The sequence below is a fragment of the Chroicocephalus ridibundus genome, chromosome 6 (assembly GCF_963924245.1).
Source record: "Chroicocephalus ridibundus chromosome 6, bChrRid1.1, whole genome shotgun sequence".
NCBI lineage: Eukaryota > Metazoa > Chordata > Aves > Charadriiformes > Laridae > Chroicocephalus > Chroicocephalus ridibundus.
The window spans coordinates 21,803,974-21,874,166 of NC_086289.1; the positions used below are offsets into that span (position 1 = coordinate 21,803,974).

General features: G+C 46.6%; 3 protein-coding genes across 10 annotated transcripts; 1 reads left to right on the forward strand and 2 right to left on the reverse strand.

The window, feature by feature from the left end:
- Nucleotides 1–357: 357 nt before the first annotated feature.
- On the reverse strand, nt 358–36,318 carry SEC31B (SEC31 homolog B, COPII coat complex component). 8 transcript variants are annotated; one of them, XM_063338080.1, is made up of 27 exons: nt 36,196–36,318; nt 31,511–31,599; nt 29,823–29,946; nt 28,839–29,034; nt 27,986–28,081; nt 26,763–26,903; nt 26,114–26,256; nt 25,788–25,887; nt 23,649–23,810; nt 21,548–21,700; nt 20,563–20,793; nt 18,984–19,058; nt 18,315–18,398; nt 17,257–17,365; nt 16,668–16,846; nt 15,881–16,007; nt 14,332–14,477; nt 12,883–13,056; nt 12,160–12,255; nt 11,186–11,399; nt 10,464–10,790; nt 9,336–9,374; nt 6,413–6,465; nt 5,026–5,172; nt 4,492–4,608; nt 3,006–3,077; nt 358–2,267 (listed from the first exon to the last, which is right to left on the reverse strand). In XM_063338080.1, exons 2-27 carry the CDS (start codon nt 31,587–31,589, stop codon nt 2,088–2,090), a joined length of 3,564 nt encoding a protein of 1,187 aa, XP_063194150.1. In that variant the 5' UTR covers nt 31,590–31,599; nt 36,196–36,318; the 3' UTR covers nt 358–2,087. The 8 variants fall into 8 exon arrangements, with proteins under 8 accessions (XP_063194150.1, XP_063194143.1, XP_063194144.1 ...); XM_063338073.1 differs by having other exon boundaries at nt 12,067–12,255; XM_063338074.1 differs by having other exon boundaries at nt 12,067–12,255; nt 35,811–36,316.
- A 2,272-nt stretch (nt 36,319–38,590) lies between these two features.
- Nucleotides 38,591–42,333, reverse strand: NDUFB8 (NADH:ubiquinone oxidoreductase subunit B8). Its single transcript, XM_063339754.1, has 5 exons — nt 42,174–42,333; nt 41,914–42,040; nt 41,203–41,302; nt 39,490–39,645; nt 38,591–38,822 (listed from the first exon to the last, which is right to left on the reverse strand). Exons 1-5 carry the CDS (start codon nt 42,271–42,273, stop codon nt 38,730–38,732), a joined length of 576 nt encoding a protein of 191 aa, XP_063195824.1. The 5' UTR covers nt 42,274–42,333; the 3' UTR covers nt 38,591–38,729.
- A 3,030-nt stretch (nt 42,334–45,363) lies between these two features.
- On the forward strand, nt 45,364–55,857 carry HIF1AN (hypoxia inducible factor 1 subunit alpha inhibitor). Its single transcript, XM_063339065.1, has 8 exons — nt 45,364–45,585; nt 46,742–46,992; nt 48,782–48,930; nt 50,685–50,830; nt 51,326–51,432; nt 51,800–51,863; nt 52,102–52,212; nt 53,411–55,857. The coding sequence occupies exons 1-8, from the start codon at nt 45,409–45,411 to the stop codon at nt 53,453–53,455; spliced, it is 1,050 nt and encodes a 349-aa protein (XP_063195135.1). The 5' UTR covers nt 45,364–45,408; the 3' UTR covers nt 53,456–55,857.
- Nucleotides 55,858–70,193: the final 14,336 nt, after the last annotated feature.

The window sequence follows — 70,193 nt, forward strand, 5'->3', positions numbered from 1 at the left end:
TTTACTTACTGGCATACTTCCAACTGAAGTCTGGTGTAAAATCACCAACACTGCTGTGATTCCCCAAGAGAACCTCAGCCATCCTGGTGACCTTCTTGTGTCTGATGCAGATGAACAGTCACAACTGAGGCAGGTGATCCGGAGAAAATCAGTTCTCTCACCCTGCAGCCTTATGGAGTGGGTCTCACCACACCAGGATGGTTGCTGCCCACATCAGCAGAGCTCAGAATCTGGTTTGCCCCACAGAGTTCTCAATTGCCCCCCTCACCAAAGCTGAGAACTCAGCTCTCAGTGGGTCGCCCTGCAGACTGAGGGAAGTCCCATGTAGCCTGAGGTGACAAGCCTATGAAAAAAACCCACGCTAGCAGTATCACAAAACACAGCTTTTATTTCACTGTTCTGTAATCTCTCAGTGCATCAAACCGCAGCAATAGAAACAACACAGCAGCAACAAGGAGGCACTTTGACCTGGAAAGGAGAGAATGAGATGTGTCCTCTCCCTTGCTTCTCTGATTTTTCTCCCTCCTAAGTCTCCTGGCAGAGCAGGCTGATTTGCGTAAGTCACTGAACCACAGCCCCACAATGGCATTACCACTCAAGCAGCAAGCAGAGGAAGCACGGACTGGCTGTAGCCAAATGTCAGGAAGAAGCCTTGCTCCCAGCTAGGGCCCAATGATTACGCTCCCTGGTTAGCATGAAAGAGGGTGAGAGAAAGGAAGGCAAGGAGGGAGGAAGAAAGGGAAAGATACACACACACATACACGGAGATGTGCCCTAAAATCTTATCTGCCTTCCCAGCCAGACTTCTTCTGCAGGACAGATATGTTTCATTCATCTATTTTACCCCAGAGGAAACGCCACAGTGATGAAAAGACTCAGCACAGCCACATCCTTAACAGCATCACCTCCTGCAGCGTATTTCTGCCACCATAGTGCCAAGGGGCCTTTGAGAACCACCTTTGTATCTATCTGCTACTGTAGGCAAAATGAATGCACCACACTTGGAGCAGTGAGCTGTCTCCCCGTGCTCAAGTCTGGGCTGGTCAGAGTAGCTCGAGGGGATTCTTTATGGGACCTGAACAATCCCTGATGCTCTTAAAGCCCCTAGACTGTTTGAAAAGCCTAATGTGGGAAGCCTTTAGATAACACCAGTGGGCAAAAGGCCAGCTGTGCTAACATAAAGGAAGTGAAAAAGGCCAGGAGCCAGAGAGGGCAGCTTTCAGCCCAAACCCAGGATGTGACTAGCTCTGGGGAGGAGTGCATAGAGCAGTCCAACCTGCTAGCATTCCTGAATGGGAGAGTCCCAGGAGAGAGAAGGGAGATCCAGCCCTGGGCCTGAAACATAAAGGGCTCAAGCCTGCAGCTTATGGGGGAAAAGATATAAGAGAGGGGAGACAGAAGGTAAACAGGAGACTCTACTATGAAAAGAGAGGGATGGGTGAAGAAGAGAGAGAACCACAGCTAGCCCAGAGCAAGCTGGCAGTTAGCCCTAATTGTAGCAGGACATGGGTGCAGAGGGGTGAGAGGGTGAGTCAAGGATAAGAATGAAGAAAAAGGAGGAACCAGAGGAGAGATCCTCACTGCAGCCCAACAGAGCAGGGACACCCCAGCTTAAGTCCCAAGGGAGCCCAGCTATCACTCAGGCAGTTTAAACTGCAGCAGGGAATAGAGCCTGAGGCTCTTCTGTCTGGTGGCACTGCAGGTGCCAGCCCTGTTTGTCTCCTAAAAAAAAGAACAAACAAGCAACGTCACCCTAGGCAGGAAGGAGTTTCCCCTTTGTGCCAGGGAAACGGGGAAGAGGGAGGATCTCTGTGTAACCTGGACAGCCTGAAATTGAGATCCCTGGGCTGGGAAGCAGCCTCAGACTAGTGAAAAAGAAGAGAGAGAAAGAACAGTCTCCAGGAGTCCCAGGCCCCAGTTGGTTTCTGGAGAGTGGATGGGGCCAGCCATGCTGTCCCAGCACAGTTCCAGGCACTGGCACAGACTTACTTCTCCAGAGTAAGAAGGAGAGTCCATAACCTGCAGCACAACAACAGGTGAGGGAGTCTACCAGTTCTCATTGTGCACTGTTCCAGCTGCTCCACACTTTACACATTCAGCTTGCCGGCAATGGTCATGAGGACTTTCAAGATGGGCATGAAACCAGACACCTCACTGAAACTGCTGCTGCTCACCACTTGGGTGTGAACCAGGAGACCCTGTTGGTAGTTTCTAGCCTCAATGCAGCGGGCAATTTCATGGAGACCCATGAGGATGGTTGGAGAGAGCTGTGGGGAGGGAGCAGAAATGAGTCAGCATGCTGAGCGCTGTAACACAGGCCTCCCTCCCTCCACACCCTTCCTTCCCGTTCTCTACTTCATCCTCACCCAACAGCACCTACACAGTCAAGCACTGGCCGGAAGGACAGCCTGCTTTGTCCTTAGGTTTCCCAGGCCACAACAAACATTAATCTAATACCCAGTCTGGGTTACAGTGAATGCAGATCCTAAGTAATGACGTTTCAGCATTAATTTAATATCTGATGTATTTAAGGAGGTCAAAGGTCCATCTAGCACAGAATCCTGTCTCTGTTCAGGCTAATATGGACACTCAGGACAAGGGTGTATATTAAAAGGATTCTTCCCTTGATAGCTATTCTTCCAGCAATTGGCATCAGCAGTTTCAGAATTTCCTAAGCCAGAGGTTACACTAGGTTCACACTTAACAACTACACTCTATTGTCCATTCCAGTCTGGAACCTGTCTATATGCCAGTATACTTCCTGGGCGCAAAATGACCCCCCAGATACCTCCCCAGCTTTTCCTTACACTATGTCTGGGCCAAACTCAAGGAAGACGAGATAAGGCTGGCTGGATTCAAGGTGGGTTATAAGGTCTGGCAATCCCCTAACTTTCTCAAGCGGATATGTGTTGGTAACACTGGGACAGACACCAAGGCCCACAACCCAGTGCAAAGGTGGGATCAGGAACCTGGACAGACCACAGGGAATGGTGGCATCTACTTACCGCCTGCTCACGGAGCTTCTCATACAAACACTCCAGCCGCTGCAATGCATCCTCCAGCTTCCTTCGGGTTTTCTGAAGTGAAACAGGTATCACTAGCTCTGCCAGAGCTTCAAAGCCACCTCTCCCAGAACCATGTTGTTCTCACTTAGTCCCTCCCCTCCACTGTTCTCCCCGCAGCACCTTACAATTCAGTTGCATCTCAGCCTCTGCCAGCCAGGGACTGTGCTACAAGCCAGCCATGCCCTCACTGTGCAATATACATGCGCGCCTTCTCTCCCAAGACAGGAAGCTGGATTTGCCCCTTTTCCCATCTCCCAGCCTAAGAGTTCCTCCCTTCTGCCAGTGCTTGCAGACCACAGGACAGAGTGCTGCTTCCAGAGCTTGAGAAACATCCACTAGTTGACCCATGGGGCATTCAGACAGCCCCACCCCACCTGACCTAAGCAACAGCATCTTCCTAGTCTCCTTGAGGAAAAGAGGGAATATCCTTCCCACCCTAGGTAACCACCAAGGAAAGGGCCTGAGTACCGAAGCTCTGGTGGGACTGACCCCATTAAGCCTACCTCAGTTAATCCACTCACGGGTAAATTATACTGTGGCTAGAAATGCCTGGCTCTGGGCAATGCTGGGACAGGCCTGGCAGCCTTAGGAGCTTGGGTGCATTGCATTGCTGTACCAAACCAGCTAGTCAACCTCCACGTAAGCCGAGCGATTAAGCTCAAACCAACAGGCCCTTCTGTCCCTAGAAGGAACCTTTAGGTTATCTCCCAGAAATTGCTGCGCTGTACTGCACTCTCAGAAAGCACAGAGCGAACACGCTGAAACTGCTGCTACACACAAATTGCCTGACTCTGAGACAGCAGTTTGGGCTCGGTGCTCATCCCAACACCCCTAAGCAGAGGTATTCCAGAAGGCTTCATGGTGCCCCCAAGCTCCAGGAAGACTTAGCAACGTAACGTGATGCTGAAAACACCGTTTTTCTGCTTCCAGACAGTCTGGCCTGATACATTCATGCAAAGCGGCATGTATGCCAACAGCCTTCCAGGAACCATGGTGGAGGAGTTACAGTGACTCGGACACAAAGATTGTCTGGCTTTCTCTTCCACACAGGGTATCTCAGCCTTTCCCTCTGAGCTCTGAGGATAGCTGGTAATACCAGCTCAGCACGAACTATCTACAGATCAAGCCGGTGAAAAAGGAAGCTGAATTAGTTGGGTCATTTTTTCTACTTTTCTCAGAGCAAAAAGCCAGGAGGACAGAACCATTGGTCCAGAGAGGGAATGAGAAGCAGTGGATAAATGCTAGAGAATGCATCTCAGTTCCCAAGAGATGGACAAACATACAGCCTAAGGGAAGAAGGAAAGATGAAGATTAACTGGGTTCTTGGGACAAGACTCTTCCTCTCTTTTCCCAACCAAAAGAAGGAAGCACCAGTCAAACATCTATGAGGGCAAAAAAGCCAAAGATCAGAGAAGGGAGGACTTACTGGATCAGTGGCAACAGCAGAGCAGCGTTGCACCAACCCTTCAAATGTGGTCTTCAGAGCCTGGTGCTCAGGTGGCACCTCCTTCCTCTCAACCCTCTCCACAGGTAGCTGGTGATACTGACAGAGAGAGAAAAAGCTGAATGAATGCAACAAGAGCATGAAAGGCTGGAGCAGATTGATTCCTCCCCTGCAACTATGAACAGAAAGAATTTCACCCCTTCACAAACCCAGAGAATACCTGGAAGCACAGAGTTAGATTATCATCTTCACACTGTGATATAGCTTCAGGCCTCTGTGGATTCCCAACTCTCAGCAGGCTGACAGCCTGCCTGGCCTCCCTCCCTCTCTCCCATCCATACCCAGGTGTCATTTTCCACCCCGGCAATTGCTCTAACACTCAGGCAGAGAGTGTTAAGGGCTAGGGAGCAACATAAGCCCTGCAGCTGCCAATTAATAAGAATCTCAGAAGTTTAGTTGTTTTTCTACTTGACAAAGAGCTGGTGGCTGTGGAATTGCCCCACTTTCTCTGGGTACCTGCAGGCTGCCTTCCTTGGGTGCTCCTGGGGGCGACTGGCCAGATTCTTGCAACCTGGACAGCTGAGGATGGATCCCCTGGGGCTCAGCAGGCAGGCTCATTACTGGAGCTGTGATGGGGGCTGGAGGAGTAAATTTGTCAGGCAGCTGTCAGCAAGAAGAAAGAAAAAAAAAATAATCAAGAAAACCAAATCCAAGGGAAGAGTTGGTTACATTCCGCACAGTCAAATTCAACTTCCTTTCTAACTTGCAAAGTGCCCAGTTCTCAAGATGATGTGTAACACACCCCTGTTCTTTCAGCCCCCTTACTCGGAGCACGGGGCCCTTCCTCTTGCATCCTAGATGAACAGTCAAAGAGACAGCAAGAAAACTCCTCTGGAATTGTTCAATCAAACAGATCCGTTGCCCCTGAAAGCACTGGTCCTCAGAAAGCCGCCTTGGCTCTGCGACGGCACGAGTCCTGAATGTAGAGATTAGCAGCAGTAAAGTGTCCAACAGAGCAAGTGCTGGGGAAAATCCCACGACATGGGGGGAGAATCCTCTTGCAAACACTTCATCGTGCCCCTGCTAAGCCAGAGAGTCAGGACAGATTCACTCCGACGGGGCTAGATCAAAAGGAGATGGCTTTAACAAGAGGCTAATCCTGTTGTAGTGAGCACAGCCTGAAGCAGGTTCCCAGCTATGCTGCCAGAAAAAGGGCGAGAAGTCTGTTCCAAGCTAAAGAAGAGGAGTTGGGGGTGGGAATGGTGCCAAACAAGCCTCTTGTCTCACCTGCCAGAAGGCAGCAGTGATAGAAATGGGGTACTGAGAGCATTTGTTGCATAAAAGCTCAGCTCACAGGTCCTCCTATGCAATCACTACAAGGGGGAGAGCAGCAGGGCCAACATGGCAGGCAGCTCACAGCTACACCTCTCCCAACTTCTCTCAGCAGAAGTGCCCTATCAGTTGGTATCAGCATCTGAGGCAAATCGCTGCGGGTCTCACTATGCTGAGGGGAAATGCTGCCCCCAGCTGTCAGGTGTGAAGTGAGCGTGATCCCCCCCAGCCACTGTCAGAAAAAGTGTGTGGGCAAGGGGATAAGATTAGATCCCTATTTCTAGCAACAAGTGACTGTAGTCGGCCTGGGAAGTACTGACAGAGGATGCAGTATCACAGACGATAACCATGTTACAAAACAGTCACCGTGGAGAATGGCATGTGAGTTTGGATGGCAAAGGGCCAAGAGGATTTAGACTCCGGTCCTAGCTACATAGGTAATGCAGAAGTAGACTGACCAACACAGAATGAGACCTGCTGAGTGTGACAGGGAGCGTTTATAAGAATGTATCTGTTGCACAGAGCTCCCTGGCTAAAAGACAACCAACGCATACTGCAACTGAAAGCTTACCTTTTTCTTTTGAGGGCCTCTTACAGCAGAGGGATCAGTCCAAGATTCCTGAGCTGCCAGGAAAGAGAACAAGACACAAATGTCAGACTTTCAGAAGGTGGCAACAGCAACAATTCATGGTTGCTTGCGTGGTTTGGAACTTCCCTCAGCAAAAGGGCCCATGTCTCCAATTCCCCCATCATTGCACCTTCAGACCATTTCAACCAAGGAATTTCAGGCCCAGGTCACAGGCCCAAGAACTGCTCTTGCTTCCCTTTTTCTTTCTTAATGACATTCTTAACATCCAAGTATGTGCACAGGCTTCATGAGGTGATGTCTGATCAGATGGAACCGGCACACACCCACTCCCACACAGAAAGCTTTTTCACAACTACCTGAAGCTTTCTGCATTCTGCAGAGGCTGCAGAAGTCAGCCTCAGCGTCAGGCGTGAACCTTGGTCGGGACCTGCATGCGTGTGCACAGCAGGGTTCAGGGAGCTCCTGGGGTTCCCCAAATGGAGAACCTAGTGCTGTGGTACCACAGCGAGGGCTCTGTTACCGGTGAGAGAGGGCTTCTTGCCAACACTCGCAGGAGTGCCTCATGGTAGCAGTCCACAGCAATGCAGGTTGCTGTGACAAAAGGGAAAGTTGGGCGTTCGTTGAAATTTTCCCCTTTCACAATAATCTTCAGAACCAAAGCTTAGTAAAATCTGCTGGCTTCCCACTAGAAGGAAATAGACTTAACCATTAAATGCCTTGGGAGCAGAGGGGTGTCTCAGTAGACACTTCTGTGGTACCTAGCTTCTAACCTCACTCCAGGTAATTAAAAATCCATCAGACAATATGACATCAAAAGACTTGTGACCACACTTCATTCTGTGAAGGTCAAATTCCAACTACCTTGTCTGCTGCTGTCCTGTAAGGGTACCTGCATCTTTAGACTGTGCTTCGTCACCCCAGTACTAATAACCTCAAGCCCGTGAGACAGGAATAATCTGTGAGAAAGTGACATAATTCTAAGGGGCAATATCAAAATTGCTGGAGCTCAGTGACACACTTAATGAGCCACTGATCCTGAACTGAGCTTTAAAAATCACAGGGGAAAGATGCAAAAGGTGCTTCATTACTTTAATTACCTTTATTATTAAAATTCTGGCAGCCTCTTTTTGCCCTCCCTTTTCCCATGATTTCAAGACTCACTCTCTGATGAGTTTGGATCAGTAGTTTAATTAAGTTGGCACTTATTTCTAGCTTGGGGATTCTGTGCCCTAGAACTCTGCTGGCCCCCACCGAGCCTGTGGCCTAGCAGTCCCTGGCACTATTCCAACCCAGTAGCACTTTGAATCCTCACAGGAAACAGCTATTTAAATTATAGTCTGCAAGCCAGGCACTTAATCATCAGACATGAGACAAGAGGACCCTGTTGCATTTTGCTGGGATGAAACTGACTGTCTTGCCTGTGCTATTTGTGAATTTCTCATCAACCCTGAAAGGAGTGCCCCATGGCAGCAGTCTCCAGCAATGCCCGTCCCAGAAAAAACGAGACCATCACAGGCTGGAGTCAGGGATTATCCCAGCCAGAAAGGAGATCAGCCAATAGGTTGCTGTCCTTCACCCTGTCCCTGACACTCCCCAGGAGCGTGGGATTTCTACAAGCAGAGATCTCTCTTCACTGCGCTAGCAAAAATGTGTTCATGGGCTGCTCAGATTATGTTCAGGAATTTCCAAAGCAAGCAAGTTTGGCCAGTCAGACTGAGTGATCTTACAGTCCCCTTCCAGGCTAAAGAAAAGTACCCATCAAAACTAGAACAATAATACCAGGCAAGAAAGCATTCCTAAGGAAGCCAGTTTGCACTGCTGATCTGGGAATGCCATATGCTGCTATTAAAACTGGGGGTAAATGCGGCCAGGAGACGGGAACTTCCCAGCAGTGAATTCCCATAGGGCATCTTCAGCCTGAGGAAGGGCTTGAAATCTTTGCTATGGAATCATCTTTCCTTTAACAGGGAAACATCAGGGTCTTTTGTTTCTCTGCTGAAGGGACGACTCCTTTTCACTCCACACAACAAAGTTTGCTTGGTGGTATAAGTGGATACCGAGTACCCAGATTTCCTAAACAAAGCTGAGACTCCCTAGATAATCTTTTGTGCCTGGCAGATGGTCTCTGGTGCAAGCAGCAGTCACTGTGCAGAGAGCCCACTAAGACATTGAGCCTTACCCCACTGACAACGTAGACTGGAAGATACCTACTCTCCATCATCAGTGAATTCCAGGGAGAGAAATCAGTACGAAGCATCAGTCAGAAAATCTCTACAGTCCAAATCCTCCCCAGCAGATAGACTGAGATTCAAAGCTAAACCTTGCCCTCTAACTGAAGCCAAAAGGGCTTTCCAGCCCCTAGAGTCTGCTTGGGAAGCTCTACTCCACCACTGCTCATGCTGGGACCCACCTCTTCCAAACCACCTGGGGAAAGCAAAAGCACAAGTAAAGCTGTGCAAAAAGCTGGGAGTGTACAAGGGAGAAAACGAGATGAATTACAACCACTGGCCTGTTCCTTGCCTAGAGAACGAAGAAAGGAAAAGGTGCTGCTTCCCTGTCCTGTTGGCCCAGCAACTGCCTGAAGGGACACAGAGACTGAGAATGCTTTAATTCCTCCAGGACTGGAGGAGAGTAGAGAAGGAAGAAGCTGGAACCTCTGCTTTCTGTACCCAAACTCATCAGTAAGAGTGCAATGTTTTCACTTCACTTCCAATATCCCCAGCTGTCAGGACAACTATGTCCACTACCCCAGCTGCATAGCTCCCCAGGCATGCAAGGAACAACAACAAATAGCAATGAGCATGCACGCATGCACACACAGTAAAGCGTGCACACACACCCCACATTTCACTGGAAGCAGCAACATTGCCTCCCCCACAGGCCTGGAGGCTTCTCTGGGTACTACCTGCATGATCCATGTGGGGATCTAGCCAAGGGAAGAAACCTGAAAAATCAAGGCAGGGTGGGAAAGTCATCGTCACCAACAGCTTTTACTCAGTGAGTAATGTCCCTGGACTACTATCCCTGTTAGCTTTTCAGAAGGAATTTGTCCAGCCTTAGCTTAGAGCCTTTGCGTGTAGTCCCCACAGGCTTCACACAGTGGGATTTGCTATCCTTGGTTAAACACTGCTCAGCAAATGATGCCAGGTGGAGGCAAACCTCAAAGCCTCAGTTCCTTCACTCTCAGAATACATGTGGCTTGGAGAAGCATCTGCTCAAAAAAATCTAAGGACTGTCAGCCTTGTTGTTAGGGATCTCCACAGCCTGGCTAAACCTGTCCCCTGAAACAGCAAACAAAAAATTAACAAGCACCAGATGTGATGATGTTGTGGGAAATAGAAAGAGGGAATGCCCATCCACTAGGAACTAGGTCCAACAACACTTTCTTCATTGTGCTAGCAAGGACTTCATAATACTTGCAGGCTGGGCTGGATTCAAACTACAGAGTTTCCCTCCCCCAGTGGGGAAAGGCTCCAGGTCTACAGCATTGCACAGGGGAATCCAGAAGTGATTCCCTGGCAAGCACTTTCTGGGAAGAAGAAAAAAGGGGGAGAACTAGAGCACAGCAGACAGAGGAATTTTATCCTGAAGCTAAGCAAGTATCCCATGGACAGAGAAGCAGGACCCTGCTCTCCCAGCATTTCAAGTCCACTTCTTGTGTAAGTTACAATAAGCAGGGGCAAGATCAGCAAGCCTTCCACCAGGCATTCTCCCTGGGAACCACTACCCTTTCAGGCAGAGCAGATGCCTCTGGAGTGGTTGACTTCTCAGGGTGCACTGGGGACCTGAAGAGACAGCATCTTGTAACCACACCTGGGGGACAGAGCAGCTGAACAGACTGAATGAAATTGTCGTCATTGCTGTGTTTCACCACCACAGCAAGACTCAGCACAATGTGCCTGTAAGGTTAGCCTCAGCGCTACATCCAGCCTTTATGGTGACAGACCAGACCTCAGAAGGTCCGTGTCCATCACGGACTGCAAACCCCACCCAGGGGTATCCTGGACATAAAAGTCACACAAGCATGACTTACCTGTGGGAGGCGGAGGAATGCTCGCTGCTGGCAGGGGCTTAGTAGATGGAGCTCCAGGACCTCCCTGAGGGTAACCCATGTTCATGGGAGAGTTGAAAGGTGCTGATGAGAAACCTAGAGGAGATTGGCTTGCCACAGGGAGAGGACAAGCTGCAGGAAGCTGAGATGATGGGACTGAGGCTGGAGTGAAGAGGGCAGGTCCGGGTGGTGGAACACCAGGAGATGTCATGGGCATGGACTGTCCTGGCAGAGAAGGCTGGCTGGGGAAGGGAGCAGGACCAACAGGTCTGACTCCTGCTGGTCCAAATGGCTGAGACTGTGACACAGCTACAAATGAGAAAGAGGGTGTATCAGCATCACTTGTTTCATGTGCAGACTACTCCCGATGCCCTCCTTCATGCTAGTAAGTCTGCCGTTCTCCAAGTCATACCCTACAATATCCGTGCCAGGTGTATCCTCCATAACCCAGGCTACATCAGTCAAACTCTGCTGCAAAGTTAGCTATGGCTTCTCTACCCCTATATATCCTTAGTATCAGTGGACGTGCAGCAACAGTTGCTAGAACTAGATGTGTCAGAAGCACTGAGAAGGCTCTCAGACAGCTGACTTGTTCTTTGCAAGTACAATAGGCCCATGAGGAAGAAAGTAGAGCAGCCATCCACACTGAAGGCTTTAGTGTAAGAAAACCTGGAGAACAGACACAACTACCAGACAATGCTTACCTGGCCCTGAAACTGTTGCTGGAACCAAGCCCAGGTTGTACTGTGGGTAGGGAGGCCCTCTGGAATAGACACTTGTTTGTGGACCCGTGCTGGCCTGGGGAGGGGTAACATGGTGAGGTGTCACAGACATCGCTGGCACTGGCTGAGGCATGAAGAGGGAAGGCACTGAAGGCTGAGAAGGTGCTGAAGGGGCAAATGATGACTGATAGTTGTGCTGCAATTAAAAACCAAAGAACTTGCAAATGGTGGACAAAGTCATGTGCACACACATATAATCAGATCCTCTTTCTATCCCTGTCACTTTTCAGGCAAGAGAAGATGCTGCTGCTGTCAGTGCCCTGGATGGATTGGATCTAAGGTCTTTCCCACCACATAACTTGTTCAACAAGCTGGGAACCACACTCTTCAGAGTATTCTCCAGCTCTCACAAGGATTAGTCCTCAGGAGCCAGTGACTTCCTGGAACCACAACCAGAGGAATTAATGAAGGAACAATAATGAAGTAGTAGAGGCTGGAAGCGAAACTTCCTGAACAGTTTTCTTGTGCAAGAACTGAGATTAAGCCATACTACACTAATTTTACTGAGACATGAGTGTGAGATGGGCCCAGCAGAGCGAACCACAGCCCCCTTTTCCCCTCAGTACGTGAGATCTCAGTGGATCACCATACTTTTAACAATCTCATCCAGGGCTCTGTGAAAAGATGCTTGCCAGCATATTTTTGGATTATCAAAGAGCTTGTGTTTGCTCCAGTGAAGGACATCACTGATGTTTGCTTAATGCCCGCAATCTGTGCCATCTTATATTACTTCATATGCCTTCCACAACCCAGTAGCCTTTCTCCCTCTCCCCAAGTCATGAACACCTGAGTTTAAGGCCTACCTTCTCTGGATGTCTGGGACCTGTTTTGTGGGCTGCTCCTTCAGGGGTAGAACCACCCTTGGCCGCTGGAGATGTGTGTTTAATGACACTTACATTGACGCGAGTGTAGGGAAAAGGGGGTGGCTGCTGATCACCCACATTCTCTCCTTGAGCATGGAAAAGCCGGTCTCGGAGCTGTTCGATCAGGAGCTAAAACAAACGATGTTTTAGGATAAGTGCCTTGAGAGCCTCAGATGGAAGGTGCTGAGGCGGCATTCAAAGCAGACCCTGACCCAAAGGACTGCACATCAACCTGCAAAACTAATCATTTCCCCAGAATCTCCAGGAAGAAACAAACCAACTGTAAGTGACAATCTGGGACATCGCCTGCCATATTCCCAGGCAGATGAAGTCTCACCAATCCTTCCCACAACCTTTAGGCTTTTCCCTCCCCAACCCCTAACCACGTTTGGGCACTAGACAGATTTGTTTCAAACTACAAGGTGACCTCCCCATTCCCTCGCTCTACCAGCTAGTTTCAGGGATAGATGCAGCTTCCCTGCAAAGCTGCTTCCCAGAATTTTTCTCCAGGAACGATTTTACAGTTCTATAGCTCCCTTCCTTTTCCCTGAATCAAAGGCAATACAAAGAAAAATCAAATTAAGACAAAAGCCGTGTCCTACAAAAAAAAAAACAACACACCTTTATTCTCAAGTTACCATAATTAAGGTAAAACCTTAAGTCCTGATGCATGTCAAAACCCAAACTCTCTCTCTACAAAGTATCATTTTTCCCCATATGCTACCTCTTTCCCACAACAACCTGTTTCTCACTCACCTCTTTAGAGCCACTGGGTAGGTAATTCATTGCAGCTGCCAAGCACCCTTGCGATGCCAGGAGACTGGCATATTGGGTGATTCGTTCTGCCAAGACAGGGCCTGGTGCTGGTCCTGCTGTGCCTCGGAGCATCTCAATGGACCTGCTCAGCACCATCACCTTCTCTATGAGATCCTGAATAACCACGAGGAGGGAAGAAACAGACCTCAGAATCTGAATCACTTTACCGGTCCATCTCATGCCAAGACAACAGCAGATGGCTTTCCCCACTTTCAACTGACATCACGTCCAATGTGAACAGAAGTTACTCCGCTCTGCACCAGATACTACCACTGATTACCATTTCCTCAGGTGTGCTTCATGGAGAAAAACAGGAACCAAGAAGCAAACCCTGATGCTGCTACTTTTATGGTAATTGAACAAAGAGAATCAGAAGCCACAAGGACATTCCAATTAACTGTGATCTTTTTACTAGCAAGTTACTAACTCTAGGAGTTACAGGCTATCAGCTCGGAAGAGGAAGGATTAAAACCATACCAGGAGAAATTCACTAGAGAAAAACTACTACTGCTGACAAACAGATCAGAATGTTTTTAGTTATTCAAAGCTCCTTCAACTCCTAGAAATCAAAGTAATGCTTATAGCTGTAGAATGATATATGCGTCATTGACTAATAGCTGATATCTGGGAGGAGGCCAGTTTCAAACATAGCCAGGAATGATGAAGATGCCTTTTTGTTGCTGTTATTCCTGTTGTTCACTAGCAAGGTTGGAAAAACATGGAAGTCTAGCAGAGGGCATTATCTGCAGATATCTGAGTGGAAGACTTGTCTAGTTCATTCTAGTGACTGGTGGACACAACAGGAGTTAGTGACTTAGTCGGGACTGGTTTAAGTGTAACAGGTAGGTAACAACACTGACTTAGAAGCCCTGATTCATCTGCAAGCTGTGACTTCCCATATGCGATCATTCTACTTGCAGTGGGAATAATACAGTCTAGATTTTATTTTATTTTGCCAGAGGATGTTCTGAAGGTACAGCCAGATAACTAGAGCACTACAGTTAGACATGATAAGCACAGCAGCAAATGTACTCCCAGGCAACTACCAGTAAGAAAACAGGTACAGTCTAAACTTCCCTGACTAAAAGGAAGCTCAGAGAGGATATCGGTATACAAAGACAGGCAGGAAGGCCATAACTCCTGTCCATGTCTGGACTTCTGTGCAATGTAATCAGTACTCTCTAAACACACAAACCCTTAGTGTTTAAGAGTGCAAGTCTCCTTTAGATGTAAGCCCGTAATTCAGGCTAGGAGATGACAGCTTGGTGACTACGAACAGGTCTCCACTGTCTGCTGGAAACCAGATATTCTGTTTGATGGGCTACTGCAAACAGATCGGGGCTACCAGACTGGCCTAAAGAGAAGTCAAACCAATATTAGCACCTGTACCTGCAGGGCAAGGGGTGACGAAGTCTCATGGTTTTTCACCCAGCATTCCACCAACCTCTCCACATTGCCTGATGAGATATAGCAGAGGCAGGCATCATTGGACAGGGCTGCATCTCCCTCTGACTCTAGGCGGGCACCCAGCACGTCTGGACAGGAAGAAATAAGCCAACATTTAACACACTCTCTTTTGAAGACCTCATTTACCCCAGTGCTCATCTATTAGCAATCCTACTCTGGCTTGGCATGAAAAGGTGTTGACAGCTTTGGATCTGCACCTAATTCTTGGATAACACAGAGAAACGGGCATCATTAAGGAATCCCAAAGCCAACTTGGTTGAAAAGAGAAGTAATTTTTTATATACCTGCCAATTTTTATGTGTCTGCCCAGACATATAAAAGAAAGAAAAAGCCTTAAAAGTTACAGATTAATTCAGTGAAAAAATCCAACCCTTTTTTTTTCTCCAAAAAGGTGTGGGAATCTCCAGGCAACAGTAGTGTCCAGAACCAGGGACAGCTAGTAACTGGTAGTTGTCAATGTTTAGCAAATACTAGGAGATAAAGGTGAGCTGGAGCTACGACACTATCACCACTGCCACTGCCACTTTCTACCCTTACAATTTGGCCTGTAAAAGATGTCATGTTTTCTTGCATTTCAAGTTGTGTCATCTTACATGTATGAAGTGCTGGCATTTCTCCAACAGCACTTAGCTGTTCCCATCAGCCAGGAACCAGTTCCCAGCTAAGCAACATGAGTAACTTCATCAGATTCAGTCACTAGATTGTCCTCTAACTCTGACTCTCAGAACAACCAGTTGCTGAGCATGTTGGACTATTAAAAGGACCAATGAAATTACTGAAGCCATCAAACATTTATTAGCCCCTGTTTCTAAGCTTAAAAGGGAGAGGAATGTGCTGGAATGGTAAAATTCTTTCAGATGGAGTAAAGCCACCAGACCTTTTACTGTCAAGGAAATCCCTTTCTCCCCCAAATAAAATAATAAATATCACCCTCTTAGCGTCTCAGTCTAGTGCCTATCCTGGTTTTTTCCACGCTATTGGTAGAGGTCACAGGAAATATCAGCATATATAACTTTACACTATGACTCTCAGCTACAGTGTCCTCCTACAGCTATCATTGTCCTAACTCAACAGACCACACTTATTAAATAAGTTCCAGGTAGCTGTAATGAGTAAGGAGTGCTTTCCTTTCTCAACAGTATCCACTTCTTTCTGTAAGCAGTCCAGAGTCGCCCTCCTCTAAGGGAAATTGTATCAATCATAGAATCATAGAATAGTTTGGGTTGAAAGGGACCTTTAAAAGTCATCTAGTCCACCCCCCCTGCAATGAGCAGGAACATCTTCAACTAGATCAGGTTGCTCACAGTCCTGTCCAACCTGACCTTGAGTGTTTCCAGGGATGGGGCATCTACCACTTCTCTGTGCAAGTTGTTCCAGTGTTTCAGCACTCTCATTATAAAAAATTTCTTCCTTGTATCTAGCCTAAATCTACCCTCAAATCATATGTATCAAAATGTAGTACACTGCATACCACAGAGCTGAGTATAGTCCTCATGCTTCGAGTATGTTAACAAGATGGCCAGTGCCTCCTTCCAGCTCTGTAGATCACAGGTGCAAACAATATCTTGCCAGTTCTGCTGCACAATGGAGGAAAGCAGCTGTAAGGAAAGCAGAAGGCCTGTCAGTCACTGAAGACAAAGATAAGCTCATTTCTTAAGCAAGTGCACCCAGAGGGATAGCTCACTTTTACGCGCATCTCCCCCTGTGCAGCAGCTACCTCACTGTACATTAAGGTCCCCCAATCCCAGCATCCCAATGTTAACAGTAATTGGAACCTGATGCCTCTAAAGAAAGTAAAAAAGCACAACAAAGCATTTAAAAGAATACAGAAACAGCCACGTTAGGCAAGACTAAAGATTGGTCTAACACCTATCCTGTTTCAAAGTAGCTAGTACCAATGATTGGGAATATAGCGTTAGGATATAGTGTAACTCTTGTTACACTTCCTCATTTGTCAATGAACAAGACAGGACCTTCCTAGCTGAGCTGTAAAGAGGCAGTATGCTTCAAAGGTTACAAGCATGGAGGGCTGAGGCAGAAGATTAAAAGAAAGATACAGAGAACACAAACATCCGAGATGGGCAACATGAAGTTGTCATAATTAGAAAATAGAGTAAACGTCTAACCAAGAGGAGATGCATAGATTCTGCTAACATTCTATTTCCTGCCAAAGTATTTCCACATATATTCAGACAAACATCTGCCAAGATATCGCACACCTTCCCCTGCTCAGTGGATACAAGAAAACTGCCACTTACCAGGGAGAGTTTTGTCTTACGCTTGGCAAAGTAGCGCTTCTGGGTCTCCTTTAGGAGGTTCTCCCCACCAGCTATAGCTAAGATGATGGCATCAGCAAAGCGCTCTGCCCGCATGCACAGCTCCACTGCACTCTCAAAATTCCCCAACAAAAGGGCTTGGCTGATGAGTCCATCTGTATCTACAGAGGTGAGAAGCAGAATCAACCCACAGGGACATCATCCAGATGCACTGATGATACTCATTTTAAAAATTAGGCAGTAAAAAACAATAATGCATGGAAGCCCAGTTAAAAGAAGATTTAGAAAGTCAAATCAGGTTTTGCACTTTAAAAAAAAATAATCGACTAACTTGACATTAAGTCTTGCATCATCTCGAAGATTTGCCTATATTTTTAATGGGTCTCTTATCTGTAAAGAGTATTCCTTTACACAATGCTAAGAGATGCTGCGTGACACTGGGATAGGTCATGTCTTTTATAAGTATCCACCTGCCGGAGTGGACCACATTCATCCTGGTCTCTCTAATTTTCTGGTTTTCCCTCCACTCTCCTTTTCCTAAGAGGGTAGAAACATGTTTCATGCAACATACCTTCTGTGACAGGAATCTCCATTGTGCTCATATTCTGTGGGATGAGGTTGTCGAAAAAGGCTGAAGAGGAGGAAACGGCAGCTACATCATCACTGGAATTTATCAAAAGCTGTGCAAAGAGTGCAAGAGGTTGGTTAATCAATTAATTAAACACACAGATCCTGCCCAAAACGGTTTAATGGACTACAGAGTGGGATGGGGCTACTCTCCATTTCGCTGAGCATGCTCATATAAATCTGATTTCAACTTGGAAATCCATCATGCCTCCTGTCACTGCTCTATCAACCTGCACAGTTTCACCAGGGCAGCAACAACTGCAGTGCTGCTATTGACAAAGCTTAGGAGACTAATGGTGTAAGACATGCAATGCCAACAGTATTGGTGGCCAGCGTTTATCAACTCAACTGCCAGCCCTCGAGGAAGATGAAAAATTATGGATGGAATAGAGACAAGCCCAACAAGTCATATGTGTAATTAACAGGATCACAGCCATGCTTGAAATGCAGAACATAACTGCTATCCCTAGAACATCTCAGCAAGTGTTTAAGGTTTGTGAAGAAGATCAGTAATTTGAGTGTAGCAGTTTTAGATACCTTAGAGGAGCAAAATTTACAGTGCATGGTGAACCAGGCCTTGGAAGGCATCCGAAGATGGACATCCCAGAATTATGTGAGAATACATTCCAAAGGATAGAGGTGAAAAGGAAAGAAATGCAAAAGAAATACCACAGCAGAAGTTTCACAGAGGAAATCCAGAACCGTAGCATGAAGTTAAGCTGGGGTGAGGCTAATTCTATCATTGAAGAAGTCAGCACTGGGGAAGCAAGCCTTCTTGCAGTGTTAACAGCCAGGAGTTCGTCTTCATCATTCGCTGATTTGTTTTAAAGCCAGAAGGAACCGCTATGATTGTTTAGTCTGACCCTATGAGGGTCTGACAGGCCTGTGAACTGCCCTCTGCGATGCCTGTGTTGAGCCCAGCAACTTGTGGTTTGAATGAAACCTTCCTGTTCATTCTGCCCTCCACTGCTCTCCCAGATTGGCAAGATGAACAGGACATACCTGATCTGTCTGTGCAGCATTTGTCTCATCTGCCTCGGGAAGGGGCTGTTTATCTGGGATCCCATTACTCAAACATGAGGCAATCTGGAAAAGTAACAGACATTCAGAGTGAGGCCCCTATCAAAGTTAAACACCTGGGCAGCAAAGCCACCAAGTGACTGGCAAGTCCCAGACACAATTCCCCCAGCTCTTTCACCTGTTTGAAAAGTTCCCGTCCCTATTGCTGGCTGGCTGCCTATCAGAGGTTATTTATCCTTTTCAGAGCATTATCCATGCTGCTGCAAGAGTTTCCTCTCCTGCAGCTCCATCAGTGCTATGCCAGACTGTCTTCATCTGTCACCTTCTTCCTGGCTGAGGAATCCCCTGAGATGCAGAGAGCTGGATGCTAGAATAAGCTCTCACAACTTCCCAGAGCACCAACAACTGGAAGCAAGATAACTGGGCTCAAGACCCATTTGGTTTGATCCAGTACAGCTACAGTTATACCCTTAAAAACGCACGCATTTGCTTTTTAATGGAGGATACTTGAAGTGCCTCTCAGCTGAAATTTCATAGTTTGGTCTTTTATGTGCTGTGAGATCACCCACTCATTTCCAGTAGGCACCCCACAACTCTCCTGCAGGAGCTTTCGTCCTGTAAAGGTTTCCCTCTATTGGAAAGACCCCTTACCTTTTTTTGCAAATCCTCTTTACTGTAGCCCAGCAGCTTGAGGAGTTTAGTCCTGGACTCCTGCTCCAGATTCACCTGAGTACCAAAGGATATTGAAAAAGACAAGAAAATATGTAAAATCCTAGACAACTACACATTGTCAATGCTTGGCTGCTTCTGGCAGCAACAAAGTTTACAGCTCAGCTTATAGATAAGGAACTCAACTAAGACAAGTCCACCTAGTGACTACTGTGGGAAAATCTATGGAATTTAAGTTATGATAAAAGTCATGATAAAAGGGTGAAATTCAAGTTTGTCACATAGTTACAACTGAGGTACAAGTGCATATCAGGGCTATGACTGCGTGTGTACTTAGTGTACTTGGTCATTAGTCTCCTGGATGGCCTACGAATTGCCAAGCTAATCTCTCCATAGAGACAATGAACTGATTTGCGTCCAGATGAAACTGAGACAAGGTGGTTGCCTGAACTCCTTGCTGGCTTCACAAGAATTAGTTAACTAATTGTTACAGAAGCTCCCTGGGTAGGGATTTCAGAGAGTCACAGAGGTTCCCACAGGCTGCACGCAGCCTAATTGACAGGCGCTATTTGTACACTTTAATGCATGATTAACATTCTGCAAGGAAGATCTGTCTGTCTCAGCAAGTCCCAGGCTGTTCTTACTACAGAACTGACCCAACTGTACATGGATAAGATACTTGTAACAGTCAATAGAAACTGTTCTGGCAGGTGTGGAAATAGTCATGCAAGACGGTGTTTTGTACAAAAGCCTGGTTTGTAGTTTAAGACAATCAATAGCAACAGATCTTGTACATGCTGGAGTGGTCTCACAGGACGATGGGCCAGCTGGATTATAAGAATTCACTAGAACGACAGTTTGACCTATCTCATCCAATGCAGCTGAAGACATTGTTGCAATGACCCTTGCAATGGAGACTACTGTCACCACCTACACAACACCTGGCCATCCTATTCAAGAGATACGGTTCCCCATGCAAACGCAATACTATGAACACGATCCCAGTATTTCACTCCCCAGACAGTCTGCCTATGAGTGTCTGTAAAACACTACCAAGGCTAAGCCCAGCCCCTCCTCATTACTAAACTCCTTCATATTACCAAATTGTGAATGAAACCATCTTCCTACATAGGGCTACAGTCAGTCCTCATGCCACCACTTTACTGAGGAATCTCATTGCGCATTTGGACTTTGCTTTGAGAAATAATAACAGTAGAGCTCCACAGGTAGCTTGGCAGTGGGTTGAGATGAGAAAATCCTATTCAGCACCTTGACAGGAAGCCCAAATGAGTCCACTGAAAAATAAGGCATTTTTCAGTGCCATTGAATGGCCACAGTGCCATTCCAGTGGCCAAAAATAAGGCCATTCCTACTGAAAAATAAGGCAACCTCCAAGACCTCAACTGCAAAAACTTTTCTTTAAACGAATAACTAACTAGCCTGTTCAGTTCCATTTTCTTAAAGAACGGGAATATAAAGGGCTATAGAGGAGCATAATAAACACATTCCAACCCAGGACCATAAAAGAACCAACCTCTGTGTTTCACCACAGCCATCCTACCTTCAAGAAGTTCCAAAGATTCTCATCAAATGGCAACTTGGCTGTCTGGATCTTGCCCTGGCAGTAATCAAGGAGGTTCCCTGACTGCAAGGCCATCTGCAGTTCTCTGGATCGGAGCAGGAATTCAGTTTCAGTAGTGACTTGACTGATGAATACCTGGTGCGGGTAAGTCTGCTGCATTTGCTGTCCAGGAGCTTTGGTAAGACCAAAGGAAATAAGTTTTCCTCCAAACTGAGAAAGACAGAGGGAAACATTAAGACAGTAAGCATTCCTGTAAACAAAAGTAAAAGCAACTCACTTAGCTCTTCATTCAGCAAGCTGGACACAAGATCCAGGTGTGATCACAAGGAACCCAAACAGTTTAATGTGTGCGGATGGTAGGGACAATGAAGGAGTTCACATCACAAGTCCTTCAGCTGAAGGCTGATAGCACATACACAGATATCATGGTTATCAGACCTAGCCAATTGCAAATGCCAGAGAGGCACAGAGGAATAAGTACCGTTTGGAACTCTGTTCTTTTCGGATACGGAGAGGCAGGCTGCAGTGATAAAAACTATCAAGTGAATGGCAGGCACCAGAGACACAGAGTACAAGTCAAGCCACAGGCTAAAAGAACAATTCAGCCTTTCGATTCAGGAGCAAAGATGTGAAGAAAATTAAATACCTGGATAGAAAGGAGGGATAGAGGAGAACGGGAAAGCACGTGACAGCCTACAAGGACAGCTTTTTTAAGTCTTCCTTAGCTTTGTTAACTCTAACTTATAACCTCCCATTCTCTGCTACAGGAGTCTTTCGTGTTGGAAATATATCTGAATGTTGAGCAAAAGAGCTTCCCTCCACGGGATACCATACTGCACCTTAAACAGGCATTAAAACAACTAGCAACAGGAAGATAAAAATGTTTCTCTAGTAAAAGAAAAGGACTGTGTCAAAAGATAACACATCTCTTGCATTTTAAGCTAAGGATGCTCCATTCACTTACTGCAAATGAAACCCCCACAGGTCTGCGAATCCATTTGGGTGGCTTTTTTAATGGTGGAATCAAGGTGGTCTGAGCTACTTGCTCTGGCACTTGTAGAGGAGGAAGGATCTGTCCTGTGCCAAAGGGATCCAGGTTGTTGAAGGAGGAAGAGATCTAGAATCAGATGGAGAAAGTAATAAGATATAACACAATTGCTCTCTGTACAGAGTAAGCACAAAAAAACTATTGCTTAGTAATTAGTTACTTTCCTTGCCGATGAAGAAAAAGGCTATCGCAGCACCCCTTCCTGGAATACCACCAAGCCTCTATGCGAGGGAAATTGTAAATCCAAACAGTTCCAGAAATTATTTCTCAAGAAAGCTTCACCTTGAGAGATTCTCAAGTAATTTTTCCTTACCAAGATGTAAATTCCCTAACAAACACTGCCTGGCCTAGCACCCAGCTCATAAACACAAGAGTTACAAAATAACTTGTTTTATGCAAGACAGTGACAACATATGGTCAGAAGTTGTACAACTTACTTCTTGGTTTGCTCACCCCCTTTCTGTTGCTGGGGTCTTTCAAATGGGTTGGTTTTAAGGACTGTTTCAAGTTTTTATAGCTTAGATGAGGCTGGTGAAATAATCTCTCCAGACTTTCTTGCCTAGACAAGAGTGTGTCAAAAGTGGCCTCTGATCTGGATTTCTGACATTTCGGAAGTCAGTGAGCATACATACAGTGCTGTTCACAAGCATTCTTTATTTTTAACATTGTTGGCATAGATTTGTTGTTTGCTAGCAATAACCCTGTTCAAGTTTGACTGGACCATAGGGCATAGCTCCAAAATACAGCTGACCAGCATACCTGAAAAGAAGCAGCACAAGGCTCATCAAGCTAAAGTTGCCAAACAAAGGATCACAGGCAAGACCTATGTGTTTTGTCTTTCCTGTCTTTCTTGAGGGGAATCCAATTCCAACGACAGACCATTTCCTGGACGAACAGTTTATACCTAATAGATCAATCACCCTAAACCTCCAAAAAATAAATACACGCTCCCAGGGCATGAGTAACAACAGCCACCAGGTCTTCAGCAGAGTTTCTGTCCTTATACCATGGAATACATAGGAAAGAGACCTCTTGGTCATGAACTCCCCACCTCCATAATTGGCATTATCTCCTCCTATTTTTGTTCTTACTTGCTATTCTATTTATCTAGGAGTTATTCTACCCTACTGTTCTCCAGTTTTGAAAAGTGAAAGCGTGGTGCATGCACATGAAGAATGCACATAAAGAAAATTCTCCATGGGTTAAATAAATCCTTAATCTCCTACAGCTGTTGCTTGATAAAGTATTTTCTTTCTCTTGCAAATCCTATGAAACTGAACTCAGTCAGCTGTAAATAACTATATAAATAACACTTAAGCCAGCTCATATGTATTCTCTTAAAACCTGTATTGTAAGGCATTTGTTGGCTGGGAGAGAGGGAGGGAATTAAAAGACTAGACATCAAATTAAAACTAAAATTTTAGACAGTTTAGACATTTAATCTGTTCAGAGTTTGCCCATTTATTCATTGGCTAAGTAATGGGTTTCAGTATCAAAATATTAATGTGCTCCAAGTTACAGTCAATTGACTTGAGGAAAATTGCTAATAGTGGCTTATAGGCTATTTTTAAAAATTCTCTTCTGAACTAATGATGAATAACGTATTGCATTAATCAGTATCAATGTATTTAATTTTAACTTAATGACAAGACAAGCTTGTTGCTCTAACAGGTGTGCTGCTTTATTTTTAGTCTAGCAGTAATAATCATAAAAGACATAACATCAAAACTACACTTGATCTTGGTTCTCTTTACACATTTTAATGAATTTTACAAGAAATACTGAGGAACCTTCGGCAAGAGGCAATGTAGTCCCTTCAGGACTTTGTGGATATTAAGTCCCCACACAGGTAACTTCTGGTTCTCACACTATACAGCTATACATCCTGGGGGGTGGGACAGACTGCATCACTTAAAAAAAAAAATCATACTGTTACACATGTGTGCTTCTAACGCTCTCAGAAGTCAGGTGAGAAACTGCCAATCTGTCAAGCTGTAATGTGTCCACAGGACTTTACCTTGTCAGCCTGTGTCTTCTGCTGAGCTTCCAAGTTCCCACCCATAACAGAATAAATGTTGATCCACCCATCAAAAGTGGCAGCAGAGAAGACTGAAGGATTCCTAGGACACCACTGGACATCAAAGCACCACTGACTCCGAATGGGCAACTCGTAAACCACCTATCATGGAAAGAGAGAAGGCAGAAGCACAACATGAACGGTCCCCTGCTTTCCCTAAATTACTTGCCCACAGCAAGCGTGTCACTCTTTATTTACAATACAAGTCTCTTATTTTTGCTTCTTGAAGGATGCATTGCAACCGAGTTATAACACATTGAGCCCAAACAGCAGAAAACCACAGAGAGCTGCTATACCATAGGATTGTGATTGTAGAACAAAATGCAAAAGCAACAAGTCAGTACTGTCGCACGTGCTGTTAACCAGGGGAGACACAGCAGAACACAACACAAGAAAACCAGAAGCCAAAAGGCAAGGTGTTATGAGCAAGAACATGTAAACAGACAGAATAGTTTGGAATAACAAATTTGACAAGGAAAATAAAAGCCTAGGGGAAAAAGCAGAACAACAAAAAAGGACTGTAATAGCTGCAGATGAACTATAAAGGATATTGCAGCCAACAAGTTTCTGATCCAGCACTCAAAAATCCAAAGTTCAATTCATGGCCCAGTCACAGGCTTCCTGCCTGATGTTGGGCAACTCACTAACACAACCTTGACTTTGAACCTCAAGTTTGTAAAACGAAGAGATTTCCTTTATGCCTTGCAGGCACAAAGCACAGAGAATCAGAGCTTCCTCCTCTGTGGGAATATGATCTGGGTTTTCTGTTCCCAGGTATAAAACCTTGCCTTTGCTTATATTAAAATCTGGACTGCTAAATTAAAAACACAAACAAAAAAAAAAATCACACCCAAACAAAACCCCCCAATGCCAATGACAAAAAAAACCCCAAATATCCCCAAAAAACAAAGAAACCAACCGTTGCCCCAAACTCACCAGATCAGCCGTTCTGTATAACTGTACTGTCCTTACTATTGAAAACCTTCCCAATTTTTGTATCACGTGAAAATTTTCTGTTCATTGGTACCAAGTCAAGAGCAGCCCCCTAACAACAGTTTGTGCACAAATGCCTAAGTTGACTTTGGACTCTGCAAATCTACAGCAGCACGCATAAAGATGAGCCAGCTGCACTAAAATTGTCTTTTTAAAATTTTTCTGCTAAAACACTGTGAAAAGACTTTAGTAAAAATTAGACTTCAGGAATGTTTCAGAGTCTAATTCTCTTCTAACTGCTAGACATCTGTACAGATTGAGCATCAAATTCCATGAAACCACAACAGCAGCATTTAATACATTTTATGAAAATGGATTAATTTTTTTTCCATGCTTCCAAGGCAAAGGTGGTCAGCTAAGTGAAATTGTCCCATTAAATGAATCCAACCTGGGCTTCCCAGCTGGACTTTGTTCAGTATTGTTAGAGTACTTTCCCCATGCTATCATCAAGATCAACTGCATTAATGTTGTTGAAAGTTCAAAATTCAGTTTTATCCAGAAATTCAGCATTGAACAAGTAGGTGTGTAGAAAAATTTTTTTACACAGTCCTATTTCAATTCAGGTGATACCAAAATATATCAAAGATGGTAATTTTGAGATACATGACTAGATAAGCGCATACACGTGAAAGCACTGTCCTATGAATAAAGTTTACACACTTATTTAATTCATTGTTCCCCTCTCAATGACCCTAACAAACACTCCTCATTCTTCCGCAAGTTTCCCCCAAAAAAACTTACTACCCTAGGAGAAGGAAGAAGAAGAAACAAATGGGCACAGAGAACACTACATATGTGAACATTGCAAGAGTAATCATAATTAGATGAAACTAAGCTTTAGTAAAAGCTTTCTTCCCTCTACAATTTCTGGACACAGATACATCAGAGAAAATCTCTGCCTGTCTGTTGTTTTCAGCCTGGTTATGGACAACACTCTCATTCACTCCAGACAGGAAGAGAGCAGGAGACATACTGGAGGAAATTACACTGGCACTCCACAAGGATACAGAGAAGGGACACGTACATAGCATAGCACACAACTCTGAATAAAGCAGACCATGTGTACTTATAGCTGTGGTTATGTACCTCCCCCATACTTGGGTTCCAACACAAGATCCGGTTGTCTTTGGCGCTACTCAACAGCAGTTCAGGGTCAGCCTGGCACCAAGAGACAGAAAGAACTCCCCTAAAATAGATAAGGGAAAAAAAAATAAAAAAAAATAAAAAAATCACATTTCACACCCTGTCACCAAGAAAGCAGCAGAAATGCTAGTTCTCATCTCTACCCTCAACCAGATTCATCTGTGAAAGGTCTAGCAAAAAGTTATAGCTCTCCTAAGTCCAGTCTCCCAGATGTCTGCCTTTTAAAGATGGAGATCCTTGAAAAGGCAACACAGCAAGCAGGTCCTCACCTTGTGTGCCTTTCCAGCTGGCTCAAAGGAGAGGTAGCAAAACGCAAGTCCCATATTTGGATCACTGGCAAGCGGTCATCCTCAGAGGAAAGGACTAGCTGGGTTGCAACTTCTGGATGCCAGGCCATTCCTGAGCAATGCATCTAGGGACAAAAATAGCATAGCGAAAAATTCAGCAAAGCAAGCTGGCAATAGCACAAATGGCCCAGAGCCACATCATTCTGCACTTAACTTGCCTAGAATTTTTGACTTAAAGCAAGCCTAGCAATGTCTTGCTGTGGAAAGCAAGTATTTCTACCTTCCCCTACCCAGCAAAAAACCCACTAACCACACAGAAGTTGTAGGGCTAGTTCAAAGTTGATCCAGGAAGACAGCTGGGGTAAAAATGCAGGAGGATTCTCATAAACGAGCTGTGAACGTACAAACTGAAAGCAAAGGTGCCTTATTTTTATGAACAGCTAGGGGTCTTGTTTCTCCATTTCATTAGTGGGAAAATGAGAGAGGTGTTTTGATGCTACAACTCCGAGAGAACCAGCCCCAACAGCTCCCACAATAAAAAAAACTGGATTCCAAGAGCCCGTGCCACTGCTTTGCAGTCACATGTGGCACGTTGTAAGCTAGTCAGAATCAGAGTCTTTCCTCCACTCACTCTGTTGCTGTGGTCACTGACTTTGATGATAGGCTCATTCTTCCTGAGGTCCCAAACCACAGCCTTGCCGCTGGGGTGAGCGGAGGACAGGATATGCTGCACCTGACGATTCCAGGACACCACACTGATGTCTTCATGAGGCTGCCAAGATAGGAAAGGCCACACATCCATTATTCCCACGTTGAGGGAACACTAATCACAGGATTCTGACACGAGCTTAACTAAGGGATTCGAGGATATATAGATTCCTCTCTTCAATCACTGATCAACTACCTGGAAGTAACAGCACTGACCAGAAAGACTAGGGAGAATGGAAAGTCCCTTACTCAGGATGTACAGTGGACAGTCAAATTCTATGGAGGAATGCCACCTGGAAAAGCACCTTTGCATTCTGGGAGCAGGTACTGGATTCTGCATTGGCCAAATGTGTCATAAATCAGCCCAGAGAGAACTGCAGCTGAGAGAACAGAGATGCTTCTACCCTGGCTCCTGGGATGAACTTAAATGGAAAGATGACCTTGCACAACATTTCAGGAGTGCAACGAGATGGAAAATGGTGAAGCATTCAGGGATAATTGCTGTTACCGTATCTACCACAATGCAGGAGATATGCAAAGAGACAAATGGGAGGCTTATTGGAGGACAAACTTGGCCCGCTTTTAGGCAAGTTTACTATAATTTTTTTCACTTTCAGGAGCTGATTGCCCTGAATAACATAATCAGCACAGAAGATCAGAAGCTTCTTCCTCTTCAAACTCAGGAAACATTATCTGGGAGTAATAGCCAAGATGCATTAAATGGCTCACTGGCTCTGCTAGGGAAATTACTTTCATGAGATATGAAAAGCTTCAGCTGAAGCCTGAAGTAAATTCATTCCTCAGAGAGGGTCCAATAAGCCTTCTTAATCCATGACACATGCCCCAGCTGGATCACAAGATAAACTGGTCAGTTACTTGATTCAAATCCACAAAGAGCTTACCCATCCATGCAAAGTGCATCCTTCCAGAGCTTGCCAGCCTACCTCTCCTCCCCTTATAACACTCTTTCCACCTCCCCAGAAGCAGCTAATCAGTAAGTTCTGATTCATCTTTCTCCTGACAGACACCAAGGTCATTCCCCCTTCACAGACTGACTAGACCAGGACAACTCCACGCACTCACATGGTTTTGCCTTGCCTACCAAGATATAAAACTGCAGTATTGCCCAGAGGAAAACTTGTTTACCTGTGATTTAGCCCCTGGAGTCATAGGCACACTGAAGTTATTCAAGTCCCAGATGAAAATTTCAGAATCATTGGCTCCAGAAGCCAAGAGGTTACTCTGTAGAAAGAAAAAAGGCTCAGCTGAGTTTCACAGATTTCTTCAAAATAAATGTAAGTAAAAAACCCACAAGCTTCTCAAGTCAGATGAGAGCTGCCACTGGTAAGCAGAAAGATACTAACTGCATTATAAACCAAGCACATTTCTGGCCTCCATGCCTTCAGCTGTGCCATGCTACAGACCTGTTTAAAATTTGTCTAGCAAGCTACGTGTGCAGGTGTCTGGTGTTACTCATCATGAAACTCTGCCACAGGCCTTGAAGCCGTTGTGTCTGGCCGGCTAAGCCTTTGCCCTGCATCCCGGCACCAAGGACATTTCTTCTGAGAAGATGCAGGCTTCCCACAAGGGTCTGCCGACAACTTTCAATTTGCCTTTGTGCTACCATGAGAACTTGCATTCTGTTCCCTACTCCTTTATGTTGCAATCCCTTCAAATGTGATCAGAGTCCCACTGAACAAATAAAAAAAAGTTCTGATTTCAAATGGGTAATGGTCTAACATGTAACACTACTACAAGACATGTTTTTACAGAGAGGTAAGAGACTTGATCAAGGTTGCAAGGGAATTCAGTGGCAAAGCTGTGAACAGAACCCAAATCTGAGTCCCAAACCAGTCTTGTGTCACAACTACCACGCCTCTTGCAGGTTAAAACCTGACCCTTCAGTTTATACATCTCTATACAGAAAGGAAAAACATATTTTTTTTGTAATATGGAAGTTAACTTTCATTTGGTTATTAAGTGTCTTAATGTCGCATACCTGGAAAGGGTTGAAGTCAAGAGCTCGAACAGGACCAGAATGCTTCTCTGTCTGCCCAATTACAGGTTCACTCTTTGAAGCCAAGATGCGGTGCACGCTGTACATTGTCAGTACACCATTATCCCCTCCACCAATGATCACTCCAGAGGACTCCGGGGACCCGTTTCCAAAGTTACCCCAGATCAGCTTATGAAACCTAAAAAAGAAGACAATAAAGCTGGCGTAGGCCACAATATTTGGTGGAGGTCAAGACACCCTCTGTATAACCAAAAACCACATTCATGTTCTGACCTATCAAACATAACCACCAGTCTGCACCTTAAATAACCATTTCCCTTCGAAGATGACTGTGGCTTTTATATGGAAAAAAGGTAAATTAGTTTCCTTCCAAAGACTTTTACAGGGAACTTACAAAGGAAGAGCTAGTCTGTCTCTCTGTTTCTCCCCCACTTAAAACCTTTAGGACATCATATGGGATTTGGTGGGTGAACTCCTCTAACCTACACTATATAGAAAATTAGATTATAGGACTATATGCATTCTTTTCTAGAGCTATTATTTGAAAAATATGTTTACCCACTGTAAAAGTTGGTAGTTATAAATCAAGGCTATGTTTTACACTGGGTCCGAATGTCATCCACACTCATGAGCCTAAGAAATCACCTCGTCTTAAAAAGCTGTAAGACAAGTTTCACTCTGCCTCTAGTCTCTTTATTCAAAATCATTAGCCCCAGCAAATTTACATGATACAGAATGACTGTGCTGACTGACTACCATGTAAGTTCTTCAGACTTCTCCAATGGTCCAACTTTAATACCCAACAACATTTGTGTCAACAAAAATGTTCAATTCTTGAAGACAGATGTCAACTGATCCAAAAGATCATTTTATATCCCAAAAACCTGATCTTCTCCTCTCCTTTCTTGTACCAGAAAAGCCCTTTTTAGTTCCAGTGATTGATATGTCAGTATGAGTCTCTAGTACCTGTTTGAGGCAGGAAGTGTTCCTTTCTGCTTCATGTCCAGGGAGGGATCCCTGAAGTCAACCTCGAATATTTCCAAGGTGGCATTTGTACTGAAGGATGCATCCAGTTGTTGGGCAGATGTTCCTAGCAGAAGTACAAGGGCAAAACAAGTAGGTACTTTTTTGCAAAAGCACAAGATACAAAACCAATAAGGCACTGGAAACCTATTCTTCATAGTCAACACAACCTTGGTTGTGACTGTTCAAGGAGAGGACATGTTTGAATACCTCATAAAAAGGAACCAACAATTATGACAAAAACTTTGAAAGAAGTTAGAACTTCTTCAAGAAATTCTGGGCACTAGGGTCACTGTTGCACAAATACTTTTCTTTCTTAGAATAAATATAATTCATATACTCTCTTCCAAGCAGCCACAGCTTGTGATATTAAGTCTTTATCTAAATTACAAATGCAGTAGCATCATGAAACCCTGCTACAAGTATGATCCCAAATACTTCTGTATACTGCTCCTCAACCATGACCATATGTCTTCATCAAAACCCCTAAACCTGGTCTACAGCAGAAGTTCTTCAACCTTAGCTAACTAAACACTCCCCAACGACCCATGGACAGCTAGCAGTCACACAGTGGTGGCCTCCTTCCTTCTCCCTAGCTTAGAGAATAAAAGCTAAAAATAGATTTAACATTGCCTAACGGCACACTGCCAGGCAAATAGTGAACCAGTTACCACAGAGGTGCTTTGTAACTGCTTATGGCATGGAAAGTGCCCAAGAGACTATTAAAAAGCAGTAAAAAATATGAAACTATGTGGTTTCTGATCTAAAACAGACTGAAGCCAAGACCTTTGGTCCAACCAAAAATCTGTCCTCATTAGAGAAACACAAAATAGACTATCTACCCCAAAAATGGTAATGTTGCTTTTAAGACAACAGCTGAACTTTTGTCACTTTCTTTTGGCAGTCAGTCCTGGGGGGAAAAAAAAAGAAAAAAGGCAAAACAATATGGCAGCGCTGCACTATCCAGGCAGGAGACAGAGCTGACGAGTTCTCCTGTGGGCAGACAACCCAAGCTGTTGGTTCTACACAGACACTAAACTCACCCACTGCCAACTCGGTGAACAGTCTGACTTTGTGCTTCAGGAAATGAAACTATTATAACAATAGGGAATAATGAATAATATCAACGCAATGCCAATTTAAGATTTTGCAGAAATATTGAAAATTGAATGATAACCAAAACATGCAACTTCAGGGAGATTTCTATTATTTGATTGTCAAACCACATAATGTCTGAAAACCAACAAAGTTGAAGTGAGCTTAAATTAACATGATTAGAACAAACTTTTTTTCCCAGACATACCAAATAAGTAACCTCATTTTAATTTTTATAGCAAGCAGGTGTTGGATTTCATACAGACTTAATTAGAAGTTAGAATAAAAAAGCCATGTATTCATCCTTTGAAAAAAAAAAAATCACTGGTCTTTAAGGTGTCAAAGCTGGCTATACAAATAATCCTCTACAGGTCACTTGAAAAAACAATTAAGGCTGTAATGTTTTCAGTATATTGCTTGTAAGTTTTCCAGAGATTATTAAGGTGGGAATTGTTGACAGTTAAAGTCAATACAACTCTACATAAAATCTCTCTGTGACTCATACTTTAATTTTCACAAACTGTGAAGAACTTTACCTGTTGCTAGATAAATGGGGTGGTTGTTTGCTGGACTCCATGCCTGGACAGCTGTTCGCTCAATTTCCTTTAGCTTCATTTTCTAGGCTCTAGAAGAAATTTCACACAGTGATTAGAATAGCAGGACAAAGTCAAAATGAAAATAATCACACCAGTAACGAAATATCCCCCTTACAAACGTACCACAAGGACAAATTGCTCTAAACAGGCAGAAGTTACTTGTTACTTCCTAAGCTAGTGAATACAGTTTTCACATGAATGAATTAGTGTATTTTAGAATTAATGAAAAAAACCCTAAAAAATCACAGCTGTCTGATCCCAGATTTCCGTTCATATATAGCTCTCTTTTTCATACACCTCCATTACATGAGAGTTTCAGTAAAAAGAAGGGGATCCAGATTAAACAACATACTCAAGTCTTCAGTCCAGGCTGGTTTAAATCAGCTACAGAAATTAATTTTAAAAAATGTATTTGCAAAGCAGTAGTTGCTCCCCCTGAACAAGCTGATGTCAGTATACACATAGGCAAAAAGGGAGCAGAAGGAATCTCAGGGCAGGCTAAATTCCAAGCAGAAAAGTGACGTGGCAACAGAACACAAAGTGCAACGCTATCACACGCCAATTCAGTTAATGTACTTTGTTCTCGTTACTCTGAGAAGCAAAAGGAAAAGATTCATTTGACCTTTTCCTCGAGTTTGCAAATGGTAGAAGGCAAGAAGAAGTGATCCAGAAATAATTACCAGGTTTCAATCTCAGCTCTGACAACAATTCTTTTTATTTACTCTGGATAGACCAACTGACACCTGCAAAAAGGGAACACAGCTTCCCTATGTCACTGGAGAGAGATTAGTTGGGCAATAATGTAGCGGGATAACTGAAAGTCAAACAACAGCAGGCAGCCAGAAGGTTGCAAAACTGAACATAAATACAAATTATGGTTCCATGTAGGATCCTGTTCTTGCTGAGGAGAAAGTACCCAGTACTTCTCCATCCCAGACTATGCCCAGGCCTTCTAGACAATGTCAGTAACATAAATGATGTGCAGACATAACACACAGGCTAGCGGGGTCACTCTCATGAGCAGTTCCTGAACATTTCGAGCCTGGCTGCAGTGCAGTCTTTTAATTCTTGCTAAACTGAGCTGCTAACTATGCACTCAGATGATATCATGCTGAATAAAGTAAAACTGTCAGCAGGCAGCACAGCAAAACACTCTGCACCTTGCCGGCTCACTGTGATCAACCTCTCCCGGTTACTTGACACGGTCTGTGTTAGCCAGGCTGATGCCTAAACCAGAGTCGGCATCACGTGGCCCTTTCTTCAGATGCAGGGCTACAAGGGCCAGTGCTTCGGAGCTTGGCCTTACTCAGGCCAGAGTACGGATGTTTACTTGTAATCAAGTTCATAAAGGTAGTTTGCTGTGGCCAGCCCACTGTCTGGTCAAACCATCAAAAAAAAAACCAAACAAAATGCACCCCGGTTTTGTAAAAGCTTTACATCATCTTGTGGCTCATGTGAAGCTATGGCCTCCTCAGGCCCACACGAAGGGGAATCTGCTCAGCATTGCTTCTTGGGCTTGGACCTCCTGGCTAATAATTCCACACTCCTTTTAGGGTTTCTTCTCCACCACCAGTCAGAAGATAAGGACTTCCTCTCTCCCCCCCGTGCACTATCAGGATATGCTGTTTGTTTAGAATTTATTTAATGCTTTTTAGCGTTAGTCTGCAGTAGTATCTCCCAAAGCTCGAAGTGCCTATTGCTATTCTCACATTAAACTTATCCTAACTTAGCTGAGGCCCAGAACTCTTGTACAGTAAGACAAGTGCAACTATTTCCTCATGCAGACCAGGAATACAGGCGGAAAGTTCATCTCCTCCTCATCACCATAACAGACCTCTAAAGCTTACTTTCTTGTCTTCCAGCACACACTTTGTGGAGTACTCATTAGGGCTCCATCACATTTTCTCTGCCAAGAAGTTGCAGAGCCTACTCGTCTGTCTCACATACTAGCGCAGGAACACTGTGCGAGTGTCTTCTCTTCAATGAAAATATCTCCAGGAGGAGTCAGATGAACCTGCTAGTAACAGCCTACTGCACAAAGCACCACTTGACTCCACTGATGTGGGGGAGCAGGACAGCTGGTATGTTCCTTACCACTCCCTTTCTTGCCTCTTCCTCCTCCAGTTACAATCGCCGGAGCTAGCTGTACACACAGGCCTCACTGCTTCTTGGCTTTTGAGAGGGCAACTCCCCTGCAAATGTTATTAGACAATGGCCAAGAGACCTCTTCCCTCTAATACACAAACTGGCAAGGAAGCAGTGAAGAGCACAACCATCACAAATGTAGCCAGGTGAACAGTACAAGCTCCCACTCCTTACCCTCTGTGCTGGACTGACTGCAGGGCTGGGACAACTTGCATTTAACACACTAACAAAGGCAAAACACAAAAAAATGTGCAGAACAGTATTGATCAATCATCCTGCTTTTCTTGTCAATGGAGCATTTTGCATAAGAAAGTCAACATTAGTGTTCTCTTTTCACAAACTTAAGTCAGGACAGAACGTGAACTTCAAGTGTCTTGCCCGTGAAAACTCACCCAGACATGGGAAAGGAAACAAGGCACCATTTAGAGTGGCTCGATACTGACAGAACAACTGAAGAAGTGCTGGATCATAGGTATTGAACAGGTACACTGTGTCCCTGGTCCTCAAGGCCAAGCAGCAGTAGTGCCACCAGACTTAAGAAGGCCCACAAGAGATGCAATAAGAAGCCAAGATACCACTATCGCACCATCTCTTAAGCACCCCCCATCAGCTCAGCTCCATTGCATCTGAGGTTCTGCAGGGATGCAGCTGCACCTCCTCCAGTGGGCTCTGAGTTTGGAAGGAAAAAAACCCAAAACCTGCTTTGAGTCTTACTTTCAGACTTACTTTCAGAAAAGCGATCCTTCTATACAATGTGCACGTCTGTATCCAGGATGGGACTCAATATCCTTAAAGCAAGAAAAAAATCCCCAACCCTTCTTTAGCAACCTCTTCTGGCTGTCTGAGGAAAAAATCACATGCATCGGACTCTTCCGTAGGAGAATTTTTTAGGGAGACATTGCCACCTGCTGTCATCCCCCAAAATAGCATCTAAGACTTATGAAAAAGCCCATGCTTTTCTCAGGACCTCTAATTAATTAATCATGACAATTCCTCCTCCTCCTCTAGACATCCGATTACAGATCTAATGTATTAACGAACCTTAGCCCCAGCTGGAGACACAGGACAGAAGCAGTGTTTCCCCACAGCCTCCCCCAGCCGTGGTTTCCTGCACAGTGTCCTTAAAAGGTAACACTGTCTGTAAATCAAAACCCAGCCGGTCAGAGCACTCCCCACCGCTGGGAACTGGAGAGCACACAGCTGAACAGGGAAAAGTAAAAGCACATGCTCTCAAATCCTGATGGACCTTGCAAACAATGCTGGCAGAGGAAAAAATTCCTCACCTATACTAACCTGAAATACTTGTGGCTTTAGAGTACATTGTAAAAGGCTGTGGTTGCTGTTGATAATGATAATGAACGCTCGTATCACTCTAGTCAGGCCTTCTCTCTCTTGCACCACCCAAATACTGCCAATCAGAAATACCCTCCTACTGACTTTCCCAATCCTCCTCCTGCCACTGGGCATCCAATCGTTCCTCTTTGAACAGTTCCTGCTGATATTGGACTTCCAGCACAGCACACAAAGTTGCTGATAGCCTGATCCCCCTCAGCTAGAGGTGAAACTTGGGCAGAACAGAAAAGACTATCCAAGGTCACCCAAGTGACAAGCAGCCACCCTAAGAATTGAAAAAGGCGTCTCAGCCATGACACAATGGTTAAGGCAGAAACTGTCCTACAGTCTCCACATCCCAGCATCAATTTGGAATCTTTGTACTGCCCCTTCCCTTTCCATTGCTCTGACGCTCTCCTTTTGCAGCTCCCCAACACCCTATAGCCAGGCTGTTCTCACAAGTGCTTATTATAAACCCCGATTACGGAAGGCAGAAGGCACTGAGACACTAATCTCAGCTAATCATTGCTGCTCGCAAGGTGGGGCTGATGCAGGGTAGGGCTCAGCACATTCCTCCATGGAAGCTCCCCTGGTATATAAAGAAACTACTTCTGCTCTGAGCGCTTTCAGAAGCCGTTGCAAAGTGCCACAGCGCTGTGTGGAGGGGAGTGCTCACACATGTATCTAGTCACCTTGCTCTCCACAGTAGCGTTTAGCTGCCCGACAGCAAAAAGGAGGGAAGCTCTAGGAAGAAAGCACTGACCTCGGCCACCGGCTGTCACAAAACAGGCTCTCGGCTACGCCGGAGGCCCAGCTCAAACGGCCCGGCTTCCCCCGGCGCCCGCTGCCCATAAGCTGTCCCCCGCCAGCAAAGGGGAAGGGAGCTCCGGGGCAGAGGGGTGGGGACGGAGCCACGGGACCTGGGGACGGAGCTGGCACAGCAGCACCGGGGTGGGCAGGGCAGCAAAGCCGGCCTGGCTTGGGGGGGGGGTGAAGAGCGGGGCGAGGGGCCCGTCCCCGGCGGGGCTGGGACGGCCCGGCCCGAGGGCGGCTCCCAGGCCCGTGCCCCCGGTGACGGGGCGGAGGGGCGCGATGGCCGGGGCCGGAGCAGCCGAGCGGAGGAGGAGGGGGCGGGCAGCGGCCCTTACCGGCTCCCTGGCCGTCCCCGCCGCGCCGCCGACCCAAGCCCGAGCGCCTCCCGTAGCGGAGCCCTGCCGACGGTGGCCGCCGGGAGCCGAAAAGCCGCCGCCCGCGGAGCGCCGGCGTCACCCCGCCCCCGCCGCGCCTGCGCAGCTGCCAGCCCCGCGCCTCGCCGCCGCCTTACCGGGAGCGGACACCGCCGGCCAGGGTGCGGGAGCCCGTCACCGGTGGGGAAATTGGCCGCTGCTGCTTTGGGGGGTGTCCCGAAAGCGCGGAGGGGCTGGTTTCAGCCCCTCCTTAGCGGGTTGGGGGTGTCTTTTCCTCAGCCGCGGCACCGCGAGCCTGGCAGCAGCCGGGGCTAAGCACAAGGCTCCCCAGCCAAGAGGCTCTTCGGCACCGATCCGCCTTTAAGATCCTTGGATTTGTTCCGTCCGTTAGTCCCAAACGGCTGACGCTGCCAGCCAAGGGACGCCTGAGCCAGAGCCGGGGTCTGCAGCCTCTGCTCACCCCCACAGAACTTTCCCTCAGATGCAGATTTAAGCCCTCTGGAGAGGACACAGCACACAGCCTAGGAATATGTTTGCCTAAAAGCATTTCAGTTGCCAGGGAAGAAAAAAACCAAAAACCACCAACAGAAAAACACAAAAAAACCCACCACAAATGGGCCCAGACCTTTTCCCCCTCACCTCTCCCCTGTTTTGAGAAAATTTGCCTACACTACAAACCCCATTTTTAAGGATTTCTGAGCCACGTTCTCTGCCCAACCCATTCTGCCTTCCCCATGAAGAAAAACACCAGTAAATTCCGGTTAGATACAGACCAGGTGTGAATGTCGCCCGAGAAGGGGGCGGCAGCAGACACCGCTGTGGTAACACTGTACAAGGAGCCGGACAGGCCCCAGCCTGCCCCCCTGCAACCGCTGCTTTACTAGTGTACATACACCAGGATAAAGCTCCTGCTACTGCTCCGATCATTTTCGTCTCACTTCCAAGTCTCACAACACTGTATACAGTGCTGTCGCATAACTGCTGCGGAATGGTAATTCCTACTCAAGTATCCCTAAGAAGTGTTTTCCCCTGCAAAACACTTTATAACAGAATTCAAGGTCCCCACAGCTCAAAAGATACTCTGAAAACCCTGCTGGGGTAAAACATCATTGTCTGTAATTTAAAAGTAAGCATTTCTGTAACTAGAAGAAGAGGTGACAGCTTACAAAAGCCAGGAGGAATGGTGATTGTTCAGCACCTCCAAAGACGTTAGTTTTATTTACACATACATATTTGTATGTCCTAGCATTCAATCATGTAATTCCCTTGAACATACACCCTTATGGAAATGCCTACACGGAGATCAAGCTAACTGTCCTTTAAAATCTGGGGTTAAAAATCTTTACAGATTGAAAAATTGTGAATCACCATCTTCAAATACCTCCTTCTCTTAAAGCACAAAGCTATGAGTCATGGCAAGGTGTTGAGAGCAGAGCACAGCAGCCAGTTTATAGGACGCACCCAGAAAAGCCCAAGGCCTTAACCTTCTGTGATCATCCACTCCTGCAGCCAAACAGCCGGGTCTAAGGCATTGCACAGGGGAGCTGAGAGAACTTCCACTGTAAATCAGTACCGAGGGTACCGTCTCCTCCAGTGATAAGGCGAAAAACTTACATTAAGGGAAGAGCGGACTGGGAAAAACCTAGGAGCTTAATAAAATTGTATGTATAACTCCCCCAAGCAAACTGATGATGAAGCCATAGGAGGTCCTAGACCAGTGGTTTGCAACAAGATGGGCAGACTCCATGGGTCAGACGCAATTCCAACCCCGGTGGATGAGCTCAGGCCATACAGGAGCACCTTGGGCATCCGTGCTCTTCGACCAAAGCCCAGGCACAGCAGAACAGGTCTGCCCAGAGCCGGACTTGCCCAATAGCCTTTTCATACCACCGCTGTCCACAGCTCTGCTGTGTGCGTCAAGCTATACACTGCAAAGCTCTATGCCTCACCAGTGCTCCCTACTGGTTGTCCAAGCTCCACTTAAGAGGGCATCTAGATCAGGAAGGGATCTAAGCCAAATCCCAGTAAGGGCGGACATTTATTCTCACGGTATGAGGCTCCCAAGCACTGTCACTTGTCAGTCTGGTTCTGCCTGTCATTTCACATTAAATGATGACACTAGTTCAACTCCAAGCAACGCCTGCAGTAAGCCACTTGGTAACAGGCAATATCTCCTACATAAACAGGGTTAGCTAAGGAATGTTTGTGCACAAGGTACATAAACTAGCCGCAGCCCAAGGACCGCACTCGGAACTTTGCCCCACAGATACTAGCCCATTTAGAAAAGTGGCAAAGGTCATGCAATTTCATTGGCCACTGTTCAGCCTTCTCAAACCAACACGAGACAACTAGCACAGTAGGTATCATTGATATATTTCACCGCAGTAAGTGGTTGAACGCTGAAGAACAAGCATTAACACATGCCACAGTGAACTCTAGAGAAGATGCCATCCCCAGCTGAGCTGACAGAGGAGAAACATAGCACTTCAACAGCTTCAGATTTCATAGTGCGTCACCACTGGTGGCTCTTTATTGGGGTCTCCTCCTTTCTCCAGATACAGGTCATTGAAGGGATATTGCTTCGGTCCCTACAAGGAGAGATAGAGAGTGGCAAATTCACCACTTACCAAGCACATTAAGGCACAAGGGGAAAATGTCTCATCCAATCCCACCCTCACCCAAATCAATGCTTGTCATTTACAACTTAAATTTCTATTGCTTAAGTGCTTCAGCAGGAATATTACGGTACAAGGAAAGTAAATTTAGAGATAGAGTTCTTTGTATAAAACCATGTCCTTTAACAGAAACATCAAGGTGGTCTTGCACTGAATCTTAACTAACAGTTCATCTCGCAGCATGAGAATAATATATTGCAAAAGCTGTTTCTGGATTCAGATGTATTTTTCAGAAGTACATTCCAAATGATCCAGATCATGAGATATAATTAAAAACACAGGGCAAGAGAAGAGAAAGCATCTCCCTCGAGCAGATGTACACAGGGAAGGAGAATACCGAGACCAAAGAAGGGATACTGCAAGAAGCATAGATTAAAATTAGTTCCCTGAGAACAGGAACTGCTCACTACGAAACAGTGGCTTGATGAGGCCACAGGACACCCCTTGCCCCACCCCCTGCCAGCAGCAGGGTTTTGCACTCACACTCATCACTCAGCTTCGGCAAAACCACTCTTCTAGGCATCGGCAGTGACAAGAAACACTGCTACTTTTATTCCCTTTACCCAAGGGTGTGACTCACCACAGGCCTGTAAGATGGATAGATCTCTCCAACACCAAACATGATCAGCATGGTACTCAAAAAGATAAGGAAGTGTTTGCGCATGGTGTGCCAGGGAACTGGAGTGGGGGATGTATCAACACGGTTCCGAATATACATGTCAAAGTCCCAGTGCATCTAAAGAAGAAAGGAAAACGGCAGCACATTTACCAACAGTGCTCAAGCTAGTTTTATCAAGGGAATAAGTGCTTTACAGCATTCACAAAACTGCCAGAAGCTGTTTCATCTCAACCTCACAAGTGGAGATAAAGCCACAGAGGAGATAAGTGATCTACCTACAGTCACAGCAAGTTGTTGCTTACAGTAAAACTCAGGACTCCAAATTCCATCCTATGCTTATACCAGGCAATATGCTTAATTATAGGATAGCAGCAGCTTTTATTTATATAAATTATCACTCCACCTTAGATTTGCTGAAAAGAAATGATATAAATTGGTACCCTCATTTACGGCAGTTCAGTCACATACCCAAACAGAAGTAGCAGTGTTATTTCAAGCAAAGAAGCATCTACCTGCCACTTGGAAGGTGGTTCCTCAAAATAGGCAGAGCACCTCCCGCTGCTACTCCATGACAAGAGCAGAGCTGGTAGCAAACTAATGCCCTTCCTGATTGAAGCAGAAGGGCATTTAAGCTTCTGCCTTTAAGTACACATAAGGAAGTCCCAAGCATGTTCTGCCTATAGTCTCCTTTCACATTAATGAAAGCAGAGAACTCATTAATTTGCAGCTCAAGTACTGCCTCCAGCTCCCCAGCTTTCCCCTTTGCACCCAGAGCGCCAGACTGAGGAGAATTCAGTTGCCTAAACAGAGGCATCTGCTGACACCTGGAATACACCAGTATATTCCACTTGGTCCCCTGCTGCCAGCTCCACGTACAAGGGTACGTATACAAGCTTTCCTGTACCAAGCACCACAACAACACAGAATCACTGCCATTTTTTTAAGTGCCTTTTAAGTCATTACAGCGTGCACTTTACTGTGGTACTCATGCTATGATGCTCTGGCATGCTTATACTATGATAGTAAAATACTACGTTTACATAATCTCTACTTTGCATAAGGAGAGCTCAAGTCAGTTATCAAGTTCAGTAATCACCGTTAGTTTGCAGTCATTCACTAAAAGACCCTGCACTAACTGAAAAGTTACTCCTGACAAGGAGTTTTAGGAACTTAGGTTTTGAAAGTTAACACAGGTGCTCTAGTCATGCATTTCTCTTAAGGGTATCTTGCAAACTTTCTTCAGAGAAAACCTCTTTATATGTATTCTACCACAAAACAACCGTGGAGTAATAAAGCAGAAATAGCCATTTCCATTGTACTAAAAACACTTTATTCAAACGATAGCTTCTTTGCCAAATGATTCTGAACTAATCTCTCACACTGAGTCAGATCAGGCAAGGAAAATGGATGAGACTTTCCTCTTCTTGTAAAGTCTCCCTCCTCATATGTAATAAGATGCTAACACTCCTCAGCACTTTCAAAATATTTACCATGGCAGCCATAGCCCAAGTTTCCCTCCAACTGACTGCCCCTGCTTGCACAGCCAACACACACCTGCGCTTGGAGATGCAATCACACAAAGAATTAAACAGAGAGCACTAGCAAGATGCGCATGTTAGTATTTAGTGACAGTAATATTGTAGTCATAAAGAAAAGTGCTACTAGCATTCCTACCGGCTGTCCCCAGTTATGCCTCATGTCTGGCTGGTCCCACTGGTACCAGGGATCTCTCTCATGAAGAGACTTATTAGGGAGCATGGGATAGTCACCATACCTGTGAGAAGCAGACAAAAAAACCCCAAAGACAGAAGAAACCCGTATTAATTTAGATACATTTCATAGGACATGCTATAGGATAGGGCTATAGAAATGGAAGACTTAACATTACTTTGTTTTTATAGCTCCTATGCATATAAATCTTTTAAATGCATACATACAACTAGCACAACAATCACCACCTTGTAACAAACAGCGTTCCTCAAAGTGTCCTTTTCTAGCAATACCAGCCAGAAAAAAATGCAAGCTTAACTGAAATGCAGAACCCCAGTTATCTAGCATTTTGCACGTGTCAAAGCATTCCCCAATATTTAAACACCTCCCAAAATCTTTACTTCAGAGATGTCTTTCAGTTCTTCCCTCTTAGCCTTGCAGTACAACAGCACATGAAGTCTCTCACGCAGTATTTTATTCACACGTGTCTCCAACTCATTCTCCTTGTCCTTGTTTCAAAGCTCTGACACGGGCCCTCAAAGCTCTAAGCTCCCAGCACAGCATCTCCAGGCACTCAACTGGGACTACCAGCCCTCAGCACTCCCCACTAGGCCGGGAGGTGCCGGCCCTGACCTGCTCACCGCCTGCCGAGGGACGGGACCCCCCCCGGCTCACCCGAAGCCGTCGTCGGGGTAGGGCTGGTAGTCTTCCACCCGCATGTTGTACTTCTTTGCGGCGGCTGCCCGCTCCTCCGGCGTCCGGGGGTACGGCCCGGGCATCAGGTCCTTTGACATCTCCGAGGCTGGCGGGAGAGCAACAAATCCGGGGAGGTCGCGCCGCCCTCGCACCCCGGCCCCGCCGTCACCGGCCCACCGCCACAAGGACACCCACCCCGCCGCCGCCCGAAGCCCCCCCACTTCCACCTCCCCGCTCACCCGCCCGCGCTCCCGGGGGCACCGCCGCGGCGGCCCGCGCCGCCCACAGCCGGGCAGCCGCCCGCTGCCAGAGGACACCGCGGAGCCCGGCCGCCGCCATCGCCTCCACCACGCAGGCGCGGCCGACGGTGGCCGGTAGAGACAGAAGGGCTCGGGGCGGGGCTAACGCGGGGGCGGGGTTGTGGGCGGAGCTAGCGCACGGGGGGGCGTGGTTTATGGAGGGCGTTGTTAACGCGGGGGTGGGGCCACGCCGGCCACCTCCTGCGCCTCGGGTAACAAATCCCCGTCCAGGGCGTTAATGAATCAGCCGCTGTTATTATAATATTGACATAAGAGCTAATGGGCAGCGAGGGCACCAGTGCGGTATTTCTGGTCTGAAGCCGGGTAATGGGAATTTACGGCAGGTGTCACCCCCGGGGGGCGGGGCAGCCGCCCACGCAGCAGCCGGGTCGATGCTCAGCCGGGTCGATGGCGTGGCTGGCCACCTTATGCAAATTGCCTTCTTTGTATCAGTATCAATATTATTAAAGTTAATACCCAAATGCAATCGTCTTATCTCCGTGGAGCCAGGGAAACGCGAACAGCTGAAACGGCCTGTTAATTTAGTGATGCTATCCCTCAAACATAAGCGATATATTATTGTAGATAAAATCGATACGAGCATTAAAGGATTTTGCAGTTTACTTCATTATGTAAACTCTGTGGTAGTTGAACTCATTTTCCTTCAGTTATTCACATCAGCCATAATGGGTTATGTCTCTATAACGATCTACATTATAAACCTTTGCAGCTCAAAAACTATCATGGAGAATTTGTCATTAAACTCATTCCTTCTAATAACAACATTAATTGTAAACCTACTAATTGAATGAAGATAGCGATGAACCATAACAATATATCTGAGCTGCAGCGTGCCTGAGGTGGGGGCATTGTCACAGGCCAGAATAGGATCCTTTCACTTATCCCAAAGAAAGGCCTCCTCGTGTCGTTTTAGGGACGATGTCTTAATTCAGCCAACTCCCTTACAACGGGGTGTGCAGTGAAGTTAGTATGTCAATTAGTTATTTAATAAGGTTACTAACTCAGAGCCCAGCCCTCCAGTGCCGAAGCTGTTTGGTGTTTGCCGTGGAGCAGCTCTGGGTGCCTGTCCCAGCCCTGTGGCACTTCAGGGACAGCAGTGTCACATTGGAAGTGGGGACCTTGGGCTCCCAGCTGTGCCATCAGTCTGGGCTGAGACCTTGCTGCAGGTTGGGATCATGGTCGCGTGCTCCTCACATCGGCTCTGCACCGCTGGGTGTTTACTTTCTGTCTTGATGCTTGAGTCTTCCACAGAGGTGGCTCAAGCTTCCTAAGCACCCAAGTATGTTTGTAAATATATTGTAAAAAATTTTCTTCACCTGTACAGGAGCAGTGCTGTAGATTTAAAGGACGAGGGGGCACTCGTTTTCCTAGAAACTAAGCACATTAATACATTTTGGAAGAACAGGGGAAAATAGATTGTGTTATTCTCATGAAAGCAAAGATCTACGCAGCGAGAACAGCAAATCCATCAAGATGAAAACCACTTAATGCCAGAGACCTAAATTTTCTCAAGAGCTGATGCCTCAATGAGCCAGCCCTCACTCTTGGGAAAGAGCAAGCATCGTTCTTGATGCTTCCAGAGTAAAAGCAAAATGTATACTTTGTCTTATGTAATAAAAATACACTAAGAAATAAATTCAATAGCTCCAGCCTTAGGCACACATTTAATGAATATTGCTAAAACGATGTAGTCGCACAATGTCCATTCATAATCGAAAGGCAAAGGTTAGTTACACTGGGCAGCACTACGTATTTTTTCTTGTAGCAAGTGTTAATTAAAATTTCCAGGCCCGGAACAGGGCGGTACGTTGGGATGGAGTGAGGATGGTGGGCAGGGGGCTGGTTTCCTGAGCGGCCCAGCAGTGAAGCCATCCCCGAGGAGCAGCACCAGCCACTGGCAGGGGAAGGGCCCTCAGCTGACAAGAGGCAGGGAGGCACAGGACCCAGCTCCAAGGGCCCACGCACGGACGTCACACATGCTCCTGTGCCGCCATACAACCGATTTCATGGAGGAATCGAGGCCTCGTGGGCACGTGGTTGCCATCTTGGGGCACAGGGGCCTGCCTGCCATGGCGGCAGCGGTGGCCTGCCCTCCCACAGCCACGCCATGCTGTGCGGTGGTGTCCCCACCTTCACAGATGGCCTTGTCTGGTTCCTGGGGTGGGTTTTTCCCCACATGATGTCCCAGCTCCCACAAGCGTCACCACAACCCCTGGCAGTGCTAGGGGCCTGGGGCAGAGTGGCTGGAGAGCTGCCCAGCAGAAAAGGACCTGGGGGTGCTGGTCGACAGCTGGCTGAATATGAGCCAGCAGTGTGCCCAGGTGGCCAAGAAGGCCAAAAGTGTCATGGCTTGTACCAGGAACAGTGTGGTGAGTGGGATCAGGGAAGTGATCGTCCCCCTGTACTGGGCACTGGTGAGGCCCCACGTTGAGTACTGTGTTCAGTTTTGGGCCTCTCAGCACAAAAAAGACATTGAGGTGCTGGAGCGTGTCCAGAGAAGGGCAACGAAGCTGGTGAGGGGTCTGGAGAACAAGTCGTGTGAGGAGCGGCTGAGGGAGCTGGGGGTGTTCAGCCTGGAGAAAAGGAGGCTGAGGGGAGACCTTATCGCTCTCCACAACTGCCTGAAAGGAGGGTGTAGTGAGGTGGGGGTTGGTCTCTTCTCATAAGTTGCAAGTGATAACACAACAGGAAATATCCTCAAGTTGTGCCAGGGGAGGTTTAGATTGGATATCAGGAAAAATATCTTCACCGAAAGGGTTATCAAGGGTTGGAACAGGCTGCGTCGGGAAGTGGTGGAGTCACAATCCCTGGAGGTATTTAAAAGTCGTGGAGATGTGGCACTTCGGGACATGATCTAGTTGGACTTGGCAGTGTTAGGTTTAGTGTTGGACTCGACGATCTTAAGGGTCTTTTCCAACCAAAACGATTCTATCGCTCTGTGATTCTAAAAACTTTGGAAAGGGCCAAAACGCAGAGGCCGCCCCCAACCTCCTCCCGCCAAGGGGCGCTTCTCGCCGCCACCGCCGCCGCTCCCTCCTCCCCTCTCCATGGTGCCCCCTCCCCTCCCGCCTTCTCCCTTCGCTTCCGGCGTTGCCATGGGCGGGCAACTTCCGCTTCCGCCTTTCTAGTTCCGGGTTCTCCGGTGGAGGCGGCGATGGCGGCGGCCTCCTCCTCGGCGGCGGCCGCGGGCTGCCGGGAGGGCCCGGCGGTAGCGGCAGGGGCAGGGCCCGGCTGGAGCGACTCCCAGTTCCGTCGTTACTCTTTCGAGACGCGGCCCATCCCGCGGCTCAGCCACAGCGACCCCCGCGCCGAAGAGCTCATCGAGAACGAGGTGCGGTGGGCAGCGGCGGCCCGGCCCGCTTCGGCTCGGCCCGGTGGCTGCGGTGGGGCCGGGGGGCTTGTGATTCGTGGCGCGGGAGCTGCCAGCCCTGCTCGTCAGGCCGGGCAGAGCCGGGCACGCAGAGCGGCTCGCAGGGTGCGGGGTTTTCCCGGGTCCCGCTGCCGTCCCGGTGCACTCACTGGCCCGTCCCGGCTCTGTGCCTTTGCCCTGGCTACCGCCCTGTCTGCCGCGGAGCGCCCGCCGTGCCCCCTCCCCGCGCGGGCTTGGTGGTTCCCGCTGTCCCGTTCCTCTCAGTTGTGGTGGACGGTTCTTTACGGTACCGCAGCGTGGAGTTGTGAAATTTGCAGGAAACGTTTGTTTTGAGTGCTTTGTTGTGCAGATGGAAATCGTGGAAATGTGTGAAGCCATGGGCACAAGTTTGTTATTTTTTAAGTGAGAGCAGTCACAGATGTGATGGTTGCCTTGCAGTAGCAGCTCTTGTATTGGTTCTGGACAAGCTTAATCTAGTCTTGGTAAGATTGCTAGTTGTTTGGGGTTTTTTTAATTAAAGAAAGCCTGCAAGAAAAGAAGTTGTGCATCCACAGCTTGGAAACACAACAGCTGTAATTCTTGTTTGAGTTGCTTACTGTTTATAGCTGAGGAGATGGGTGATGTCCTTTGTCTTCTTTTTGTAGAGATGGGGTAATCTCAGTTTTTCAATGGCTGAAGGTTATCTGCATCTCTGAGAAAAGAGGAGTGCTGTCTCTGGATTCAGAGTTGTCTTTCTGCCAGCATTTACCCCTTCCTAGCTGGGGCTGGAAGTGACCAGACAGAATACTATGTCTCTTTGCTACGTGGCAGGACCAAGTAGGCCTAAAACTGTTCCCAGCTAGTGTTTGTCTAACCTCACGTGTTAGAGATTAGCTAAGCAGATAGTGGAATCTGTGCCATTGCTACCAGCAGCTTGCTGTAGGAGCAAGCCACCGCTTTCTTAAAACTTTCTATTATGTTATGCTTGTTTTTCTCCCCAAATCAAGGTATCTGATTACTGTAAATGCCTTTTCCAATTCCCTATTTTCAAAGAGAGCTTGTGTGGTTGCAATAATGAATGTGACGGTTCTTGAGTTCAAGAGGTCCTTGAATCAATAAACTTCCTGTTTTTCTCCAGGAGCCGGTGGTGCTGACAGATACAAATCTGGTTTATCCTGCTCTGAAATGGGACCTGGACTACCTCCAGGAAAACATCGGCAATGGGGACTTCTCAGTGTATAGTGCCAGCACACACAAGTTTTTGTACTATGATGAGAAGAAGATGGCCAATTTTAAGAATTTCAAACCCAAGTCGAGCAGGGAAGAGATGAAGTTTGCTGAGTTTGTGGACAGACTCAAAGAAATACAACAAAAAGGGAGTGCTGAGAGGTATGTGATATGTGGAGGTTTCTCTGTTTCTGCAGGTTAAGTAGGGGGTAGGTTTCTCTTCAGTGAGTGTTGGTGATTAAAGCCTCTCAAACTTTTCATTTTTTTTTAAAGCCCTGCTTTTTCTGCCGGGCTGCTACTTGACTGCAGTCTTGTTACCTGATGAAAAAAGTCCTATCTGTAACTAATCAAACTGTTCACGTTGTCTGCAGAGAGTTTTTTCTTTTCTTCTCTCTCTGAGGCAGGGTTTGGACAGAGAAAGCCTTAAGATTCACTTTCTTTTGGCAGACTATGGTATTGGTAGAGTTTAGTTATCTAATTAAAAGGTTGTTGTGGTTAAACCCCAGTGGACAGCTAAGCACCACAGAACCACTCACTGACTCCCCCAGGTGGGACGGGGGAGAGAAACAGAAGAGTAAAAGCATGAAAACTTGTGGGCTGAGATAAAAACAGTTTAATAGGTAAAGCAAAAGCCACGTATGCAAGCAAAGCGAAACAAGGAATTCATTTAATGCTTCCTATTGGCAGGCAGGTGTTCAGCCATCTCCAGGAAAGTAGGGCTCCCTTATGCATTATGGTTACTTGGGAAGACAAACGCCATAACTCCAAATGTTCCACCCCCTTCCTCCTTCCCCCAACTTTTTATTGCTGAGCATGATGTCATATGGTATAGAATAGCCCTTTGGTTATTTGGGGTCAGCTGTCCCATCTGTGACCCATCCCAACTCTTTGTGCACCCCCAGCCTACACACTGGTAGGGTGGTGTGAGAAGCAGAAAGCGCCTTGACTCTGTGTAAGAACTGCTCAGCAATAACCAAAACATCCCTGTATTATCAACACTGTTCCCAGCACAGATCCAAAACATCGCCCCATACTAGCGATTATGAAGAAAATTAACTCTACCCCAGCCAAGACCAGCACAAAAGTACAGGCTATAGCACTCAGCCTTTTTTATGGAATATCAAGGTAGCTAACCCTCTTTTGGAAAGATGAGATAAGTTTGCATACGTGCAGTTTATATGTTGGTGGTGACGGACCATAACTGTTATCAACTGTACTTAAACCTTCAGTTAATGTTATTGGTCACCAGCCCTCTGAAAGGACTTATGGATGCTTAATTCTGTCTTAATTGGAAGCAACTCTGTGTCTGTGTCCACTTGTCATCTGTGCATTTTTCTTCTTTGTCAAGCTTTGGATGTGCTTTTTCCAAGAGAGTAGGCAGTCCTTGAACTTAAAAATGCATTTTTCTTCCAGCATTGCAGACAGTAGCCTGTAATACTGCAGTTGTTAATACGGATGTTTGATTCCTCTGGTCCTCTATGTCTAAATGTAACATGGCTTTAAAGTAAGTTGATACTGAAACACTCTGTGTTTCCTGAGCCCTTTTTTGCCCTTGTGCACTTCTAGTAAAAGAGGTGTCTCTTATCACAGATGGGTTAGAGTGTTGGCATTTATCTGGGGATTATTTGTGTTTGGTATTTGATAGTGGCCAGTCTGTTCACTGTTTCTTCCCCCTGCACTGTGAGGGGGTGGTTCTTGCTCTGAAATTCTCTTTTCCACTTGTGATGGCTCAAGTAGAACTGAGTTCTGTACCATGAAATCTTTCATCAAAGTTTGGGGACTTTTTGAATTTGTTTCCTTCCACAGGTGTTTATGGTGTGTGGTGATAGAACAGAATCTCTAGGAGTTACGTCTTTAGTTTTAAAAGCTTTCTGAAGAGATGCAGAGATATGTCTTTATGTTCATAACAAAGCTTAATACTTGGTTTCTGCTTGTCTCTGGGAAAATACAGGCTATATCTGCAGCAAACCCTGAATGACACAGTTGGAAGGAAGATTGTGGTGGATTTCCTTGGCTTCAACTGGAACTGGATTAACAAGCAGCAAGGGAAACGTGGCTGGGGTCAACTGACTTCTAACTTGCTTCTTATTGGCATGGAAGGTAAGCAGTTTCCTCTGACTGGAGAGGGGGAGAAGAATCAATCAGCAGTTCTGTATTTCAGTTCCAGAAGGTCTTTCAAATGGATTTTCCACTGGTTTCTCAGTGTTCCTTCAGAGGAGGCAGTTTAAAGCTTTGTGTTGGGAGGGGACTGTTGTCACAACCTCACTTGGGTTATAGAGAGGAAACCAAAGCAATAGCCTGTATTTCCCCAGGGACATACTGTGAATGCCTGGATGTAATCTGCTCATGGAAAGGCTCTGTATGGTGCTGGTAGGGCTGTGTTTTCAATAATTGCTAATCATATTCTGAGACCTGTTTATTGTTTGAATGGTTCAGATGCTGTAGATTGAAAATGCTCAGAGTCTATAGATCTAAAATGCAAAAAGGTTTGCAAGTTGAGCAAAGTTAGTCTTCTGGACTTCACTTTGCATGTCCAGTGTCTACCCAGGAGGAAAAACTGATTGTTATGTGAAGCATTTATTCTTATTTGAGGTGGTACATTGTGGGGATGAATTCTCTTTCCATTAAGAGCTGAATTCCTTTTTGGAAGGTTAGAGGGCACTGGAGAACTTGAAGATGGATAAATCCTAAAAATATCTGTATAGAGTGGAATTCCAAATCCATGTGGAGACTGACTCATAGTCAGGTGCCTTTAGAAGACAGAGGTACCACTACTCTGTTAAAAAGGAGAGCATTCTAATAGGAAGTAATCTCAATAATTGGGCAAGAAACATACACGTTTTTGTGAAGTGGGATGGCCTATAGTCAATGTGGACGTCACGTCCAATTACAATTGTCCAATTATAATTACTTGGCCGTTCGTGGCTGTTCAGTTCTGACAGCAGATGTTTTTTCCCCTTTGCAGCAAGTCATACTCAGCTTACGGTAGTTTGCCACTTGTTTTACTAGCAGAGAAAAGAGAACTTAATGTAAAAGCACTGCACCAACACTTCCCTACAGGTTGTAATGTGGTCACTAAAATCCTAGTATCAACAGGTTATGCACAAGAACCAAGGAATTGTCTCAAACCAGTGTATGCTAGAAAAAGAGTGTCTTTACATGAGCATGTGATTGATCTATTTGGTGAAGTTATGGCGTTAACTGTTATCTTAATTCTCTTTAGTGAAAATACATATAAAAAGCAAGATAAAAGATTAATATCTGGATTGACAAACAGCCTGAAAATCATAGTTGTGAGGGATACAAAATGGCCCACTGTATTTAAATATCTGATTAAGTTTAAGATCTGGTGGTGACAGTCAAGCTTCATAACTGTTAATCAGACTGAGGAGATGCTATTGGGAGCCCCAGTGACAAAGAGATTTGTTTACTTATTTTCATGCAAAACAACTAGGACTTTTTTCAAAATCAGACTGTTAGTCTTCTTTTTCTACAGGCTAATAATTTTTGAAAGTCCATTCCACAACTCGTGTTCTAAAACAGTGTTTTATGAAAAAGCTTCCCGTCGACATTCACCATCTGCTGTTCATGGATACAAGCTGGAAATCCTAATCCTGTAGAGCATAAGTTGCTGAATATGGATTTAGAATGGAAATTAAGTGGGATAGCAACTGCTCAATAAAGGGTGACTGATACAGTGATCAGTTTGTAACGTTTCAGCGGTCATTTTCCTTGTTTAGTTTTCTGAATATGTGGGAGAGTATTTACTCTCTTCAGGAAGGAATATAACTTGCTTCCATCTTTCATACCTGTATGCGAGTGTGTCTTGATTGTTGCTTTTTCTCTCTGTATAGGGAATGTGACACCAGCTCATTATGATGAACAGCAGAACTTCTTTGCTCAGATTAAGGGTTACAAGAGGTGTATCCTGTTCCCTCCTGATCAGTTTGAATGCCTCTACCCTTATCCCGTGCACCATCCATGTGACAGACAGAGCCAGGTGAGAGTAGCAGATCTGTTTTCTGCTCCATGTCAGTAAAGGGCATTTGTGAAGATGCTAGGTGGGAGGAGGCTGCACTAGTTGTATACCACTTGTTGAGCCTTTGCAAAACCTGTATTCGGATCTGTTACCTGGTGAATACGTTGAGAATAGATTGAAGGTGTGTTTCTGTTAGTGTCTGGTCCTGACTTGCAAGTGCTAGGGCTATAAGCATCTCCTTACTGGTGGTACAACTGGGCTGCAGTTACTGCCTCTTCTGTTCTGTTTCATTGATCACTTGGTCAAACACAGACTTGCTCAGAGACAAATTGCAGGACTCTTGTCTAAGATGGTGGTACTTTGAGGGTACTGCAGGACATTGCAGTGGAGTTAAGACATGAATGGGAATGTAAGAGCCATATGGGGAACATCAGGAGGATTTGATACTGAGAGCCAATGAGGAGGACTGTCACTGCAGGATGTGCTTCTGAGTTTCTTAATGTTTTCTTCCATTAGGTGGACTTTGACAATCCTGACTATGAGAAGTTTCCAAACTTCCGGAGTGTGGTTGGCTACGAGACGGTGGTGGGTCCAGGGGATGTGCTATACATACCTATGTACTGGTAAGAAGGATGTCGGGGACTGCACAGTGACCAGCAAACAGAGGTCTAAAAGGTCTTCTGCTTAAAGTGTGGGGTTGGCTCTTAAGAGAATTTTGTTTTGGCTTCTCCAGCAAGAATGATATTTTCTGTGATATCTTGGGCCAGTCTGCTTCTACTTCCTGTCTGTTGGATGGGAGTGGTAATTCTCCCAAACGCTATGTTATTGTGCGAGTACTCCACTAACGTGTGCAAGAAAAGATCTGTATTTAAATAAGGAGAGCTTTCCAGAAGTTCTGAGATCTTGATAGTGAAGTCTGAACTCATCCATCCAAGGTATTTCACTATACACTACAGCAATAGTTTCTTTTTTTGTGTGGTTTCCATGCAGGTGGCACCACATTGAGTCTCTCCTGAATGGGGGGATTACCATCACTGTGAACTTCTGGTACAAGGTGAGTACAAGCACCCTCCTGCACAGCTTGGATAGCTCTATCCCAGAGGATTTTTTTAGGTAGATGTGTATTAGCATGTGTTTTAAATATGAGAACTTTGTTGCACCAAATCCTTTGCATTAAAGCTGAAAGCTACTTTCTCCCTTTCAAGTGGTCTGTGAAGAACTGGGTGGCTGGGAGAGGGTGGAATAATGTGCCAATTCAGGAAGCATGCAATGAGCTATTTTTGATATTTCAGGGTGCCCCAACCCCAAAGAGAATTGAATATCCATTAAAGGCTCATCAGAAAGTCGCAATAATGAGGAACATTGAGAAGATGTTGGGAGAAGCCTTAGGAAATCCACAAGAGGTATAAAAAAGAACCATATAGTCACTGCTGTTGAACCTGTTATGGCTTAATGCAAAACTCGCGATGCCAACTGTTTGGCTCCGCAGGTGTTACGGTGAGGGTAGGAGAAAGCAGGGTTGCTCTGTTACTGTGAATAGTTCTTCCTGCTGTCTTCAGAAGGTCCTTTGGCTACAAAAAGGCGAGTTCTTTAAATTATAATTCTGGAGAGGACCACTACAAACAATGGAGCACTTGTTCTTGTACATTGGGGAAGGTGTACTTTGTCTTTTGGCACTGCCAGGAAAGCGTTGCTCCCAAACTCTCCTTAGTCTTCTCTGCAGCAGCAATACCCAGTATTTGCCAAAAAAATGAAACTGTTTTACCTGTTGAATTCAAATCTCTTAAATAAGAGAAATCTTTTGTATTAAGTCATGTGCTTCCCCCTTAATGCATGTCTTGGTCATCTCTGAATTCTTTGCAGTTTTACCCAACTGGTATTTCAAAAAATCAGATTGAAGTACTAAGAGTATGCTTTTGAAGATCTCCTGCTGATCTGAAAGTGGAAACACTGGGTGTGAATAGAAATGTTTTTGTGGTCTGTAACCTTTACTGTGTGCAGGAGCTCCTCTTCAGTGCACTCATGTGAGATTATGCCTCTCCCCTGAGAATATTTTACTGCCACAGTTCATACTGAACTGCCCTCAGTGACCAGGCAATGCTGAGAAATGGGAGTGGTCTTGACTGAAAACAAAACCTTAGCAAAATCGTCAGCCCTAACCTTCCTTTCAAATGACCCCAAGGACCAAAGAGGATTCAATGAGTAAGAATGTTCATTCTCTGCCCTGCAAAAAGCAACCCCTGGTGACTGTTGGCTCCTTTTAATAGCACCTACTGAGAAATCACAAATGTAGGGCGGGAAGTGGAAAAAGTTTCAAACAGATACCATGGATGCAATGTTTTGGTGACAGCTAAAGTTGTGTATTGGCAGAGAAGCTTGCAATTTTGGTAGTGTATTTGAGGATGTGCTGAAGTGCTGCAGTGTTTTATCTAGAAGATACCTTGAAACTGATTCGGTGCATCTTAGGCTCAGTTTGCATGCTGAGATCCTCTGCCCTGGGCTGCTAAGCTCATAAGGTGATGTGATGCAGAGGGAGCCAGCCCTGCAGCTGCCATTCTTGTGTAACTATCTCAGCTAACAATCTGTTTTTGCTTTGAACAGGTGGGTCCCTTGTTGAATATGATGATTAAGGGACGGTATGACTAATGCCTGGCTGCCCGGGTGACTGATGTTGGAGCTGCTTTCTTCACAAGCAACGGAAGATACTGAGCGCTAGTATTGCACGCAGCACTTAACAGACTGATGGGTTTCCTGGCCCATCCCTGCCCCACTACAATAGAGGGGGCTACTGGAACTGCAAAACCGTTAGTACCCCATTCATCCTCCACTCTCACCTAACCGAACCTCCCAAGAAAGAGTCTGCACTTACTGGAAGCTGGATTCATGCTCACTAACTTGTTTTTTCTCCCTCTGCCCTGTTTGCCACAACAAGGAGCATTGCTTCTGGCACTTGGATTTGTTGCTTCAGGATTTTCAGGCATTTGAAGAAGAGCTTGGAGGAGAACCAGGAGTGATCTTGTTTCCTCAGCCTCGTGGAGTTTGGGCCTCCTAGCTGGGTTTGTGTGTTGGTGCCTGCAGTGGATATAAGATGGGAAATGATAGATTTCACAGTCCTCTGTTGTTAGAGGACCTGTCCATGCTCAACTCTGACATCTTTTTATATAATGGAAATGAACATGTGAGATGGCCTGTGTGTAATGAGCAACTGGACAAATGATTCAATTTCTTCAACTTAAGACATCTATGCTTTGGACTTAGGACAGGGTAGAGATCAGAGTGAACTCATCTAGTGTGTGAGCACCAAATCCTATGCTCTCCAAGTGACATCTGTGTTGTAGAAGTCTAGATAAACCTCCTTTCTGAGAGCTTTCTATGGGGAGTGAAGGCTTCTCTCCAGCTCTTCTGAAGCTGCAGTGTGGTTGAAAGGGGATGTAGCGTTATGAAGGGAGATGGATAAATGCCAGGGCACTCACCAAGTCTTGAATGATTAAGACACGTTTTTAAGTGAAATTCCCCATGGGTGCCGAGCTAGACTGTCAAAACACAGTGTCAGATAGGTACAGAGCCTCCCTTCTCCCCACCAGGGGTGCTGGTTTGTCAGACTAACATGGGGAAAGTGCCCTTTTTACTGAAACTGCAAGAACTCAAGTGTGTGTGGCTGCGCACCAGTGCGCATGTTTGTGTCATGTTGTGTGGCTCCTGTCCATCAGTTAAATCCATGCCAGTGTGTGGTTCCCTTCCTTGTACAGTCATATGAGAGAGGTCAGGGCTTTCTGTTTAAATGTGGTTAAGTTTATCTTGATCCGTTTTGTGTTCCGGGACTTGACATGGCAGGCCAGGAAGTGACAAGACCAAGGCATAGAAACCAGACAAGCCTCTGTTTAAGATTCCTCAGCAATCGCCCTGAAAATTCATTTTGCTTTCCTCCTCCTCTTCTTCCATGCAGAAGCCTTAAGGCTCATACGGAGGCTGGCTTTTTATTCCCTGAGGTGTGCTGCACCGCTCTCCCGGTTTGGGGGTGGTGCAAAGGTCTTGTACATTTGATGCGGTTGTAATGGGTCCCAAGAGCTAGAGGTGGGAGAAGCTGTTTCATAGCCCATATATCTCATCCCAGAGAATAGTGGGGAATTTGTTCTGTTGAGACTTCCCAGTGTTTTCCCCCTTGTTCTTTAGGGCTTGTTCTGATGTGGGATTCTGATAAAAGTGTTGAGAATGTGCTGCTCAGGAAGTGCTCCATCTTTGGCCTTGGCTCCTATCTTTTGCTGGGACAGCTGATGCACCACTTGCAGTGAGCTTGTCTTGCACAGAAGTGAAAAGCCTCTCAAACAGGAGGTCCCAGGGGCTAGTTTTCTGGCTGCTTTATAGGTCAGAAGAAATTAAGTGTAATTGGCAGCTGCAAGGTCCTTGTTTAAAAAAGATGTCTGTGTCACTGAGTAGTCTGACTGCCATGTTACTTGTCACAGACTCTCCAGAGCTGTGGTTAGATTCAGTCGAAGGTCACTCAGCTGGATACTTATGCATGCTTGGCCTTTGGGCAGGTGGGGAAGAAGGCTAAGCTTAAGCTGCTGACTCTGGCCAAAAGCAAGGCCTTCCCAGGAATCCTGGGCACATGCCCATGGTTGAAAGATGCTCAAATGAAATCCCATCTCTGTGCTATTTATTCAGCACATTGTAGTCTCCAGTACTACTTGTTAGACACCATCAGCTCTTGAAAGCTCAGGGTGGGAGTTCATTTCCCATGTGGAGAGAGAATGGTACTTACAGAACTTTAGGATCCTATTTTTTTCTTTATTTGCCAAAGGTCTAACTTTTAAAGTGTCTGAACAGGTTTTGCTGCACTTGACTTCATGAAAGCTCATTTACAATGCACTGATGGACTGACTCCCCCCCTTCCCTTTTCACCTTGTGCTTTCAATGCCCCTTGCCATGGTATTGGGAAGCTGTGTGTGTTCTCTGCTAGGGGTGTGTGTGCAGGGGGTGGGGTGTGACAAACACACGGTACCTTCTGAAGTGTAGTTCTTAAATACAACCAATGTTGAACAACAGAACTGTGTGGCTTTTATTTTTGTGAGTGGCTGTACAGGAGAGCTGCATAAGGAAATATGTGTATAAAGATACCTTTCAGTCTTTCTAATAACTCCACTTGTGTTCTTTACTGGGGAAAGCTGCTGGTCTCCAGAACTGCCTTTAAAACAGTAATACTGGCTGCATTATTGTGTGTCTTCACAACTTGCCTCATACTACTTCTGTAAGCCTGAAAGGAAAGCTGGGAATAAGATGGTACCCTTGAACCCTGTCAACAACAAGTGTTGGTGAGGAGGGAACAAATTCCCCTCCCTGCTGACCTGGATGCTATCACCATGCTCTGGTCACTGATGGGATGACAGAGCAAACTACATTATCATGTCTAATGAGTTCTATCAGTTGCTTATCCTTTGGGATATCTTGTGCTCCATTTGGTCCTTTATCCAATTCATGTTTTGGTCAAGGAGATTTTGGGGGGAGGCTTCCTCTGTGTACCTCTGCTGTATGTTGGCAGCCTTGGGTTGTGGAGTCCTCTCTACCTAATAAAGACACAGGTTATTTTATGGTACTATTAACTCTACAGCAATCTTGGCATCTGACCATCGGTGAAATATTGGTTAAATCCAAACAAATTTCTAATGTGTAGTAAAGTGGGGAAGAGTTGAACAGAGATTAGGGATGGTGGGGGTGGCAGGGGGAGAGAGAGAGAGAGACAGCAGTCTGAGCCTGGCGTACTACGATTGGCATTCTCTCCTCACGCCCTTGGGGGACAGGGTAGATGTGGAGGGAGCAGAAACGTAGGTAAAGTCTTCCGTGACCGTGGGTGTTCACCCTTCTGTGCTGTGCTTGCTGGGCTCATCATCTCTGAACACACACTTGCTTCTGTTCCACTGAACTTAGTGGTCCGTTATGTCTGATCCTGTAGTTTCTGTTGTGCACGTGCCTCTTGGGTAACATGCGTGGCTGGCACCACAAAGCTCAGAAATGTCTCAGGTTGTGCACAGAAGCAAAGGAAGCTGAGGTATGAGAACTTTGTCGTTTGAAAACCAGATCAGACTCCAAGATTTAAACTTGTACTTCTAGTCTTTTTCTTATTTGCTTCTGTTACCTTAGGTTCCTTAATACCTTTCTTCTCTTTTGTTTCCCCCATTTCCCTGTTCCTTGAAAAGTGAGATTTTTCTAAGGAGAAGTGAGCTTTCTCTTAATCCTTGTAGATCATGGCTGCAAGATCTTTCCCGTAGAAAGAGAAGAGCGTGGGTTTTCAGACTGATGCAGTGTTTTACCGCCTTGATGATCAGGGCCAGGCTCAGCTCAGTGATCACCCAGGAAATTTGGAGTGATAAAGCAAGTCCAAGGTGGAGCCAGCAGGTCGGGATCAGGGCCAGAGCTGAGGAGGTATGAGACATAGCTGCGATGCAGGGCCAGTCTAACACAGATAGGGGTGAAGGGCATCACAGCAGCTCTTGAGGGAAAGAGGGACAGGCCTGGGCCAAGACTGCTGCTGCTTTTCTTTACAGCAATTCTTACCAATGAGCAAGCTGACCTTGAATGCAGCCAACTGCTCTTTAAAGTCCTAGAATGGGGATGGTGCATTCAGGGTCTTGACAGTCTCTTATCAGGCCTCTGTGTTGATGCGTGGTCAACCCATGCTGCTGTCCCACCATGGGAACCAGAGCAGCAACTGCAACAGGGAGTGCACGTGTTCTCCAAAATGCTTTTCTCCAAGTCTTCTTTCTGCCACATGTGTGTGGGGAGCTTCCTCGCGCTCTGGTTTATGCTCTTCATCTTCCATTCCTGTTGCGGAGACAGCACCTCCTGTCAATGTCCTGGGAAGTCCTGGCGGGAGTCACCATCTTCCCTGGGTGCTTTTCTGCATTGGTGCTGCCTAGAAGGAAAGGGAAAGAGATGCTGTTACTGTGACAAACACATGCAAAGTAAGTTCTAATTACTGCCTCGCAAAGTCAAATATTTGTTGCAAGCAGAGGACTAATTGTGGGGGGAGGGAGCGGAAGTCGAGGCTCTTGGAGTGTAAGTGGAACAGATGCCCGGACGCCTTGGGGAAACGCAGCTTTCCTCTACAAATCAGAGCTTTAAATTACAAGGCTTTTACCAACGAGAACAGTTGTGGGAAGTCGTCTGCTCTCATTTGCGTAATGGCTTCTGTCACTGGTGATTAGACACAGGATGAAGGAAAAGAAATTTGACAATTAGGAATGAGCGATCATTAATCAGAATCTTTGTTAGAAGGAGGGAAGGGGGGGAGAATATCCCGCAAACAATGGAGGCAGCCACTAGAGCCACAGCGAAGTCCATGAGGTGCGTAACTCTTGAGTGCTGCTGTTGCTCTGCAGAGCCCCCTCCGCCTCCGTGCGGAGCAGCAGCGAGGGCCGTGCCTCGGTTGGAAAGCTTGCGGAGGAAGGCAGCGAGGCAAAGTCCTTCCTGTGCTGTTCAGTGATTCTCAGCTGTCTGCTTAGGAGAGAGCACATCTTGGAGCCCTCTCCTTGCCCTGTCACAACACCTTGCGCTTCCTTCTCAGTGCCTGGCTGCAAATTGCCAGCAAAATAACACAGAAACAACTTCTTAAATTTTGGCAGTCTCCTTTCCCCACATGCAGCCTTCCAGGTTCTGGTGTGGAGGAGAACTGGTACTGGCCTTGACTGGCATGCAGAAAGATTAGGAGGAGCAACATGAAAGCAGTTCCAGGCGCTTTTCCTGATAATGTCATTTCCTACAAGAGCATGGAGGAACGTGATGGACTGCATGACAGGTAAATAAAAGAAGGCAGTTGTGACTTCTCTGTGTCTGTCATTTGCTGGCTTAGCTCATCATCCAGCCATGCACAATCCACTACATGCATTTGTTTGGGTTTTGTGGGTTTTGATCAAATTATCGGTGCACATGAAATGTATGTTACCTGTTTTTCCTACAGCTGGCATTCAAAATCTTGTCAGGTTAAACATTTTGGTGTAGTTTATGCTGCCTCTGATTAGATCAACAGTTACAGCTTGGGAGGAGGGATGACAGACCGTTTGTGGGGCACGTAAGGTTGGTTGGTGCATCTCAAGACTTAAGCTTACTGGGTTCATTGATTTCAGTGGCAGGTCCTGTCTTTGCAAGGCTGGGCCATTCACTTGAGGCAGAGGTCTCCGTCAGCGCGATTATTGTTTCTGTGACTGGAAATCAAAGCAGATACTTCCAAAGGGGAGAGCTGAAGCCATGTTGCCTCGTTCCCAGCTGGGTCCGAGCTCAGACAAATGACAGCAGCTTGGATTTTCAGCCTCTTCCCATGGCTAGTGGTATTCACCACAGGAATGTAAAATGAAAGAGAAAACAGTGGATCTCAGGACAAGATCTAACAGGACTTTTCACCCTTTGCTCATCAGGAGAGAAGTTAGGAGAATCATTGGTCCCATTGCTTGGGGTGGGGAGATGTGGCAGGTAGTGACTTTTATCCCCTCATAAACGTGTGAAGGGAGGGCCGCTTCTCATGCACACCAACATTTTAAATGCATGTTTAAATTTGGAGGAGCGCACCTCATGCTTTTTGTGGGTGGTAAGGCAGCCTGTGGTGATGTAGGGTTGCTGTCGGAATTCACCTCACAAATTGCTGTAAACCCTGAGAAAGCCCAGACTCTGTCATGGCAGGGTATTGCCCTTGCTGCTGGAAATGTTGCTGTGCTGGGTGGCAGGAGCCACAGGTATGACTTTCATCTCGGGGTTTCAGTTGTGTTTTTTCCTGGATAGTCAAGGTTCGCCATTGAATGCCGTGACAGGGAGGACCATTGGATGTGACTTGAAACCCCTTGGGAAGCCAGGAAGGGAGGAGAGTGTATGCTGTCCTGTACGTAAATCTGTTACGAGATCTGCTGCCCATTCTGAGCTGCTTAAGCACTGCTGGCACCATGCAGTGATCTGTGTGAAGACTCTGGCTGAGCTGAAGGCAGCTAAAGGAGTGAGGTCAAATCATTTGCTTTTATAAAAGGACAGTCCCCACGCCCACAGAGAGGGCGCAGGGGCTATAACAGCATCCAAGGAGACAGTTTCTGTGGGAGAGCTTAGTACCACGGGCGATGGACCGATTCTACCCGAGCTTGACTGCTCCAAGTTCCTCTGCCAGGACCTTTGACAGTCTCTCAGAAGCTGCTCCTATCCATCTGTATTTCACTGGGGTAAAATGCTTCAGGCAGCAAAGAATTACTGGTGCTGGTGGGTATTTAGATCAAATGCCAGCCACTACAGGCCGTGGAGCTGGAGGGTATGGGCCGGTAAGACCTGGCTTGGCATTTGAGGTAATAAGCTTCTGGTCTGTCAGTTCATGTGAACTGCAGAGATTTGTAGAGCTGGGGAGTTGCAGGGCCATGTTACTTGGGCTGTCAGGTCTGACACCGCTCTGGCAGGGCAGACCTTAGCGCTCTCTGAGCCTGTGTTTGGGGTGGTGCAAGCCTGGCGGGGAGCAGGGATGGGAATCTCCCAAGTGGAGTTCAGGGCTCTGAAGGACCCATTCATCTGCCACCAATTCACTCCAAGCACAGCCTGCGGCCCCTTGCTTCCACCTCCTCCCCAGCACAGAGGCAGTCCTGTGTCTCCTGCTTTTGCTGTTTGTTTATAGCTCTCCCCATCCCATCTGTCTTTCTCTCCTCCTTCCTCCCCTTCCTTTTCCCTCCCTCTCCCTCCTCCCCCTCATTCCCTGTAAGCGATTAATCATTTTGACAGGCTCGGCGATGGCCTTTATTTCCTTGAGGCGGCCAAGAAATGTCTGTGAGCACCTTCCCTGACACCCCTCGTGTTCTCTCGCCAATCAGATCAGCCACTTCGCTTGGAGTGACACCGCCAGAAATGCAGGGAGGGGAGCGGGGGGGGAAACTCCAGCAGAGCCAGCTGGGGAAACGGGCAGTGGGGCAGCATCCAGTTGGGGTGCCATGTGGGCCCCTGTTAGCTGTGATGAATATGTCATTTCACTATAGCTTGAATGTGTCATACTTTGCTCCCTCCCTCTCCCCAGGCTCCCCTGCAAATCTTGGTTTCAGTGCAAAGGCAGTCAGGAAGAAATCAGGCTGCTCAGAAAAATATCAGCCTCCAACAGAGAGGCTGGAGGGAAAAGCTGTCGGAGAAGAACGAAGAGCAGGCTGGGATCATCAAGGGAGAAAGAATGGGGATGATTCTGCAGATGGATGTGGAAGCCTTCCTGGGAAACTCCCCTTTGTCTTGTGCAGGAAGAAAGTTGCCTCTGAGTCTCTGTCATGGTTCAGCTGGACTTGTGTTGTCATGAGGATGCCTTCCATTCACCTGCAGCCAAGGGAGCTCTCGGGCCATGGTACCTGCTATTGCAAATGCTCTGCCACCTAACTAGAATGAAAACAGGGTGGATCAGGGTGCATGATGTTCCCAAAAGAATTTTTTTATCTGCTCTAATCAAGCTTTATGGCATCCTCCTTCCCCTCGGCATGGGACCCAGGGCTGCCATACCTCTAGAGTTATTCTTTCTCCTCTTAGCATGAAAGCAGATATCTTCCCCAGTGGGAAGGAGAGGCCCAGGAGTAACCATTCTAGCCAGGGCCTCTGGGGATGTCTAGAGACCCTTTGTGCAGAGGAGTGGATTGTAACGAACACTTGAAGAAGTGGAGGAGATAGTTAAGAAGGAAAAGAAGTTGAATGTGTTGCACTAGAAGTCAGATGGGATGTGATGTAAAGATCTTGCATAAGGTGGTCAGGTATCGTAAGACAGGAGACTGGTTATAGTGACCTAAAGGGTTGTCTCTAGTCTCTTGTTCCTATTAAACAAGTAAGCCCGGATATGAGACTAGAAGACGGTGAACAGGCTCATCCTTCATGAAAGGCCCTAGAATAAGACTGCCCCAAATCTTCAAGAAGGCCAAAGAGCAGAGCAGATGGAAGGGAGTGTATGTGCTTGGAAGTCGCCACCTCTTGAGATGGGACAAGGCAGCAACACAAGGCAAACCCCCCCTAGCTGAATGCAGCTATGCCTCTGGGAGGCGTAGCCAGGCAGGTAATAGCTCCCAACAGACTCCGGGAAGCTCACACCCATAAGCTATGAAACATTCATAAGATATGAAACATCAGTGCTCGCTATTCACCACATGAGCTTGGGTTCTTGCCCTACATGAAAGGCATTAAGAGTCAGTTTTAACTGCAGGGCCCACTAGCAGCAGGCTGGATGGGTTCAGTGAGGATGTTGAGGGAAAACCACAACCTCATTCCTACACCTCCCTGTTGATTGCTTTCTCCTTGTGAAAAGGTTGTCCTACAGGCACAGACCTAAAAGCTGATACAGCTTAAGTCCAAAGGGAAGGCAGTGAGCTCATCTGGAATAAACACCTTTGCCTCTCGTGGGCTGACTCTGCATGAGATCTCTGGAAGGTAGGAAGACTTGAACTAAAGAGGAGTTAACAGGCACTTTCCAGCAGATGAAAAGGCAGTGTGGACCCCTGCTGACAGACATGCTGCCCCATGTCTTGGGAGTGACCTTTGCCAAGGTCACTGCTGAGTTTCTCTAAGCTATCGTTTCTCTCAAGGAAATATTGATTTTGTGCTGGTGGTGCTAAGCACTGTTGTTGAACGAGAGGCTATAAATGCTTGGCAGGACAGTGGTGGCCCTTCTTGGCGGCTAGACTCACTGATCTGGCTTGCTTTCTTCAGGCTTGTGCGCATGTGTTCAGGGTAAGGAACACTAGATTTGTGGTTCCAGGCTAGTGACCACTAATGGCTTCCGTGCCTCTTCTCCAGTTTGAGGTAGTTACGTTTGCTCCCTTGTGTTCGGTCAAGGACGGGGAGACGTTCATTAACGGTAGAAAATGGCCTGTCCCTGGATGGTTTACATCCAGTAATAGGCTTCTTTCTTGAATATAACGTAAGAAGGGAACATGGCAGAGGTCTTAAACAGTTTATCTCAGTGCTGGGAGTTTTCAGAGAGAATGTATGACATCTTCAGAAATTAAGACCAACCAATGCAGTTAATGCTGGCTCTCCTAGAAAGCCTGTTTTAAATCATGAACAGCCCTGGTAAGATCTAGGTCTCTAAGGGTTCCTGCCTGTTGTGTGAGCTCAAGGCTTTGAATCACTTAGCACTGCAGTGACAAAATTTGTGTCTTTGCCTTCCCAAGCCATAAGCAGCAAGTAGAATATAAAGCTGTCTGTCTTTCCTTTTCTTTTTACGAGGCCAAACCACGAAAAAGGGAGCCTTAGAGTTTGCAGCAGTGGGTTCTCGCTGTTGCTTTCATTGGTTAAATTCAACTCTGCTTGCCCAGAGAGGCTGTTATGTCTCCATCCTCAGAAATACTGGCATGACTGGCCAAAGCCCTGAGCAGCCCGATCTAATTGTACCTGCTTGAAGCAGGAGGTTGAACTAGATGATCTCCTGAGGCCTCTTTCAACCCTGATTATTCTACAATCCTATAGGTTTGCCCACGAGAACTCATCACCTGATGTGCTGTATTTCATCCCACCACTTAAAATTGTTATAGAGCCCCGGTAATCCATAATATTAGGGAAGTATAGTATTATTTTATTTCTCTATATTTTCTATATGCCTTTGTGGCAGGATGTTGTAGGCTACTTTCTTTGGTCTCTGGGGTTATGAAGAGTTTCCTCACTGAACTTGGCACTGTGTCTATTGGCAGAGCTGGTCAGTAGGGCAAGGTCAAGTAGAAGGTAATGGATTGAGAGCTCTTGATCATGGTATGGCAGATGCTCGTCCAGTCCTCAGGCAGGGGCTGTCCTTCTGGCTGGGGTGCTATGTGCTGTGATGAGGTGACGAGGTGACTTGCCTACTTGCAAATGGGAAGGTGTTGCAATCAGGAGCTGTGATCCCGCCCTGTGGACAAGCTGGACTATGCCCAGAACAAGAACTCGCTCCTGCTTTTAGGGATGCAGGATCTAATTTCAGAGCTGGTCTGTACTGCGTGCAGTGCTGTTGCTATCCTTATGTATTTCTGTAGCTTCAGGTTCAGGTGCTTGTAGTGGCCTGGGTCATCCCCTGTCTCGTGGAAAATCTCAGATATCCTTGGTTATTGGCAAGCATCTCCTTGTTGTGCAGCTGTTCTAGACTTATGAGCAGCACCCAGTGCTTAATGAGAAAGCTGGAGCATGGAGCTAACTTTGCATGTTCCTTTAGGTGACAGGTGCTTGTGCCCCTGGGGACTTCAGAATTGGAGGTTGGGTCGGTTGAATTTAGGAATCTCACATTTCGAGTTGCCCTGGACAGCGGCGACATTTGTGTCTGGGCTCTGTCTGTCTGGGCTGCTCTGAATGTTATGGATGTGTTGCCGCTGTCTTTGCGGAGTGGATGAAAGTGTTTGTGGTAAAATGTAATCAAGTGGAAAATTGCAGTGCATATAAACACATATGGCACTCAATGACTGGGCATTAGGCACAGTGACTGCAGGCAAAAAAAAATTATCTGTAAACGTTTCGCAGCAAGTTTCGAAATCTTAAAGAACAATAAGATATTAGCAATTTAATGGGGTGATTCAGCGAGGCAGCGATCCTTGGGTTGGGAGAACGAGGATGCATGCAGCTGCAGTGACGGGAGCGGCTGGGATTACTCAGCCAAGCTCAACGAGCCCTGTCTCCCAGCACAAGACAGCTGCCAAAGGTTTCCTTCACATGGCAAGGTGGCTGTGCTTGGAGAGGAGAGCACCAGGAGGTGGCCCGTGAACCTCACCAGTGCCACCTTCCAGCCTCCTCCAAGAGCCTGCTGTTTACAGCAGCATTTGGAAGAGGTTGCGTATGGTCAATGAGGCAGAACTGATGGGCTAGGTGGATCAGGCCTGGCTCAGGTTGGGAGCCGCAGAGGCACTGCAGGTTAACGACTGGCTTGGCCTCCCAGAAAGGGAGAGCTGGGTCCTGTTCACCTCCTGTGCTTCCAGGCTCCATCTGCTCATGCTGCCTAGGATGGCACCTTCCCAGCTATTGCAGAGCTCGCAGCACTCCAAATCCTCCCTGGGGACAACTATTTTGCACTCCACCAAGGAGCTCTGTCACCTACTGGAACTGCACTTGGATCTTTCACATCTAACACCATGGGGCTTCACTGCCTGAGCTGGATGTCTGTCTACAGACCTCTTGCTTTGATCTTGCTGCTTACAGGGAACAAAGGCATGTCAGGCCCGCATATGAAAGTGACTTTTGCTGAGTGACAGAAGTACCAGAAAGGTGGTTTTCTTCTCTTGCCGTATGATGACTTGCCTTTTTCTGACATGAAGAAGGTTACTGGTGACTGGGAGGAGAAATGCACCTTGCCCGCCTTACCTGTCTGTACCTTTCCCAAGGGACACAGGAAAGTAGCTTGAATACTAGGAGGAATATAGGCTTGGTGGCTCTACTGACTGCCCTGTAGGTCTTGGATCTGGTAGCCAAACTTGCTCTGCAGTTGATGAGGGAAGAGCTTCCGAAGAAGGAATGAAGAGGGCACTAAATGGGAAACCCCAAAGGTATTGGCAGCTTGGTCCAGTGAAGCCTGGCTGATTCCAAACATGCCTGGGGATAAATCTTCCCAGACTAACCAGTGACAGTAAGAACTGCCCCAGTGAAGTAAAAATAAACAAAATCAGTGTTTCTGGGATGTAAGTGACTGACAGCTTTCCAGGAATGTAAGGAACGTAGGAAAGTACTAAGCTGCTGTGAGTAGAATAGTAGGTTCTCTTCATCTCGCTGCATAGGACCTTTCATTTTCATGCTAGTTCATACACAACCATGAGAACATGCCTTTTTCTTGGATCTGATCCTAGAAACTGAGACTCAAGTGCCTGGATCATTAGCAAAGTGTAACTTCAGTGAGATTACAGGCAAGGCCTGTATTGATGTCTTTGCCTTCTTCTGGCAAACTGCCTACGGCTGGACTTTGGTAAGACAACATACCTGCCACACTTTTCTATTCAGCTCTGGATAGAATTGGTGAGAATAATGGTGGGAGAAGCTTTTAATGAATTGATATTAAATAATGTTTATTTTCATTACATGCTTTATCCATTTAAGAAATTCCTGCTTTTAATCTTATCTCCTTAAATGTGATATGTTAGAAAGAAAGACTATATTTCTTGCCTTGTGTCACCTGCTGGTTTAGGCACTTACAGTGTTTACTTCTATAGCATTCTTGCTCTTGCTGATGCATAAGTACCATAGGGAAGTCATTGTCCTACTGGCAAATCAAGCCGATGAGGCATGTCTACCTCTATTGAATATGGATACATTTACCTACAGAATTCCCCTGTCTTTATAACCAGATGGAGCCAGCCCTCAAAGCACTGCCCAGAAAGCCCACAAAATATTCTGCTGTGGTCAAATTCAAATGTGAAGTTCTTCTTGAGACTTGTCCTTTTTAAAGGGCTCTGCATTTTCTGGAACTAGCTCCCTGCCTATTCCACTCTCTGCCATGCAAGCTACGGACTGTAGCTTGTTGCCAGCTTCATCTTTTCTCTGAGTATTTCATGTTGCCGCAGCACTAAAGCCGGGGGGTGGGGTTTGAACCTCCCTTCCTCACACGAAAAGAGAGATTAATAATCCCTGCCCTTTGCCTGCTGGATCTCATCAGTCTGCACATAGATCTGGAGGCACAGGTCTCCTAGGCCATGTACACATGGTGCCCAGAGCAACAGTGTCTTTACCTACCTACCTCAGATCTCTGCTGAGAACACCAGCTCTTACCTCCTGACAGCTGAGAAAGGCTCATGTCTTCTAGGGTTTGAGTGGAGATGTAATGCCCAGTTTCCACAGGGAAGTGCAGGACTGTAGAACAGAAAGGCTTTCTATTTCTGGGTACGTTGGTATCATCAGTTACAGCTGATATCTGACCTCTTCTCTGTCCATCACGTAAGTCCTCTTGTGAGCCTTGCATGCATAGTGCTACATGAAAATTCACCCTCAGGACCTATGGACCACTCAAGGCCTCTCCACTGTGACCTATGTTTGCTTCAAGTTCCCTGGATTTCAAATATGTCAGAGGTGACTTCATCTATCCTGCCCTAGAGCTGGAGTCAGATCACTGGTAGGCAGGAAACCTCCAGGTGAAGGGAACAGAGCTGTCATCTGGGGTTGACAGGATTCAAGTGCAAATGGAAGTAAATATGTGATGGCTGGGTTTTCTTGGAGGTGTTTGCTATGGTGTGTTTGTCTGAGGCATGCATTGGCCTAGCTTGAGGTCTGGAGTGTCTGGCATCATAGGGGGCTTCTACATGAGCTCTCAGTCATGGCATTGCCCTTCAGCATAAGTGAATGACCAACAGGCTGAAGCAGGGCTCTGCACTCGTGAGCTTATGTGTCCCGGTTTCCTCAGGGAGTTGCTGGCAAAGTGTGAGCTTACCTGGGGGAGAGCCTTTGCTGAGCTGCTCGCGAGGGTGAGCTACTTCTGAGGAGGAGTACTAGAGAGAGGACTTTATGGTCTCCTGTGGAAAATGGGTATCTGCCCCTGGGCCTGAACTGCAAATAGGCCCTACCTGTACTGGCAGCTTCTTCTGCAACCAGGGGTTACACTACAGTTGCTGTCACCCTGGTGAAGGTCTTCTGGAGGATGACACGTGGATCTTCCTTCTGATTTCTGACCGGAGGAGGGCAGAAAGTCCATGAGCAATTGTGTGAGAGACTCTGTAGATACCTGGTGAACCAGAAGACTGCTCTCTTTCTGTAAGTACAGTCACCTCCGCTGCTCCCATGGCTCAAGTTCTCTTCTGAGACAGGCAACTGGTGGTGCTCTTTATGCAGGTCCAGAACAGAAAAATGCTCCTCTTGCTTGCTGTAGCAGGTAGTTTGATGCTCAGGTAGGCAAACTAGAAATGGTAGGGTTGATAGAGTGCATATGCTGGTTTTTCCTGTGACAGATTATGAAGCCACCTGAGTCACTGTCCCATTGTCCCCACCCACATGGAGGCTATGATACTGGGGGCAGGTCTGCCTGTCACACCTGAAAGAGCTGTACAGCTCAAGCACAGCCAGGGAGAGATTTTAAGTCAAGAAGCAGCTGTTCAGTCACTCGGTGTAAGCTTGTGGGTAACTAAGGGAATTCTCCTGGTTTCTTTTGTCTAAACCCCACCTTCCCAAAGGGCCTCCTGTCAGGATTTGAAGGCACTGGGACAGAAAAATCTACTGCTGCTCTGAGGAATTTGCTCCTGAGGTGAACCCCATCACTTCATGTAAAACCCATCACTGGATCTCATTTTTGACTGGAATTTGTCTGTTTACTGTAGGCACTTGTCTTTCTCGGTCAGCATTAGGAAGGTGTGTGGAAATGGGCACACTCCCCTGGCCCCCAAAACTCTAGTTGCCTTTGACCTTTGGGCACCATTCCACCTGCTGTGCTGATTTTTGGTTTATTCAGCCTGCAGCTGGCATGACTGAAACAGCAGTCAGGCCTTGCTGGTCAGCCTGGCCCTGTGAGCGGGAGGATTTGCCATCAGGCTGTCTGCTGCCTTTATCCCTGCCTGCAGCCTCTGGTGCTGCGATGACAACCTGCCTTTCCCAAAGTGGCTCTCTAGCCTTGAGAGGGTCACTCCGCTCCTCAGGAGCAGCTGAGATGAGCTGTCTCCCCTGGTGCAGCTGGCCAAGACGTTGCTGTCACCTCTGGCAGTTGCTGTACAGCTGTCAGACCCTGTCGCTCCTTCCCGAGCAGGGCAGAGCTGGTACTAGTGCCTGCTGATGCCAGTATCACTTCCTGCATCCAAGAGGCTGTTGTTGCTGGTTTATTAGATATTGCCCTGGGAAGGCACCATCAAATGCTGTTCTTGCACCCTGGGTGCAGCCAGACAGTCATTGCCCACCAGTTCCCAGGCACTGGGACAAACATACCTACTTGATGCTGGATGTGTCTGCGAGTGTCCACGCGCACTGGGACAGCAAGAGAGCCAGGGTGGATGGGCAAATTCCCATGGTACAACCCTGCATGAGGGTTACAGTGAAAACTGGTGGCTGTGGTGGGATATGAAAGCCCCAGGATCTGACAGCTCAGGGCCTCGCATTGCTTTTCAAGTGCTTAAAGGCAAACGAATATTCAGAGACTGAGTGAGTAAATGAGGAGCCATCCCGTGGCTCCATGAGAGGAGAGCTCAGACCCAAAGAGGCCGAGTTTTGAAGTGTCTGGGCTGTGAACAGGTTTGGGGACACCTGTGTTGATGAAGATGGAGGTGTCTGAGGTAAGCTGAGGGGGACAGCAATGAAAAAACCCTCCCAAGACGAAGGCAAAGACAGACAAAACCATCACCCTCACTTGTAAGAAAGGCGGCGAGTGAAGGGCTCGGGACCTGCAGCTACAGGGGTGTGTGGGGGTGACAGAGGGGCGGTGCAGGCGCGGGCACGGCGGCGGGTGCCCCGCCGGGCAGGGGCTGGCAGTCCCCGTCCCGGAGCCGCCGTGCGCTGCTGCCGTCTGGCCACAGCGTGGAGCCCGCGGTCCGTGCGGGGCCCGGCGGGGCTGCCCACGGGGGACGGGGGCTGCTGGGAGCCCTGGAGGGGGGATGCCATCGGTCAAAAACCTAATTCTGAACTGAGGTCTTCCAGGAGCAGCCTTCCCATGAAAATCCTCTCCCCTGGCACTGAGTCCTGATGTGTGACATCAGCCTGAATCCAGTTTCAGCTACAGCTTTGGAACCCAGATGCCAGAACTGGATTGGGCTTGCCTCTTCTAGACCATATGTACAGGTGCTGCGGAGGCATATAAGAACAGGTACCTACACCTGGACGGATGCTGACTGCTGTGCTAGGTGTTGTACAATCAGAAGCATATGATGCAAGTCATAATTTCATTGTGACACATATGTTGTTTTAGAGCAACACAATCCCACTGAGGTTTGTGTGTATTCTAGTTGTGCTGCGGGGAGATCTTGTGTGTGTGAGCACTACTGTTGGCTACTCACATTTCCCTTAGTGGGTTGTTGGGGTTTTTTTCCATTATTACCATAAAACAAAAGAAAAATTCTCCCCTCTTTAATCTGCTTCTGTAGCGGGTAAATCAAGCCCAGGCCTGTTTTCCATGTCTCAAATTGCTTTGTTTCTTTGCACCACTGGCTGCCTTTCTAACTTTCCTAGGGCTAGAGATAACACTTCAGGCTTGGAAGAAGCTTTCAGGACCTCCCTGTACTCACAGCTGTCCATCGAACAGCCCCAGCAGCCTGTGGGCGCATTGGGCTCAGCTGTGATGTTTGCCTATCCAGAGGAAAGGAGGAAGGACAGATGACCTGTGATGCCCTTTCCAAAGCGGAGGTGATGCTCCAGCCCCTGTGAGCTGTCTCTCTGGTGCAGGGGTTTCTTGTTCTCCACCCTCTTCTCTGCCATGGGAAAAGACGTCCCACCGTGGTTGGGACTGGGAGCTGCCCGACGTCTTCCCTGGGACCCCTCCGAGTGCTCCCTGCCCCTGGTC

Coding starts and splice junctions, on each gene's coding strand:
- SEC31B (XM_063338073.1), bottom strand. CDS start 31,589: ATGAAGCTAAAGGAAATTGAGCGAACAGCTGTCCAGGCATGGAGTCCA. Junction 25,888..26,113: donor CAGCTGGAAAGGCACACAAG/GTGAGGACCTGC, acceptor TATCTATTTTAG/GGGAGTTCTTTCTGTCTCTT. Junction 11,400..12,066: donor GTCCCAGACATCCAGAGAAG/GTAGGCCTTAAA, acceptor TTTTAATTGCAG/CACAACTATCAGTCATCATT.
- NDUFB8 (XM_063339754.1), bottom strand. CDS start 42,273: ATGGCGGCGGCCGGGCTCCGCGGTGTCCTCTGGCAGCGGGCGGCTGCC. Junction 42,041..42,173: donor GCCCCCGGGAGCGCGGGCGG/GTGAGCGGGGAG, acceptor CTCTCCCGCCAG/CCTCGGAGATGTCAAAGGAC. Junction 39,646..41,202: donor GGCATAACTGGGGACAGCCG/GTAGGAATGCTA, acceptor TTTCTTCTTTAG/ATGCACTGGGACTTTGACAT.
- HIF1AN (XM_063339065.1), top strand. CDS start 45,409: ATGGCGGCGGCCTCCTCCTCGGCGGCGGCCGCGGGCTGCCGGGAGGGC. Junction 50,831..51,325: donor CATGTGACAGACAGAGCCAG/GTGAGAGTAGCA, acceptor TTCTTCCATTAG/GTGGACTTTGACAATCCTGA. Junction 52,213..53,410: donor CCTTAGGAAATCCACAAGAG/GTATAAAAAAGA, acceptor TGCTTTGAACAG/GTGGGTCCCTTGTTGAATAT.